This window comes from Glycine soja, chromosome 13 (assembly GCF_004193775.1).
Source record: "Glycine soja cultivar W05 chromosome 13, ASM419377v2, whole genome shotgun sequence".
Classification (NCBI taxonomy): Eukaryota; Viridiplantae; Streptophyta; class Magnoliopsida; order Fabales; family Fabaceae; genus Glycine; species Glycine soja.
In genome coordinates this window covers 14,556,758-14,619,872 of record NC_041014.1, presented here as the reverse complement: position 1 = coordinate 14,619,872, position 63,115 = coordinate 14,556,758, and the positions used below count along the sequence as shown (strand labels likewise).

Here is a 63,115-nt window from a genome sequence, read left to right as displayed (position 1 = left end):
AACTAGCAAGTGATCAAATACAAAATAGATAATATTCCAGAAGTATCAACAGATTTAGTCTTGGCCCTGTCTCATATATTGGCTTCAAAATGACACAAAAAGTTACTTCCATTGCATTAAAAGATGAGAATCATGCTAGCACTTATAAAAAACATTATGCTTTGTTGTCTCTCTCTAAGGAGAGTAGGCAATTTCTTTCTATTCTCTTTTCAAAGCCTATGAAAATATGTATCGATGTATTATCTTTTCTTTTATATTCTTTTTAAAAATTAAAATTAAAATGTGTGTTTTTTTGGTTCATTCTTCTTGTATTGATTTGGTTCTTGTTACACTTCATTGCTCCTTTTTTTTTTTGTTCTTGTCATGGTTCATTATTTTTGTTTTCTTTTTTTTTTTTTTGGTCATTCTTCTTGTATTGATATCGATCATTCTTCTATTTTGTTTCTTTCCTGTTCTTGAAAATTATGAAGCACCATTGGTGGTCATGGAAAATCCTTATCTCGAAACATTGAACCACATTGCTGTGACAATCATTTTTCTTTTTACATTTGGATTCAACATGTACAAGTTGTAATTGGTATTGTGGAATTAGAGGTTGACCTAGGAGAACTATAGAGTGCGTCGATCCAACGAATCTTGAGGAGCTCAAAAAATTATTCTAGGGACCTTTCAAAATCCTATATGTGCAACAACAGAGCTTAATTATGACATAGGGGGGTCATGGCTCCCCAAATTTCTTTAAAAAAATTAGGCTTAAATATATTTTTGGTCCCTAATAAATACTTATTTTTTATGTTTGGTCCTTAATAAATTTTTCCTTCGGATCGCATCCCTAATATTTGAAAATTTTTGTCTCAAATCCTTGTCGTTAGTCCGAAATCATTATCTGCCTACGTGGCCGTTAAATGGACACGTAAGATTACATGTGTGTTGCCACATGTAACCTTTGGTGTTAATGGTTTTACACATATGATTAATTTTAAAAAAAAACAAAGAAAACGACGTCATTTGAATGAAGGCCACTGTAGGTTAAAAAAATGACGTCATTTGCATCATATAGAAAAGGCGTAACGGCATTGCTTCAGAAGACAAACATGTTTCTCTGTTGCTTGCTAGGTTTCCATCAAAGTTCTTGACAGAAGGTTATTAGGGTTAATGATTTGGTTTGTTGTTGCTATCCTAGAGGGTTTGTTTAGACGACGCGTGGGTGTGACATTTGGTCTTCATCTTCATCGTTGTGATCCCAAAAGTGAAGATCATGATCAAGAAAGGTACATCATTAAGTGTTTTTTTATTGCATTTGTATTGTTTATTCTGTCTTTTTGTTTGCTTTTTTTGTCAGTATATGATGGGGTGCACATGGTGGCTGTGCTATTGATTAGAATAATTTTTTTAGGGGGGTGGGGGGGGGGGGGTTAATTTTTTTTTATGGTTTGGAAAAGATGCCTTTTTTGTGAAGGTTAATCACGCATAGTACATTATACAACATTAATTTTTTTTTTACACCTCATATCTTCCTGTACATTATATAACAAAGAAAAAACACACATATCGAAGAAGAAGCAGGAACACACACCAAAAACAATAGAAATAGACCACAAAAACACACTAGAAACCAAATATGTCAAAAGTAAACTTTTCTTACATTCCACTCAGCACATCGCCAAAATATCTTGTCATGATGCTTTTTGGTTCGAGATGTTAGTTGAATCGTCGGCTTGTTGCAAAAACAATGAACACAATTGGACCCAAATGATGAACAAGAGGCTCACATAGATGTCATTCTCTTCTTTGGACCGTGCGAAGCCCTAAACAAAACAACCCAAAACTATACGGAGGTGTAATAGTGTGAATCTCAGACTGACATACTCATCTTCTATATCGCAATTGACACCCGGTGCGAGAAGAAGACACACCAGACACAACAAACAACAATGTTTTGGCACTGCCTAAAATCCTAAATATTTTTTGGTCATGTTTTAATAAAATTATAATTTAATTAAAATATAGCGTTACATGTCAGCAAACACTTTGTTAGCTTACGCGTGCATGTATTCCGACGTGTCACCACACATCACAATCTTACGTGTCCAGTTAATGGTCACGTAGAAAGATAACGATTCGGACTAACAGCAAGGATCTGAGACCAAAAATTTCAAATATTAGGGACCTGATCCTAAGAAAAAATTTATTGGGAACCAAACGCAAACAACAAGCATTTATGAGGGACCAAAAACATATTTAAGCCAATAAATTATTCATGTGAGTTAAGGAGATTTAACCATTTAGTGACAAAAAAAATCCAAATAACAAAATATTTAGTTGTTCATTCACACACCATAAACTACAAACCGAATCTAATTAATCTAAGGATGACAAGCAACTACAAACTCAACTTATCTTGAAAATTGTGTGCGCGCATGCTAAATGTAATTTTTTATTACAAAAAATAGTAAAGTATAAATGTAATTTGATAAATTTAATTCTATTATTATTATTATGTAATCTTAAATAAATTTTAATTATTATAATCCATATATGATTATACGTTTCATATTTATGTTTATACTAATTTTTAACAATAAAATAGTTCTTATTTAATACTTCCTTATATATAAGTATTACCATTATTTATATTTGTAATCAACAGTACTAATAAGTTTTAATAATATTTATAGACAATATATTTCACTAAATTTTTAATTTTATTAATGACATTACATCAGCCCTTAAGGACTGATTTAATAACACCTTTTCATGTAGATTTCTTATGTAGTTTTTTCCTATGAATTTTGTCTTTTTGTTTTTTGTAAATTTTTTCCATGATTTTTTAATTTAAACAGTTTTTCTATAATTTTTTAAAATATGATTATTTCATTAAATTCAATGAAAATATTTCTTTCAACTTATCCTTACAAATTTCTCGGACTCGGATCATAGACCTATATCATTCAACTTTTCGCGTAAAATTACAGACTGAAATAAAAAAATAGAGTTTTTAGGGTGCCCAAATAATTTGGGATTATGATATTGTTAATTTTTTAACCAATCAAATTACATATTATCTTCTTATTAATTACTTTTTTGTTTTTTCAAATTAGTCCATCATTATTATTTTTTAAAGCTTTAAAATTGTAACTTTTTAAATTAGAAAATATGATTAAAGATATCTTTAAAAGTTTAAACTCTAAAATCTTTTTAGTTACTTTTAACACTTTTTTATAAAACCGATGCTTAAGAAAGAATAATAAGAAATTTTTAAACCCTAAACCCCAAAAGATTTTTTTTTTTATAAAAAGTGTTGAAAGTAACAAAAAAGATTTTAGGATTTAAACTTCTAAAGTTATCTTTAATCTTAAAAAAGTTAAAAATTTAAAAATTTAAAAAATAATAATCAAGGACTAATTGGAAAAAATGAAAAATAATTAACGAAAAAATGACATATAATTTGATTGATTAAAAAATTACCAATATCAAAACCCCTAAAATTATTGGGAACACCATAGAAACTCTTTAAAAAATAACATAAATGACAAATATCTCTAATAAATTATATTGAGCATCAAACATAATGAAATGAACAAAAGAAGGCAAGTAAGATCATTTAATTACTAGTTTCACTGAAAAACTAGTAAAGATTTTCATTTTCTCTTAACTTTACAAAATTTTTCACTACAAACTCATCTTCAACAAAGTCTATGTACATTAGAAATAAGTAAAACAACCAAAAGCCTTTCCAACTTTGAAGGCTTCTATATACCATACAACATACAAATGGACTCAATTATCATATGTTCTTCAATTTCATATACTTTCTTTAGTAAACTAGAAAACCGATCATATGAAAGAAAAATAAATTAAAAGTAAAAGAACTAAAGAAGACTATGAAAAATTCACCTAGGGCCTGAGAGTTCCATGGCTTGGACTAACAATGAAGAATCATCAGTGAGGTCAGAATACCTATCTGATGAAGAGAGTTCTTGTGGTTTGCAGTTAGAAGTGTCAGCACTTTGTGAGGCTTCCCATTTCTCTGCCAGCCCATCACCTTCAAGCATGCGTACAACTTCGGACATTTTGGGCCTGTGGCCCGGAAGATATTGTGTGCACAAGAGTGCCACTTGAACAATTTCCTCAAGCTCAATCCGGTCATAGTTGGTCTTGAGATCCTTGTCAACGAGCAACTCAAGCTTCTTCTCTTGATGAAGTTTCCTTACCTGAATGAATGTCCACATATAAGGACTTATTACACTTTTCAGAAGAGCATAGTTTTCTCAAACATTGTTGCTCTTTATAAAAGGTTTTCAAGGAAAAGAACATCTTTGGTTATTTTTTACCGTTGGTGTGATTTTGGTCCCAAACTCAGATTAATAGTGTGTTTGGACGCGTTCTAAAGTCACATAAATTGGTATTTTCACATCAAATGTAAGAACAAATGCAGAAACTACTTAGGCAAGACACTAGCCACAACATGTAAATCCAAACATGCACGTATTTTACAATAAATAGGTGCATGTTTTACAAATCTAATGGTCTCAAAGCCATTCATTAGTTTGGAATTTTACAATAAATTTTACTATATGCTGGACACACATTTGGTTCAGCCTTTCTTTTTGCACAAATAGTCGTTTTATTTTTCAAAATTTCTTGTAATTTTTTTTTTGACAAAAATAAAGGATAACTTTTTTAAAATAAACTTAACAAGATTTTAACCAAAATTAATTTAATTTTGTAAAATCAAGTTTGCAAATTTTCATCCAAAAACACAATTACTCTTCAACTTAGCAAAGTGGGAAAAGAACTTTGATGAATGACAAAGGGAAACAAGCTTACCCAATCAAGCATGGCTCCTTTTTGGTTGGCTGCTTTGCCAAATTCTAGTGCCCTTTGGCCTGTGATCAATTCAAGAAGCAGAATGCCAAATCCAAAGACATCAGTCTTCTCAGAAGATTGCCCTGTGGAAAGGTACTCTGGTGCAATATGCCCAACTGTACCCCTCACTGCAGTTGTGACATGTGAATCTTGGTGATCTAAAAGCTTTGCCAGCCCAAAATCTCCTACCACTGCCTCACAATAGTCATCAAGCAATATGTTTGCAGCCTTCACATCTCTATGGATTATCTTTGGATCACACTGCTCATGAAGGTATAGTAGTCCCCTTGCTGCTCCTAAGGCAATTTGCTTCCTTGTGCCCCAGTCCAACACTGGCTTACCTGCAAATATCCATCACTGGTATATGAATCAGCCACTCAACTTACATAGCACATGCATGTTCATTTTAGTTCTGTTTAGATAAACTTCTCTATATGCACCTTTGAGAAGAAAATAAGAAGTTAAAATCAATTTATGTACCTTAGTTTTTGGAGAAATCAAGTGATGAGGGAGGTTCTATAAGAGTTGAGTAGATAAGTTGATTTTAATTTATAGGAGAAGCTTAATTTATTTTACTTATTTTAATCTTCTATAAATACTTAGTGGGAAGTTTATCCAAACAGGGCTTAAGTCTGATACAATAACCATTATTTACTCAAAAGCTCTATCAGGGACTGTAGAAAAGGTGTCTCTTTCTACCGTTGAGCTTACCCTTGAGCCTAGAAGCAACACTGCCATTGGACATGTAAGGATAAACCAAAAGCCTTTCTGTTGGTGTCATGCAAAATCCATACAGTTTGAGGAGGTTTCTGTGCACTGCCAAGCTGATCATTTCAACTTCAGTCTGAAATTGTATATCTCCTCCAATGGCATTGCCATCTTTAAGCCTCTTGACTGCTAAAAGAGTGCCATCTGAGAGAATTCCCTTGTAGACATTTCCGAAACCACCCTTTCCAAGAATGTTTTTGTTGCTGAAGTTCTTGGTAGCAATCTGGAGTTCTCTTAAATGAAACCTCTTCAAGTTTCCAAGGTAGACTTCTTCATGATGCCGGTCTATAGTGATTCAGAGTTAAGACATAAATTGGAGGAACTATTATAATTGGACCAAATATGTTCAAAGTTTAAGATATGTTGCACTAGCACAATGTTTTGTATAGTATAGTTATGCATAATTTTAAGCTTCAATTAAATAGGAAATATACCTTTAACATCAAAGAATGCCTGTTGTTTATGCTTGTGCCTCCTCCATAGAACAAGTCCAACACCAAGAACTATCAAGCTGAGGCATCCCAAACTTAAACCAAAGGCTATGGCCATTTTGTGAGCCTTTTTTCTGCCTGATGGTGAAGCATCTAGGGAAGCAAAGAAAATTGCTATCAACATTAGTACAATGATTATGCAGAATGTATCAAAATGCAACATAAGGAAAGTGATGTAAGGAAAAATCATTCAATTGCAAAAAATCATGAGCAAATCTGAAAGTATCTTACCCTCAGTATTGTTCAAGTTCATTGGCATAGGCATAAGTGTCATCCCATGGCAATTTTTTTCTTTTTCTGTAGCGCAAACTAGGGGGTTTCCTACAATACTGAAACAACACAAGGGAATGAGAAGAATTTTGAAGTCAGTACAAAATTCTTCTGTATTTTGCAAACACAGAAATACATTAATTAACGTCATCAAAGTGAAAGGCCAAGAGACAGAGAGAGGGAGGGAGATAAAGTTTTACCTGAATGATTTGGCCAAAATTTTAGGTATAGGGCCACTCAGATTGTTGTAAGACAAGTCACTGAAATGATGATCACAAAGAAGTCATTAGAAATACAAAAAACAAAATAAATGCAGAAGAGAAAAACAAAATTGGTCATGAAGATTACAAGAAAGCAAGCTGTGCCATGTTAGCTAGTGACTCTGGGCATTCTCCATCAAAACTGTTATTATTAAGCCTCCTGAAACCATTCAAGAAACCTGGTTAGTTTACACTGATAATATGACATATTCTAAGCTTCAATCATTGCTCATAAATGCTTTATGCTCACAAGTATTGTAGTCTTCTCAGATGACCCAAAGAGGGGGGAATTTCCCCACTTAAGAAGTTATCAGAGAGATCAAGTGTTTGAAGCTTGGAAAGTTTTCCTAGCTCTGAAGGGATTGGTCCAGTTATGTTGTTATTCTGTAGCACCCTGAAAAGTGATCCAGAACACCCAAACTAGTATTAATGGAAGTAATAAATATAAGAAGAATCGATCTTGAGAATTCTAAAATGCATAGTGTTTTCTAAGATTACTTACACAGTCTGAAGATTTGTTAGGTTTCCTATGCTTGGAGATAGAGTGCCAGACAAATTTTGACTGGGAATGCCCCTAGAAAAGCAGGACCAGGTTCATCAAACTGTTAAAAACATTTTACAACACAACCTTGATATTTGTTGTGGAATGTTCAACATTTTAAGCTTTTGTTTTGTAAACATTCCAACTTGAAAATGCAGCAGAAGATTGAAGAGAGACTCACAGGCTAATAACAAGATTCTCAGGGGAACATGTGACCATGTTCCAGCTGCATGGATCAACTGCATCCCCATCCCAATTATCTAGAATACCATGAGGATCCACAAGAGAAGCTTTTATGCCCATTAAAGCTTGCACTACATCAAGAGAGACATAAAGACTCAGTTCAAAATTCTCACTAATGAACTGATTTGAAGACATGGAATTTTATGCTTTTGTACAAATCTGTGAAACTATGAAGGACAAAAGTTCAAATTTACCTTCAAAGTTCACACCCTTTGGAGAAAGCAAAGCATTCGAAGAGCTCCAAAACCAGAAGAAAAATAAAAAACAAAGAATCGCTTCTCCTCTTGGCTTCCCCATTCAATTGGATTGGAAAAATATCAAAGAACCAATTACAAGTACTGGAAACACCTCATGGTAGTGTAGTACTAAAGGATAAAGATAATGAGGCTATTATAGTTCCTCTCAAATGAATGTTCTTTCAATTCTTCTGCAGTGGTTTTCAAAAAAATTAAGTGCCAGAATCCCATTCACCAAAAATCTTGTGTCAGACCCAAGAAAATAAGACAGGCTTTTGATAATATAAAGGGAGAACTAGCATAGCATGCCCTGCCATTGAGCCAGGTTTTGTAAAACAAGATAATGTGTTGTTATGGCCTTAAAATTAGCCAATTGAAGTTAAAATTTGAATGACACATGGCAGGGGAGAGAATATGCCAGGGACAGAATGGGAAATTCAGTTGTGCGTTAATCATGCACATGCCAAGGAAACAGAAAGAGCTTTTTAACAATTATTTATTCACACCAAAGTAAATAAAGCCAAAAAAACACACTGGACCATGAGAGAGAGCATATTATTTTACTAGTATAAGTGAAATTATGCAGATTCACATAACATAACAACGTTTTTTATCCCTTGTTTTTGGTGTAAAATGGTCAAAATCCTTTCATATTTTTATACATTAGTGACAGTGTCTGTTTGCCTAGATATGGGCACTTGCAAGCTACATGCTCAGTTGAATTACTCAAAAAACTTGACCTATAAGTTGATTAGCTTATGTATGAGATGGATAATATGTGCTTCGGGCTTTGAAGAATCCAACATTCCCTGGGTTTGGACACTCAGTAAAGTTCCAAGCCCCAAAATTTTTAAAACAAAAGTATTGAGAATGTGAGAATCTCGAGGAAGTGGGGGGTTATGGGGGCTCGAAATTGATGATGAATTTGGTCACCCACTATGCCATGACCCATGAATAATTCTTTGTTGGCTTTCTATTTTGTTAAGAAAAAATTATATAAATGTATGTTTGGATGCATTAGAATTAAGTGTAAATATCAAAGACGTAATTTTAGGTAAAAAAAATTATATGTTTAACTTTATATTAAGGAATTGATTTTGAAATTAAATAATTCTATGAAGCTTTTCCATTGAATAAATATTTGAGTAAATTATAGCAACATTTTCTGAGTTTTTTCTTTTTTATCAAATTACATGTAACTTTATTCTTTGTATTTTCTTACACTAATTTTATTTAAGTTTGAAACATCTTCTATGGTTGAAAATATTACACTCACCCCTCAATACTCTCTCAAATCTTGCACTTACATTTCCTACAAGAAAGATAAATGTAATGGTTTAGAAAACAATAAATACTTATATAATTACGTGAAACATAAGAAAATAATGTTGTAATTTGCTCTCAACATTTTTAGATTGAGTTTTACTATTGATTTACTTTTATAATAAAAAATAATATAAATCATATAATTTCAAAATCACTACTTAATAAGTTAATAAGGGATCTTCAACCCACTTCTCAAAGTTGAAGAATATTAGACATCTTGATGGTAGAGTTTGCAGAACTAAACATTTTTGGATGATCTACTAGCATCTTAACCGCAGATGACAACGTGACAAATTCAACAACTATAGTTAGGATAGACTCTAATATTATCTTAAAATTATGCTTGTACCTAATTAAATCCTATAGAATTAATTTGTAAGATGAAAGTTGTACCTACTTATATATTTTATTTTGACAATATCTTTGATTGACATGAGATCTCTAACAAATATAAAATTATTTTAGATTGTTAGTGTAAAGAAAAAGTAACACAAAATAAATATATATTTTTATTTATAAAGATAAATATATTTAGTTGAGCTGTAAATGTTGGGTCATGGTAATGGCATAGATTGGAAGTACTTTATTTTAGATCCCGTAAACCACTATAAGATAACCATCAAAGTTGGGCCACTTCCGTGTATTCCCTCAGCAAACAGCCATTCCCCTAAATTTGTTCAAAATGAGTAAAATTTTCTAAAGTAAAAGCTGCCATCCCTCTCTCTCCTTTCAAAGAACCACATATTATTTTTTTTCCATTAATCATGTTTCTTTCTTTTTGATATCTAGTCAAGTCCACTTCAAGCTCAACCAAGGCGCATGCTCAATTATAGTGGGACAAACTTGCTTTGCTTTTATACTGGCACCAAGAAAAACAAACCTCCAAAGTATAAGTTTCGTACATAGTTTTAATATTATATGTTACCATTATATATAATACCGATATTTTTAAATATATTGAACTGATTATGATCAAATTAGTAATGATTAAATATTATATTTTACTTAATATGTTAAATAATATAATAACATATTCAAGTTTAAATATAAACATATTATTGAAAATTATACTATTTTTTTCATAAACTTAAAAATAAATTATAATCTAATATTAATATATTATAATATAATACTTAAACTGAAGTTTCTAACCCTTAAAAAAATATCAAGTTTTATAGAATTTATTTTTTAATTCTTGAGTTTCAAACTGATTTCATCTTATTTTTATATGTATAAATAAAGTTTGGACATCCAAAGTGTTATTGCCACTTAATGATTTATAAACACCCTCTTTCTTTACTCACTCAGATACAATTCGTGAAGCCCATGCCCCATAGGATAGTAAAAACAAATAATATCTCAAAAGTAATAAGCCTAACAATGTAAGTAAGTAAATTTGAGTTCAGAATATTAACACCAAAAATAGGGCCTTAATTTTTTAAAAAAATTAGCAAAAAAATATATAAAAAAAATTAGATACAAGTACAAGGAGTACCCCAATCCATATAAAAAAAGTTCTTTTTATAAAGCTTTAGACCATTCATAGAAGAAGAAAAAAACTTCACCTTGACAGTTAACCATAGCAAAGACCTAAATATAATAAATTCATCACATACTCTACATTTGATACTTCACTTTTGAAGATAATACTATTTATAATGTATAAAAAAAATCTTATAATGCTTAAAAATTGAGATAAAGGTAAGTTATAACCAATCTTCCCTTACCTTCGTTATCAAGACATCTTTTTATAATACAGGAAAAATGTGTGCAAAGAAAAGTGGTAAAACAAAAATTCACTCCGATCCATCAATCCGCGTTTACTTTACTATAGAAGATTGATTGTAAATTGATGTGAATGTTTTGTACGAAACCGGAAGCTAGTATATGCTATGACACTATGAATGGAGTACATGTGGGGTTTGTCTAGCTTCAAAACAACGCAGTTCAATTATTGTTCTAAGCAAATGTTCGTTTGACGGTGTGACAAATTCATAGAACACCATTATTAGTCTTGTAGGAGAAAATCATTGCTTTGAATGGAATCGTGATTTGGAACATATCTTTGCTATCTTTTATGAGTTATAAGACTAATATGTATCCAAAGTGTTATACCACAAGATATATATATATATATATATATATTGCCTCTCTTTGAAATAAAAAAATGAGATGAAAAGAAATTGCAGCGACTCCGTTTAGTCCTTTTAAATTTGTTCTCGTCGTTTCTTAAAATTGGGATAGTTAATTACAACAATCATTTACATGGGCGCGTATGAAGATTGAGCGTATGGTTGAAATTGATAATTAAATTTTATAATAAAAAATATTATAGTAAAATAGACACGACACAGCATTAAAAAAGTTGTACAATTTCCATTTGATGAGTATGTACTTGGACTTACAAATTAGGTAAAAGTAAAAAATATATATATGTTTTGTTTTTGAAGCTATATATAGGTTCTTATCTAAAAACAGTACTACTTTGATAATTTTATTTGATTTATACCTAGATTATATATTTTTTATTAAGCAATGATTTAAAAAATTCACGGAATAGATTGATTTCTAACTAAAAAGTGGTTAGGTATACAGTTTATATAACACGAAAAATTAATGGTGTGTTGAAGAAAAGAAACAAAGTGGATGTAAATATGGAATAGAGAAATATGGTGGATGAAAATATACGAGAAATAGGAAATTTTTGTGATATTTGGTTGAAGAAAAATAAATAAAAATAGATAAAAGAAATAAGAAAAAAAATAAAAAATTTTGATAGATAAATAATTTTTAAAATCAATTATATTTTGGTGGTATATGTTTGTGAAGGTTTCAAATTACAAAAAAATGCTAAGAATCATAAAAAAAATGTCAATATCTAGCCACCACAAAATGTGAAACATATAACAAGTATATTGTTAAGAAGATATTAACAACACACTCTAATATATTATTTTTAACACACAGTTATATACTTTGTTATTGATTAAAATTTATCAAAAATTACAAAATTAATAAAAAGAATCATTAAATAAGAAGTAAGACCACAAAAGTTCTTTATTTTCAATAAACTCTTATCTATAATAAAAAGTGTATATTAAAGAGAGTGTTGTTAACATTTTTTACTGTTTATTTTTGCACACTTTTGTTGAGAAATTAAAAAATGTGAATTCTAAGTTTTGTTATTCCTCTCATCTTTCCCCTCTACAAAATAGCCCACATTTTCTATCTCTTCTTTATATCATTTTCTTTCTTCCTATTTCAATGCTACCAAATAAAATAGAAGTAATAATAAAAAAAGATAATAATTTTTTAACACTTTCAATTCTTTAAACACTTAATCAATACTTTTGATTTCTTTTTATCTCTTTCTTCTTATCACATCATATCGTTTATCACATTTATATTTTTTTCTTTCTTATCTCTTAACCTTAAGAAAATTATGCTCAATATAGTGAAATGAAGCCACATCAATATTATTATAACTTAGATAATTAGATACAAGATTTTATTTGTTGTTAAATGATATCATCCAATCACATATATGCATGTTGAGTTTTTTGACTTCAATAATAACTATATTAAAAATAATTATTTAGGACTCAAATTTTAGTTCTTATATTTTTTTATATTTTTCCCGTTATAGTTACTAAAATTAAAAATATACAAATTTATAAGGAGTAAAAAAAATCTCACAATCAACAAAATTAAAAAAAATGAACTTACATTGGCTAAATTTATTACTAAGCTAAAAAGAAAATTGTTAATTACATATGCCTTCATAATTTTCACACGCATTATTTTATTACGTAAAACTTTACATATGGTGGGGTCACCGGTAATTAATGAGCGGGTTTATGTTACAAAACGGAGTTCTCATGTTATTTCCTTAACAATGAGTATGACTGTTAGTGACAAATTTTTGTATTTTTTAACATCCTCTTTATTATTTATTAATTAAAATTTATTAGAAATTATAAATTCATGAAGTTTTACAAGAAGTGAAATTTACAAAATTTATATTTTAAAATAAATTTTAATCAATAATAAGTATATTCATATAAAGAGTATGTTACAAAATATTTATTTTTTAATAATAATGAAAATAAAATTTAAATTTAAAATCTCGTACAAACTACTCCAATTGCCCACCACTAAATTATATCATAATATGTATCGCTACTTCTATTTCACTAACTAATTAAGGAAAAAAAAAGTAGGTCTAATACGTTCCTCCTTCCCCATTTTTAGTTTTTATAAAATATTACAATCTTACAATATATTAATTAATATAATTACATATATTAATGTTAATTTTATTTTGTCCATTTCCCAAATATATATTTTTATCCGTATTGTGTCACTAATAATTAATAAAATTGGTGTTAAAAAATATAAAAAGTGTTATTAGTATAAGGAATTGCATGATGGCACATGACCACTAAAAAATGAACTTCTTTTTCCATTTGCTTGGGGTGTGACCTTGCGTATTCTTCCAATGCAAATCAAGTAGTGCTAGCTTTGTACGTTGGAGTCTACATGCATATGATAGGGTGCTATATTTAGTTTCCCCCCAAGCAAATTAAGGAAGATGTGATTGCTTCCTGCATATGTTCAGAAGGTCGGATAAATGATGTACCAAAAATAAACTTCAACATGAGTGTTAATTAGAAGTAACATATAGACGAATCCTACTTTAGCATGAAAAATACACTCTCAAATTCTTTCCTTAGCTCCAACATACTCATTTCCACAATTAAGAAATTATATATCCTGGGAAGGATTTACATTACCTGAGTTTTACATGGTTGTAATTAGTTAATCTTAATCATTGCATTTTAAGAAAATGAAAGATTAAGACGAAGAATAAATTTTTTAAAGTTATTATTAAAGTAACTTAATCTCTCCTCACACAATAAATAATCATTTTCAACATGCTTGAATATGATCTATTGATATTATATCATATGGGTATTTGGCACAATATCATATGTTGGCAAGTGTCCGAATAACCAAAATACTCTTTAGTTGAAGGGTAATGCCACATTAATCAACTAAACACAAATAAAGAAGACATCTTGATTAATTGCAATAATCATGGTCAAGGAGCATAACCCCAAGGTAAAGTTGGGTTACCTAAAATGGTAATCAAACATAAAAGTCCACATGGTCCAAGGCCCATTGAAGTATGTATAAACGGGTGTGGGAAATTTGATGAAAGGCATAAGGATCGTATAGGTCATAAGCTAAGTATGTACTCTAGAAGAAGGGCCTAGATCACTCTTGTCCCTTGTGGGGCTTGTTCGGTAGTCACAAAAGTTCCATATCACTTAGGAGTTAAGACCAAGGGTCATTTTATAAACACTTTTTCTCTCAACCCACCAAGTTGTAATTTACAAGGATAAAACCGTGATGGCCACCAGGCATATAAGTGCATAATATCTCGGATACGAGGATTATAACGATGCTTGTGGACTTGAGGTTAGTACAACATGTTTATTTATTACTCTAGGCCAAAATCTTATTTAAGCGTCACAGTATCTTTGTAGGTATTTCATCCTCCAATAAAACATTTTATGAAACTCAGTAAAAGACCTCAAAGAGAAAAACACTAAAAAGAGAAAAATATCCAATCATATTTAGACAAAAACATGTATCTTCCTCTTATTTGTCTTTCAAATTGTGTTCATTTTACAATCTAACAGACTAAACATATTTTATATTAATTTTTTTCATCTTATTAGATCATATATATTTATTCAAATTAACGGATATCACTTTACATATACATTAGAGTACTCCTTATACTCTATTTAATATAAGCTTTTCCTTAAAAAAAGATTAAATTAAAATAGAGTTAATTAATATAATGAATTATTTCTAGAAAACTTAATCCTCATAATATATAAGACATGATATAATTAATAACTTATGATTCTGAAAACTTGTGGAAGTTACAAGAGTCAACTACAAGAAATTAATTAAAGTATTATACGTACCGGTAAAAAAAATTCATTATTAATAATTTTTGTCACTAATATTTGTGTCATTAAAATAATATTATTAACGATTTTTCAAAAAATACATATAAATTGTTTTGTAACTATTGTTAATTTTTTTTAGTTAACAACTAATTAACCATATATCTTCATAACTGAATTAAAAACTGATTCGTCTACTTGATATATTCCTAATTTTATTTCAATCACATAAATTAATAAAGAAAAGAAGAGAGTTAAGAAATTAAATTAAATTAGGGCCAACACGTCCGCATGGTGTACTAACTAAGAAAAGTTCAGTTAGGAAATTAAAAACAGAAAGAATCGGAAACTAATGACCAATATTATATATACCTAGCAATAGAGCATTGAACAAAATTGACCCAACGTAAGAAAAGAATTCAACAATTAAAAACTACAAACTGACAAAATAGATACACAACCTAAGGACGAATCTGACGAGACAACAGCTAGACTGACAGTGCCCCTTCCTCGCACCAACTCGACCATAACCTTTGATGAAGTTCCAAGTTAAACCATATGTCTTTATTTTCTGTGTCTTATCTTCTCTTGTCCTTGGCTACAATAGATCACTTTTATGGTGATATTCCAATCACAGACATCACACAAGACATGCATTCTATGGCTGCCATGTGTGGGAATGCACTTGAACTTTACACGTGGCCTATTTTGATTGGAGAGGTAGCTTCTTAAAATTAAGTTGCACTAGGTCATCACCTATTCATTAGTAGAAGTACCCGCATTGGAAGAGAGAATGTAGCATGCCAAAATCAATTTTCATGGAAAAGGGCATGCATTGGTTATTATGTTCATTATCAACGTAGAACTAAACAAGGAATGTGCTGTTTGTATGAAAATTACGGCACGAACGATCCCCATCTCTAGTATGGTACCCTGGAATCCCAAGGGTCATCATGGAAGTTTGTACAATACATATGGTTTAGCTAAGCATGCATTGGATTTTGTTTTGATAAGCTAGCCAAGTAAGGATGATTTAGGTTATACATTTTCCTTTTTTCTAGTGATGTGTAAAATATTTAAGACTCACACAAGAACAATTGTATTTTTTAAGACTTAAATATGTTTTTCATCTATAATAAATATTTAATTTTTATATAAATTTTTGTTTTGCTTTGAGTATTAATAAAATAATAATTTTATTTTTTTTTATCTTTGATGTTTTTTTTAGTTTATGATAAATTAACAAATTTTGTATTTGTTTTATGATAAAAGAATTTTATTTGTAATTAGTGAGAACTAAATTAAAATTCACTAATTTATTATAGAATAAACACAAAATTCATTAATTTATTAGGATTAAAACAAAATATCAAAACCAAAAAATAAAATTATTATCTTATTAGAGAGACGATGAAAACAAAAATTTATAAAAAAATACATGTAAAACTTGAGTATTTATTTGAGATAAAAAATACTTAAACCTTGTTTTAATTAAGTAGCCATGTCCCATATTAGAAGACACAAATTAAACTAGCTGGCTAGATGTGATAAAATTTAAAGTTGAGACATGTCAAACTTTTATTGAGCTAACCGCACACAAATCTATTGAGTAGCTCGATCTAATTGCCATCCCTACTGTCACAAATTTTGGATCACATCTTCATAGTCACTTTTTAGTGTTAGTCAGTGTGTTTCCGTATGTTAGAATTTAGAACCAATACAAAATTCACCAAAAGAAAAAAAAAAGATAAAACTATTCAAATTGAAACTTGAATCTTGATCATTAACGAAACTGGTTCCGCTAAACTAATGATGGAAAATGATTACATTTGAAATAAAATGGAATCATGTTAATGTTTCTGCAAAATGAAATAAAATGAATACATTTGAAACAAAAATGAATCTCGTTTCTGCAAGATACATCAATCAGCAGTGCATAACAGGGTTTATTTCAATGGAAAACCAAGTCCAACATAATGATCCCCTAAAGCTTCATTAGTTGTTCATCCCTGTTGCATTCTTCACAGCATCAGCTGCTCCTTGTGCTTTAGCCTGCATTTGCTGCCCTGCCTGTGTACACAAAAATTTAAAATAAATTAACTTAATTTTAGGGTGTCCAATTTATTAAGATTTTAATTTTCATGCCTTGATAATGTATAATATTTTTATACTATTAACTATTTAGAAATCATGATAAATTATAATATAATTATTATAAGATTCAACAAACATATTATTTATATATATATATATATATATATATATATAAAATAATAAATTTTTTTCTAATCGAACGACCGTGTAATTCTTTACACGGTGTACGAATATATTTATTCATTTATTAATGAATGTAAATATGGATTGAACATGTGCATGTTATCACATCATTATTAATTAATCTATTTGATTTGGACAAAAGTTGACAAAATCAATGTAGAAGAACCTGTTGCATGGAGTTTTGAGCAGATTGAGCAGCACTGCTAGCCTTGTCCATCATGTTGCCAGCCTTTTCCTGCAATAGCACAAAAATACTTGTGCGTGAGTTCTCAATATCATCGAGCACATGAAGAAACTATTCAGATAAAAAGTTAAAGGCATATACTTGAGCTTGGCCCTTGGCTTGTCCTGCATTGTAGCTCATGTTTTGGGAGTCCATATCTTGATTCTCGTACTAATTAAACTGTTTGTGAAAATCAAGTATTGTTTTAATTTTTCGATTGCATCTTTTCTGATTCTCTGTTGTAACTTATATAGTTTCTCAATGCACTGAAGCATTCAACACGTGTTTCTTCTCACATTTTGTTACACAAACTATGGTTCTCAGTTTACTCCTTCACTTATGTTTTCTAGGGCACGTGCCATCCCAATTTTGGAAAGTGGCTTCCGCATTTGTTGATCATCATATATGCATGTGGAGGAGATTCATTCATTATTTCAATCTCCCACTTAATTAGCTAAGACGAGTTCTTATCTCATTTGCCAATAGAGAAATCTTAATACCATTTTTATAATCCATTTTTATAATCTCATTTGCCAATAGAGAAATCTCATTTGCCAGATAATGGTGATGCAATATAATTATGTTTAACATAATACTAAATATTTAAAAATTATTATTTTTATTTATATAAATAAATAAATATAAAATGATATATATATATATATATATATATATATATATATATACATATAATTTAAAAAATCCTGTGCAAGGCACGATTTCAATGTCTAGTTAATATAATATAATCACATATTAACTAGTAATTACACAATCTTGTTTATTTTTCTTAACAACTCGTCAAACAAAATTAACGGTATTTACACACCTAGTTACCTTGGATAGACAGATAAATGATACTCATGCATGCATCACATTTAGTATGTCACAATTTGTTATACGTGTGTCGACCTTTCTACTAAAAGATTATAAAAATGGTATTAAGATTTCTCTATTGGCAAATGAGATAAGAACTCGTCTTAGCTAATTAAGTGGGAGATTGAAATAATGAATGAATCTCCTCCACATGCATATATGATGATCAACAAATGCGGAAGCCACTTTCCAAAATTGGGATAGCACGTGCCCTAGAAAACATAAGTGAAGGAGTAAACTGAGAACCATAGTTTGTGTAACAAAATGTGAGAAGAAACACGTGTTGAATGCTTCAGTGCATTGAGAAACTATATAAGTTACAACAGAGAATCAGAAAAAAGATGCAATCGAAAAATTAAAACAATACTTGATTTTCACAAACAGTTTAATTAGTACGAGAATCAAGATATGGACTCCCAAAACATGAGCTACAATGCAGGACAAGCCAAGGGCCAAGCTCAAGTATATGCCTTTAACTTTTTATCTGAATAGTTTCTTCATGTGCTCGATAATATTGAGAACTCACGCACAAGTATTTTTGTGCTATTGCAGGAAAAGGCTGGCAACATGATGGACAAGGCTAGCAGTGCTGCTCAATCTGCTCAAAACTCCATGCAACAGGTTCTTCTACATTGATTTTGTCAACTTTTGTCCAAATCAAATAGATTAATTAATAATGATGTGATAACATGCACATGTTCAATCCATATATTCATTAATAAATGAATAAATATATTCGTACACCGTGTAAAGAATTACACGGTCGTTCGATTAGAAATTTATTTTATATATATATATATATATATATATATATATATATATATATATATATGATATGTTTGTTGAATCTTATAATAATTATATTATAATTTATCATGATTTCTGATTAGTTAATAGTATAAAAATATTATACATTATCAAGACATGAAAATTAAAATCTTAATAAATTGGACACCCTAAAATTAAGTTAATTTATTTTAAATTTTTGTGTACACAGGCAGGGCAGCAAATGCAGGCTAAAGCACAAGGAGCAGCTGATGCTGTGAAGAATGCAACAGGGATGAACAACTAATGAAGCTTTAGTGGATCATTATGTTGGACTTGGTTTTCCATTGAAATAAACCCTGTTATGCACTGCTGATTTATGTATCTTGCAGAAACGAGATTCATTTTGGTTTCAAATGTATTCATTTTATTTCATTTTGCAGAAACATTAACATGATTCCATTTTATTTCAAATGTAATCATTTTCCATCATTAGTTTAGCGGAACCAGTTTCGTTAATGATCAAGATTCAAGTTTCAATTTGAATAGTTTTATCTTTTTTTTTTTCTTTTGGTGAATTTTGTATTGGTTCTAAATTCTAACATACGGAAACACACTGACTAACACTAAAAAGTGACTATGAAGATGTGATCCAAAATTTGTGACAGTAGGGATGGCAATTAGATCGAGCTACTCAATAGATTTGTGTGCGGTTAGCTCAATAAAAGTTTGACATGTCTCAACTTTAAATTTTATCACATCTAGCCAGCTAGTTTAATTTGTGTCTTCTAATATGGGACATGGCTACTTAATTAAAACAAGGTTTAAGTATTTTTTATCTCAAATAAATACTCAAGTTTTACATATATTTTTTTATAAATTTTTGTTTTCATCGTCTCTCTAATAAGACAATAATTTTATTTTTTGGTTTTGATATTTTTTTTTAATCCTAATAAATTAATGAATTTTGTGTTTGTTCCATGATAAATTAGTGGATTTTAGTTTAGTCTTGACTAATTATAAATGAATTTTTTTTATCATAAAGCAAATACAAAATTTGTTAATTTATCATAAACTAAAAAAAACATCAAAGATAAAAAATAAAATTATTATTTTATTAGGTGCTCAAAGCAAAACAAAAATTTATACAAAAATTAAATATTTATTATAGATAAAAAACATATTTAAGCCTTAAAATAATTAATATGTTTACCAATTGTGATGTACGGGATACATGGTCGCCTGAAAGGTGCATGATGCATTACATAAGCCAAACAACATCACTTTGAACTCATAGTGGTCGTGATGTGTGTGAAATGCGGTTTTGTGGATATCTTCTTCCGCCATCCGAATTTGGTGGAATCCCTTCCGTAAATCTAACTTGGAAAGCCAAAAGAAGCATGACCGAGTTTGTCCAGTAGCTCGTCAATGGTGGGCATGGGAAAGCGATCCTTCACCGTAATGGCGTTAAGGGCCCTGTAACCTATGCAACACCTCCAACTTCCATCTTTCTTCTTGACGAGAAGGACAGGGGAGGAAAATGCACTGAAGTTGGGCCGTATCAACCCTGATTCTAACGTGGAAGCGATTTGTTGTTCAAGCTCTGTTTTCTGGTAATGTGGGTACCGGTAAGGTTTGATGTTTACCAGGGCTGAGTTCGGAAGAAAATGGATATGGTGGGAAATTGGTCGAGTAGGGGGAAGGGAATTAGGTTTGTGAAAGATGTTTGTGAAGTGGTCAAGGACAGAGGTGATGAGGGTGGGTGTTTCAAGGTCGTGGGGGGGGGTGTTGTGTTGAAGGAGAAGAAGTGGGGTGGGCCGAGATTGGTGTTATATAGAACAGGGCTGAGATACTCTGTGTTTAGGCGAAACATTTGAGTTGTTCGGCTGAGGTAGTGGATAAGGTGAGGGTACATCAGCAAAAAGATGAACAGTTTGGCCCAAATGAACGAAGGACATGGTGAGAGTGTCATAATCAGTGGCTAATTGGCCTAGTGACTTAAGGGAAGATAAAACATAACGAGAGTGAATCTATGACCTTGGATGTCCATGTTCACCTATGGGGAAGTGGTGTTACACTCAAGGACGCTTCCATTTCCTACCATCACTTGGAGGGGAGGCGTTGGTGAAGACGAGAGAGTGGGAAACTTGGTGAGCCAAGATTGAATGAAATTATACGTGCTACTACCATCTATCAAAGTAATGATGCGGTGATGGCAAAGAGTTCCGAAAACATGAAAGGTTTTTGGTGCGGGCATCCCAGCCAGAGCATTGAGACTGATCTAGGGAATAGTGCTGGAGGAAGGTTCAATGGTAAGGGAGATGTCGGTGTCAGTGGTAGGAGCAAGGTTTGTGGGTTCGTAGTTGTCGTCGGCAATGAATAAATGGAGACGGGGCTTGCATCGATGATTGAGAGTTCATTTCTCGTCAAAATGATAGCAGAGGCCTTTGTCTCTGCGCACCTCCATTTCTTCCGATGTCAATCGCTTAAAATAAATTTTGGGGGGTGGGTTTCCGCCCAAAGATGGAGAAGGCAGAGTAGAGGTGGTAAATCGCAGACTGCAGTGGTAATCGTTAATTTTATCTTCTTGAAGGCAGGCTAGAGCGATAGCTTAACTAAGTGAGGGAGGTTGATGGGCTTTCACCTCACGGTGTAGTTTTGGCATGAGGTCAGAGATGAAACAACTCAACAGGAACGTCGAGGCAAGGCCGACAATCCGATTAGCCAAGCGTTCAAAGTCTGTAAGATAATCTGTAATAGTTCCCTTCTGCTACAACTTAAACACAGCTCTTTGCGGGTCACCGTAGACGAATGGAGCAAACCGAGACTCTAGAGCTTGGAGCATCATGGGCCATGAGGTGAAGAAACTGTTGCAGTTCATCCATTGGTACCACGATAACGCCTGACCTTCAATATGATTAAATTACATAAGTTTGATTTGGCTTAAACCCAAATATATAAGCACAAATTGCACTAAAGGTATTAATTTAGTTTGAATTTTTGGGTTTATCGAGTTTTTCAAAATTAATGGACTCCTCCATTTATGCCAATGCAAATTGTTTTCTGTTACTAGCTAGCTTGATGTAGCATGCTGATATGATATACCCAGGATAGATTTATTAATGCTACCCAAGCATGACCTAGTATCTCACACTTGGATGTGTGGACTTTCTAGCCAAGATTTCAGCCATTATATGGAACTGAAATTTCCCTATTATTAGTAAATAAGATATAAGAACTCGTCCAAAGCTAAGGTAGGAGATTGCAATAATGAATGAACCTCATCCACATGGATATATGTTGATCAACAACGGCCCAAGAATCGAAGAATGGCATGACATGTGCCCTTGAATACGCATGTAAAGGAGGAAAATGTGAATCACCATTGTGTATAGCAAAACGTGGGAAGAAACACGTGTTGAATGTTGCAATGTACTAGTATTGAGAAACTATATAAGTTACGACAGAGATTGAGAAAATATGCAATTGAAAAACAAAAACAACACTTGGTTTTCACAAAACAGTTTAATACAAGAATCAAGATGGACTCCCAAAACATGAGCAACAATGCTGGACAAGCAAAGGGCCAAGCTCAGGTATATGTCTTTAATTTTCTGTGTCAAGTAGAAACTGCTCAAAACCGTAGTGGTTCCGAATTATCTAATAATCATTTTATGCAGGAGAAATTATTAGATAATTTAAACCGTCAATGTCTCAATTAACTCTTCACAAGACATATAGCTAAATATTATTAATTTTTTCTTATAAATTAAAATTTTTAACCGTGTCATATAAATTAGTCGGGATGAAGGATACTTAGTCCAAGACTACCCAATAATTTGTGCTACATATGTGCTCAATTTTGATAACTCTTAGACAAGGTTTTTTGTGCTATTGCAGGAAAAGGCTAACACAGTGATGGACAAGGCTAGCAATGCTGCTCAATCTGCTCAAGAGTCCTTGCAAGAGGTTCCTATATATTTTATTTGTCTAAAAATAACTAATGCAAAATATATAATAGATTCATATAACAAATAACTTTAAAAAATTGAGCTTATAAATAAAAACGAAGGCAGTAATTAATAATGATTTCATAATGTTTATATGTTCATCAATCCATATATATATTCAATATTAAATTAAATTGCAGCCCCTAAAAGTAAGTCTATTTTGTTGTGTATATAGGTTGGACAACAAATGCAGGCTAAAGCACAAGGAGCTGCTGATGCTGTGAAGAATGCAACAGGAATGAACAAATGAAGCTAAATGGATAGTTATGCTGGACTTGGTTTCCATTGAAATAAATCCTGTTGTGCTGATATATTGATGTATTTTGCAGAAACATTATTCCATTTTTATTTTTCAAATTAATGTAATCATTTTCTAAGTTCAGCTAAACCAGTTTAAATTCAGTAATGATCAAAGTTCCAAATTTCAATGGTTGTAATATTAGGCAAACAAGCTGGCTAACACCAAAAAGTGACTAAAATTAAACAATAGCGATCCAAATCTTGTTAATTATGTCGTTGGAAATAAGATCAAGCTACTCAATATATTTGTGGGACGTTAGCTTAATAAAAGTTGGATTTTGGCTTAATTTTAAATTTTATTATATTGTATACAGTATACTCAAGTTGTGATGGATCAAGTTGAGAAAAAATTTGAAAGATTCAAAATAATTAAGATATAATATATCAATCAAATGTAATGATTTTGATAATATAATTACTTGTGAGTGATTTTAAACATTTAACGATATATTATTTAAATATTAATTACGTTCTTAGTTAATTGTCTTTATGAAATTAAAATACTTTTCTACTTTATTAAAAATATTTCTTAAGTTCTCTTTCACGACTTTTATATTCTCATTTGAATAAATTAGAGAATTCATCTATAAAATCTTTTTGTAAGAAACAAAAAATCTGTAAGAAACATTAGGTTTTTAACATACAACAAAATTTAAACGAGAATATGCAGAAAAAAAATAATTTTTCTATAACCTTTTTACAATTTAAGAAATAATCATATTTTTTTCAAAAGCATATGCAAAATAAAAAAAAATGTAAAATATATTCACAAAAAAAATCATAAAATTTGTCGAAAAAGTCTACATAAAAAATGCACGAGTAAAATATTGTTAATGCTTAAAATCAATTATGAGGGCTGATCTTATCAAAAGTAAAAACTTAAAATGGATAATAATAATAATAATAATAATAATAATAATAATAATAATAATAATAATAATAATAATAATGAAATGACTAAATATTATCTTCAATTAAAGTATTGCTCTATTTTTTTCATTGACTTAAAACTATTATAATTGAGGAGTAAATAGCTTTAAAGAATATTCAAAAGTAAAATTAAAAAATATCCTTATCGATAACTGATCAGGTTGGATTTTATTAATTTGATTGAGGCGGATCGAGTAAGCTCAACTCAATTTGATTTTTATATACAGAGAGAAAGTCTATAAATGAGGACTCTTATTATTATTATAATTTATTAAAAGTTGTAAATATAAATTATTCAATCATATTTAAAAAGGTCAAAATTAAAAGAAAAATACATCCGCCTTTTTAAATGATTATGCAATCACTAACTTTTAATCTTAATCATCTAGGTAAAATTATATGACCCAGATTTATAATTCTCTTTTCATTTTGAAGATTGAAGATTATTTTTACTACTGCTTGGTTGTGGTATCTATCATGTATTTTTGTCAATGGACTTTCACTAACAAGTAATTTATGACAGTTTGGAATTTGATACTGCTTTAACAAACCTCTAGAAAATATAACATGATTTACACAATAATATATAGTAGTTTCACACTTCCTCTGTTTGCCTCCTTTTTTGGTGTGCACATATTTTACCCTATCAGCTGAAAACTAATTCCTTTCACAGTTTCAATGAAAAGGATACAATCTCTTACAATAAAGATTTTCTCATTTTATAATAACAATAACCACAATTAATAAAACAAATTCATCTTTAAAGAGTTGAAAGCAAAAGAGAGAAGACCCATATCAGTCTCTATATATGCAATAGATTTTCATCTTCATTGAAGCCTCTTAAAAACACCGAATTTTGACCAAGAGTGAGCAACTAATACAATTGTACATAGTATGCAACATATGTAAACAACAGAATTTGAGGGTATGATTTTCACACTGGATTACTTTCCAGCAGAAAAGATAGACCTTTACTCGGAGGTCCTCTCAGCTTTACCAAAAGTTTTACATGTCTAGCAAATGTTGTCTGCATATGCTCCTGCTTCAGTTGCCCTGGACACTAGGAAGTATTGGATTTTCAGAAAGTTCTCTTGATCGTCTTATCTTTCCATTCTTCTTCTCATACTCTTGTTTTAATTCTTCTAAACGCTTGGATATCTGATGAGAGCCATAATCAGATGTAAAATTATATCTGACTTGAATAAATATTATATAGTCTAGTAACATCCTGGCCATGCATTATTGTAGTGGCAATTATGTAGTGTGTAGGCAATTAGTTTTTTTTATTGGTACAGAAGAAACAGAATTATTAAAGGAAGTGGAAACAATTCTGAAACAACTTGTAAATATTCAATTTATATATGGTAAAGAACTAATTAAGCAATAGTGTAATACATTTCTCAATAAATGTCATACCAATATCTCCTCATATGCAATCACTTTGTATCTTGTCCTTTCTAGGGTAGCCACACATCCATCTTATCATTCTCATTTTTGTTACTCCCACATTTTTTTTCTTCTTGTCGCTTATAGTCCAACATTTACTATAATAGATAGACTACAGTGGTACAATAAAACTTCTCTTTGAGCTTTATATAAATTCTTATTCTAAGAGTTGGCTCCACTTTAAGCTCCTTTTGTAGAGGAGCTTAAACTGCAGAAGAGTTTATGTAAAGAATTCTACTGCCAACATATTTTTTACTTTCAGGGTTAAACCATCCCTTTGATTCACCAAAAACTACTTATGTTACCCTCTAAACCCCTTATCCTACTAGCAATCTCTTCTTACACTAGATTTTCAACCCCCAGTGTCCTCAGAAGGGATTCTGATAAATTTCTCTAAATAGTTATCCTTCATTCAATCCTATATTTTGAAGTTAGTTTCATTTATTCATTCGTATTCATGGCATGCACAAAAAGAACTAAAACCCCATCATCCTAGGTAGTTCGGATCTCTCTTGTACGCGTTGGCAATCCTTGCAAACCCTTTTGTCCCTATCCCTCACTTGTGTTTCTGTCATTGAAAAGACTAACATCCAATTTGTTTTACTATGAATTTATGAAAAATGCTAGAAAGCTGAAAAAATATGCATCATATTGTCAGCCAAGAAGCAGAACTTCTCAATATACAACTACAACTATCTTGACATGGAAACTACCAAATTAAAATGGTATTTAAACCGTGCTCTATATTTGAGCTGCATGTTCAAGGTAATGAACTGATCAAGGTTTGGCCCAGTAAAACCTTTTTTGCTCAGACTCTGCAAAAAAACTAAATGGAGACACATTTTCTACACATGGATTTAATGTAGTTTGATATCTTGGAACAAGACCAACTTTTAGGAGAATGTATCCGTAATACAATTAACATCACTTGATCAACTACATCAATAAATACGAGATTTAAAAGTAACAGATTATGTAACATTTAATTTTAAAAGTAACTTTGGATTTGACAAATAAAATGTATGCGGAAGTTACGAAGTGAAGGAAAACGTGCATCCTGCTCCAATTCATATCATTCATAGTCCATAACACAGTTTTTTAAGTGAAAAAATTAAAATGCAGAGAAAGGACGAGAACCTTGATAGAATAAGCCAGTGGTAACAATGTATCTGGATTCATTGCATCCTCGGGGAAGTTTTTCAAGGCATATATGAGTTTTTCGAAAGGTAGTTTAATCTGATAAAAAAAAAACAGAAACAGTGAGCAGAAATTTGCTTTGGTTTATAAAAGACACGGGTCACAAGGTCACATGATACTAACCAAGTCATCATGGCAGTACTTTAATAGGGCCAAGCCAACTTTAAAGACAATTTTAACACCCTGGAAGGATAAGAAAGTCATCATTATAGGTCCATATTTCTAACCAATAAATGGTTCTTCAAATGGAAAGCATAGCTAACCTCATAGAGAAAGACATCCCAAATTCGAAGAGCCAAATGAAATGGAAAGGAGTACGAAAAAACAGTTATGAACCACTGGCTAGCATACATGCTAGGATTTATCATTTCGTTCGAAAAATGTTCTCCCAACTTCAGTAGATGCTCCCTCACCAAGCATTCAAATTGAAAGAGGTATTGCTGTACCAGAGGCAATCCTGCCTGCAGTCAAAAAACAGTAATTTTGCTGAGAGTTATTATCATCAAATAGTATATAATATTAACAAGAAACGAGCAATTTAATACATATCCAGTTCTTTCCTCATAGAATATGTATCTTATATAAGGCAAGGATAATACATTGACACCATCAATAATCGAAACAAATAAATGCATGAAACAAAATAGCTACCAGATACAAGCCCTCCATTGGAGCATGAACGGCTCCTTTTAGCAATGCCACCAACAACCAAAATGCATCCTCCTCGCTCATATAAAGAAGCAAAAGTCCCGCTAAAAACCCCATCCCCTGTAGTTTTAAAATGATCAATATTATGAAATACTTTGTAACAAGCACAGAAAGGTGATGGGTTCCTGAGTAAAACCTGAACATAGCCTACATCTCTGTCAAAGACAGAGTAAGCTTTTAGAACATTGTAGAGGGACCGCTGCCCAGGTCCATGTCTCTGTTGGAAGAATACATGTGAAGGGAAGGTTCGAGAAATATCTCGAATTATATCCAGTTCAGAGGCAGATGTCTCGTATATGACTAGTTGCTGCAATAGGTATAATGTCTTGTCAATGCAGACTCCAAAACGTGGAATAGTAGGGTATTAAAACCCAAGATAATTTCAAAAAGTAAAGGAGGAAACCTCATTATAAAAAAAATGATTCTTTTAGGAAACAACTCCTGACTAGGATTTCATTGGAACAGCCAAATTAAATTTGATCAAATAACTTCAAATAATGTACACATCCATATTCAAGATAGTCTATAAGCTATTTATTACGATGACAAATATTGTTCAACTTAAAACACCCAGCATATAAACCATGATGATGGGACTGACAGCAAACACAAATACATACAGTGATAAAATAAAAAACGAAAGATGTGCAAATTAAAAGGATGAATATTCTTTAATTAATATTTATAGAACCATAACAAACGATAGACAAGCATTGAATCACTGTTCATATCTTAAAATTTATTCTACAAAATATATCTCAATTTTTCAAAGTATAAATTAAATTCATTACCTCATAAACTCCAGGGTTCATCAGCAACAGGTCTCGACTTCCAGATATCAATTGCCAAACAAGGCCCCTTAAGCAATCAGGAATTCCTTTCCTTATACGCCTTTTAACAACATGAGGTTTTCTCCTTAAATAATGCTTCCAGTCACTGCCACCAACCCCAATCATCTTCCTCCATTTTCTAACCCTTCTCTCCTCCCTATATCTGATGAGAGGTAAATGGTAATACAGGTAAAATCACTGGCCATATTTTATATACTCATTCATGCTTAAAACACAGAAAAACACAAATCAACAGGTGAAAAACAAAAATACCTCTCATACTCATAGGCTGCTCTATTCTTGAATAAGCCTTCAGAAGTATTAACATCCTGTTTTACAAACCCAAATCTATCTAATGCTCTTGGTGAAGGAACAGGACCTGGTTCATAGTCATCTAATCTTTTCTTTTCCATTCAAAACCACAAATTAGCTCTCTCAAACAAAAAGACAAATGAACTAGCTGGCTTCCCTAAACATCACAATGAGGAAAACCTGAAAAATAGAAATGCAAAAACCAAAAAATTGTGTCATTATGATTATCATTTTAAATTATTGAAAAAAATAATAAATAAGTTTTCCATACACAGTTGCAGTATTTGCTCATTTAATCTAAAGCATACACAACAAGTATGCAATATCAGAATAAAATGTACACGAGATTACAGTTTGCTCTGCCATAACCCATAAGCGTAATATTAACAAATAAAAACAGTGAGAATCCACTGGTTTGCCTAAAAACAAACAAAAATATCAAAAGGGGTGTAACATCCCAATTTTTCGTAAATAAATTTAAAAAGCTTTTTAGTAAAATAAATAAATAAATAAATAAATATAGAGCAAATAATAGGCTGAGTACCCTAGGTATAAATAGTTATGTTAAGTCAGCTGCCTCCTTTTGGCCTCATTTTCGTTTTTCCCCTTCTCCTCTCAAAACCCTTTCTTTTTCCCGCAGCCCACCAAACCAGTCTCAGAAAAACGACGATCTCGAACCCGTTCACCGTTGGATCGTCGTGAAATTTGAGTATCATGTTCGAAACAGAATTCCGAGCATTCTCACCGTTGGGAATTTTGATATCATGTCTGAACTGAGAGAAACACCCTTCGCATTGTAGCCTTTTTCTTTCCCGCAGAAACCCAGAGCTGTCTTGGTAAAACTACGATCCCGGTTTCGATAACCGTTGGATTATTGTGAAATTTGGATATGTTGTTCGAAATTCAATTCCGCACGCTTCCACCGTTGGGATTTGCGAGATAATATTAGTGGAGGGAGAAAAAGGAATCGCATGAAGACAGTATAAGTGGAGGTTTCAATCTCTTCTCCGTCTCTCTGACGTTTGGGAATTCTATCGGAGCAGTCGGAGGAATAACTGAAAGAATTTCAGGGAACCGCTAAAGATGTTGCTATCCCTGGCTGAAGACACGTGAGTCCGCTCAGAGGTAAGGGATGAGTTATTCACAGTTGGGGATTAGTGAGAACATGTGTAGGGATCCTTAGAGGATTAAATTGGGGTTTTATTTTGAGATGTTTATTAAATTGCAATTTTTCCTTTATGATTATAAATAAAATATTGATGTCCTAATGAAAATTGCTTGATAAATTGTGTTCTTGATATTTGTATATTTTGACCTATGATTTTGATATAATTGTGTAATATTAGTTAAGGGGTTTTAGTCCTAATGTTGTGATAGTGTTTTATATAAATTGTTATATTGAGGATATGAAATGATGATTCAAATTGTGAGTATGTGATGAATTGTAGAAGAATATGTTGCTTTGAGATTATAATATTGTTATTGAGATTGAGTATAAGTGTAAAGTTTAACATGTGTTAATTTGTGAGATACGTGTAAACATGTGATGGTGGATTGTCACACTATGAGAAGTGAAATTGTGAATGAGTTCTAGTTGTGGATAAGTGTGTAGTTAACACTTGATGTGAAATTACTTGTGTTGTAAGCTATGAATTGTACAATAACCCGACCAGTGTTATCTTGAGAAAAGCGTTGATGCGCAGTGTTATAGAGAAAATGTAGGTTTCCTATTTAGGAGCCAGTGTTAAATCATAGTGCGATTGTGTTGAACGTGTTTAAAACACGAGTGTAAGGTCGTGGGTATTGTATAATTCATGAGCAGTGTCTGCATGTAAAAAATTATTTTAGGGGTTGGACCTGAATCAGGAGGGAGAGGCCCTGACGGACTCTTCGGAGTGTAGGCCTTGGGGGTCACCGGGTTTGAGTGCTCCTTTAAGCCTATGCTGATCTCATATGGTTGGAGCATTCTCGCAAAAACATCGTGACCCTGACTGGTCTCCCTATGATCTTACTTAGTGAGAGTGACCTGACAAACCCATTGTGTGGTGTGTCTTGTTATGTACTCCTAAGCGCCCCAGGGTGGTTTTTCACTGACATGGTACCACATTGCATATAGGATTGAGTCTTAGCATAACTATTGCATATGCTTGCTAATTGATGTGTTATTATATCTTGATCGAAGTGTGGGATTCTTGTGTAATGTGATTGATAATTGAAAAGTGAATTTTGAATGATGAAGTAGTGAAGTTACGTGAGCTATGTTTAAGCAAGTGGTATCTCATTTATATAATATGTATATTTAATTATCTTGTTTCTCTATTAGCTAGGAATGTGATAACTCACTCCCTGTGTGTTGTTGTGTTTGGATCCTGTGATGATCTTGAACTTGTGTTCGGGGGAGCAGATGAATAGGTGGATGACTAAGAAGAACCTCATGCTAGAGGACACGGGAACACCACGCTCTGATAGGATGTGACATTAGGATATAGGTTCTATATTAATTGTATTGGACTTATATGATTTTCTTTGAGTCGAGATGACTTTATTATTTATTTGGACAAATTTGAATATGATGTAGAAGAAAGTGAATGTGAGCCTTTTATCCATTTGAAAAGCTTGTATTTAAAAATGTTTTAAAAATACTTTTAATTAATATTTGAATTTTTATTCCTTTATTAATATATATGTGAGGGGTAGAGGGTGTCACAAGGGGAGTCGGAGATTGAATCACAAAGAATCAAAGACAAAATTGAAGGAGAACATAAGCTGTTACCAGAGCAATCTGACAATGCATGTAGCAGGATTGGGATTTGTCGCAAATGAGGCCGTGGAAAGGAGGATTAGGTTTCGCTGCTTAGTCAATTAGGGTTCATAGCAAATGAGATTGCAGTCTGGATATTAGGGTTCTTCATTCACTTTAGATATGCAGCCACAGGCTCCTCATCATGCCTCGTGAAGGACTGAAGGGTGTGTGTGGTTACTGTCTAGTTAGTTGATCTATACTTTGGAAAATCAGACATAAAACAAAAAACATTTGAAAAATAAATGGGTCAGTCTAAATATCCCATTTTGAAAACATGAACAGCCCTAATACTCAACCATTAGACAATGTTAGCATATTGTGAATGTTGGGCCTTTAACCCATGTTTATAAGAGAATGTCTACATGGCAAGAGGAGATTGGAGAGGAATATTCTGCCATGATGGGAAAGATAGTGGAGGACATGTTATAGGGGAGAAAGTGTAGGGAGTGTAGTTTGGTAGGGGAGAAATTTTTGTATGCCCGGGAATCATGATTCTTGGGAATCGTGAATCCTGGGAATCGTGTTTCTTGGGAATGAAAAAAAATTGTTTTTGTTGATCATTGGGAATCTTTAAATAATTTTTCTAAGAATCAAAGAGTTCTCTCTAACATCAAGAAACCAGAAAATTACTAAAGAACAAAATATATCAATAAAATATTTTTCAAATCATACATGAAAGTGAAACCCCTAGTGAGATATAGACTAATATCAAGTGCACTGCTGGTTGGATGATTAATGAGCATTAAAAGGCCAAGGATTGAAGAACAAAGGGATGTGATTTATGCTGTGGTGATATTGTCCCATGTGTCATGCATAAGCAAAAAATGTGTATTTTGGTATGTGTCTATAAGTTAGGTGTTAATGCATTGCCCCTTTGATTGATTTGAGCTTAACGAAAAATAGAATCCTAAAACATTGGTAGCCTAAAATTGATACAGGTACTAGATGCCATAGACTGATGCACAGATAAAAAGTAAATGTATTTTTTGCAGGGGGGGAGGGGGGAGTCCTCTTCCAACAGTAATACTTTCAAAGATTGCCAGAATAGATTCTTAACATCTAAGCCCCCTTATTCACTAATTAAGCATTCTGTCATCTAACACAGAATACATTGAACTACAGAATTCACTCTCAAAAGTTCTCCAATAGCAAAAATCAAAATCTATTAAAATAAAAATTGTAGCATCACGTATAATACTTAATAGCATGTTCTGCAGCCATGTATGCTACTGTGTTTTATTAAATTTTTCAAGGCATACTTAACATGTGGACATAATAAAAATAATAGAATAACTACTTACCAATCCTAATAAAAACTTCGTACCCCATTGCCCAGAGGCTCTTCGCTATGCGAAGGTATGGGGGAGGGATATATTGTACGCAGCCTTACCCTTGCATATGCAAAGAGGCTGTTTCCGGATTCGAACCCATGACCAACAAGTCACCAAGGCACAACTTTACCGCTGCACCAGGGCTCGCCCTCTACTTACCAATCCTAATACCCAGAAATAATTATTAGATGGTTAGGTGATTTACACCTTATTATAAGCAAAAAATACATGATAGAAAAGAGGATGGTAAAGCATAATTGAATGTATCTAGAGTAGCAAAAAACACAAACAGACCTGTTAATTTCAATCCTTTTATGAACCAAAGTACTAACTTAAGGTTCCATTCTAAAAATCCATGCCCCTCCAAATATGATTGGTACAAAAAAGAAAAAAAACACTACTTTTCCCTCTTTCATATTCTTCAGTTTCAGAAAGTAACAAAATTTAGGTGAAGTTAGAAGGAAATTTGACAATTACACCAATTATGTAAAAGTACTTAGTTTCAACAACACTGATTTTTCCCAATATTCAAGAACTACAGTGATTCATTCATCTATACAGCTAACACTAATTTTTCTTCATAGTAGAACATGCATAGGTGCACTACAGTAAAAGAAAACTGTTTTTCTCTCTTTCATATTCATAATTTTCTTTCACACATTGCTCAAGCAAAAAACAAATAAATAAAAGACTAGCACACGCTCATATCTTCTCACCCAAGCACCACCGGAGCAGGGATCACTCACATTTTTTTTTGTCTTATTCAATCTCATATTCTTGTATCACACAAACATTGATCCAAAAAGGAAACATATTCCACATCATTGACCAAAATATTCACTTCAAATATCAAATGAATTCAAACTGATTCCAATATCAAATTCTTTGAAAAAATGAATTCCCCATCTAAACTACCCCATCCAAACACACTATAAGATCATTAATGAAAAACATACTTCTTTATTCTTCACTCAGTTACATACAAGTGAATGCCTGTTCTAAACAGAAGAATATGTATATGATGTGCTCCCAAAGACGCCTTATCTCTAAATTTCAGTTTTTTTTTTTCCATTCAACATTAAGCACAAAACCCAATACAGATAGAACAGTAACGGTGCTAAGAAAACAATACCCAACTAAAAAAGCTTGAATTTTTCATTAACCATACGTACCATCATTCCGTTGGAACCCAACTCCCGTTGCTTTTGTCAATTGAAGAAATTGCAGATTATACGGTCCAATGGTGAGAGAAGAAACAGAAGGAGCACCCAAATTGTGAATGTTGCGAGCAAAGAAGAAAAGGGTGAAAAGATCAAATGATCAAAGGTTTTGAATTGGTGAATATTGGGAATTTCAGAAATGAATGGAGGACTGTGAGGATTGTGATTGTGAATTTTGAAGAAACACACAAACACAAGAAAAAAAGAAAGAAAGAAGATAATGGCGTGAATTGGGGTGGCCGGCAACAACCTCGGAAATGGGAACGGAAGGGGATGGGGGCGTTTTCAACAAGAACGAATCAAAATACTAAAATTAAATAGGCTTAAATATTTTAGACATCCTCAAATATATATGAATTTTCCAACCAATGCCAAAAAATATTATGTTCACCTGAAACTTCAAAAAAAGGTTTATGGGAGGTCTTCGTTCAAAGCCTATGACGTGTATGATAGTTTCACATGTCAGTCATACACGACGGAGCCAATATACTTTTCACATGACGTGTCACATAAATTTTTATTATTTTATATTTAATTTAATTTAATAAAGTTAAGGGAAAATTGCAAATTTTTTATCTCCCATTTTGTCTTTAATTTTGGATTTTATCCCCAGATAAATTAATTTATAAATTTTGTTCTCGTATTTATTAAAATCATATAATGTTGGTCCCTCAAGCCACAATTGAACTTTAATCGTTAGCAAGTGACGTTGACTCACACATGTCAACGTCTAAGAGGCACGTCAACGACAGATATGCAATGTGCTTCAAACACTTCAGCAGCGGCAAAATCACCAAATTGGGTCCTTTTTACAAATTAATTATCAAAATGGGTCTGTTTCATTTTTATTTACCAAGGGGATCTGTTATTTTACTACAAAGCGCTTACCTGAGGGGCGCGTTCTACCAGAACGCGACACGTGGCGTGACTTGACAGGACGATGGGACATGGGTGGAAGTGGTGGCCTGCCAGGCACGACCACTAGTGGTGGCCTGCCAGGCGCTACCAGTAGTGGTGGGGCCCCAGGCGCGACCACTAGTGGTCGTGCCTGGCAGGCCACCACTTCCACCCCTGTCCCATCGTCCTGTCATGTCACACCACGTGTCGCGTTCTGGTGGAACGCGCCCCTCAGGTAAGCGCTTTGTAGTAAAATAACAGACCCCCTTGGTAAATAAAAATGAAACAGACCCATTTTGATAATTAATTTGTAAAAGGGACCCAATTTGGTGATTTTGCCCTTCAGCAGCAGCTATTGAACTCATGCCCACCTTAAGTTCATGACCACAAAGGGAGATCTCAAATCCTGCAAATTATAAGATAAATGAAAGTAAATAAACAACGCATTAATATTGAATAAATAATTGCAGAATTCAAGTGCAAATCATTTGCAGCATTGGTCTTATCCAAACCCAAATGGCTTTGATCCCCTTTATTTGAAGTTTCTATTTGAGGCTCCACCACCTCACTTGTAGCCCTAACATCTTTGAGTGCAGGGATTTGTTGACTCTCATCTAACTCATCATTTTATATTGACTTGTCAACATGTTCATCATTTTGTTTAGTATCAAATAGTAATAGAATGAGAGCCAAAAGCAGTTTCAATTTTTCCTGATGCATTTTTCTCAGAGATCTATGGCCATTAGAAGAAGTAAAACCACTATGAGGTGATAACTCATCACCGTTTTTAGATATTGCAATGCTCTCTTGTTCATTTTCATCAACTGCAGGACAACTTACATTAGATTCCTCTGTTCAATTTTGAATCTCCAATGAAGAACCTATATCTTGTAAATAAGCATTTCTAGCCTGCTGACCAAAATCTTGTAGCTCCAAATAGCTTTTGAAAACATTCTCCCTCTTGATACTTGATGCAACCCCTTCTGAATCAGTTTTTAGGGTTTTCTTTAGGGTTACCGTAAAAAAAATTACCACAATGGGTTAAAAAGAAGGAAAATTTTTAAAAACAAAAAATAATAAACCAAATAAAAAAAACTCAAATCATTTTTTGAATTGAGTTTTTTTTATAAAAAAAGGCATGTTTAGAAATAGATTTTCCAGGGGCCGATTTCGTGTGTTAAAAAAAATTAAAATATAGTTTAGAAATTAGGTATGTTTTAATAAATGCAAGTAAGAAATTGATGTAGAAGGGACCGATCTCTCACTATCAATAATAAAATGTATCATAGATACATATATTTTTTGGGATATATTATTTAGATAAATATTTTTTTTATATTTCTGGGATGAAAAAATCCAAACCAACACCCATTACAAGAATATAGCAACACTCATAATCATGAGGCTTAATTATATAATTAGTCTCTTAATTATTGATAAAAATTTAATTGGATCGTTTAATTCTTAAAAAAAATCAATTAATCAGATCCTTTAATTATTAAAAACAATACAATTGTATCATTTTCATCCAATTGGAGCTGATCCCGTCAGTTGCAAGTTTTGGCGGTTTAAAATTACTATTTTACATAGTTTCTTATTTGAACATATGTAAAATGAGCACATGTGCATCAATTTATATAAGAACCGGTGTAATATATCTTTTAGAACTTGCCTCCCACTTTTATTTTTACCTGCTACATTATACCATTTTATACTTTAACGACGTGTCAGTTACAATCGTCCATTTTTTTTTTGTCAATGTTTATCATTTAAAAATATCATTCCACCAACTGATATAAATAAGGATAAAATTAAAATGTAATATCTCAGTAATCCTTAAGTATTGTTCTCCAATTAAAATTAGAGTGTTATCTTACTAATTTAAGTACTATAGAGTTGAATTAATTATTAGATAGGTTATCAAAGGTAAAACTTAATTTTGATTAGAGACCAATAAAAATACATAAAAAAGTTTAATTAACATACATGGACAATATAAAATATTTTTTATATTATCATCCAATTATAAATTATCATGAAAGATAAAATTATTAATTTTTAAATAATCATTTTAAAATTCTAATTTAGATAATTTTTAACTATTTAACAATGTAATTTTTTTATACTTTTTTTGGGTGAAAATTAAAGTCTACTAAGAAATTACATTTAGATTTTATACTTAATAATGGATAGAGTAACACTGATGTATCGATGCTTTTACTAGATCAAATGGAGCGATTGACATGTGAAAGATTGAATCTTGGAGTCCCGAAGACTCAGGTACGAGATTGACACGTAATAGACTAATAATACTACTAGACTAGATATACCCAAAAAAGAAAGAAAAGAAAAGATATACCAGCATTGAAGAAGCACTCTGTTCACCTTCCTCGTCCACTAGAAACAGTTCCTGCCTTCATTTTACATGACATGATATCATGAGATCAGGTAATAATAAATGCCCTTCTTGTTAATGTTCTTGTTCATGTTACTGTATAAATGTTTCTGTGCAATTCTTTATCTCCTCATCCTCTTGTGTTTCCAAGCTTCAAACTTTCTTTATGGGGGTAATGCTGTTTATATGCCACTAGCAGGTTTTATGGGTTTATAGCTTTGATTGTGGAAGAAGCATGGCTTGTTTTTCTCTACCTTGCAATACTGGGTCATTTGCTACCCCAACTTTGACTCAAAGAAGATATTTGGGTGTGTGTGGAGGTTTGTGCACTAGGTCATTTGTTTTTACTTCTCTAGGGTTTAACCAATGCTTCAAATTTCAACATGAGTTGGTGTGGAACAAGGAGCTAGGGTATTGTGGTAGTAGAAGTAGAATTCCCTCATTGAGGGTTCCTTATTGTTGCAAGACTCCACATGGTGTTTCAAGTAAAATTGAGCCACTTGTGAGTAGAAGCAAGGGTGAGAGGAAGACTCACTATGGTAAGGGTGGAAGTGATGGGCTGAGGAAGAGATTTTCGTTGAGACTGCGGCCAAGGTTACGGTTATTGGCTATGAGAATGAAAAGGGCTTCCATTAGGTCCATTTTGAATGAGGTGGGGATCTTTATTCGTAAGAACATTAGAGCAGTGACATTTTCTGCTTCAATTTCTACCGTGTTCTGCCTTTGTTTCTTGTTTCTAAAATTGACTACACTCCCCCCTCCTAAAAGTGTTCCATATTCCAACTTGATCATCAGCCTTCAGAATGGATATGTTGAAAAGGTTTTAGTTGAAGAGGGGTCGCGACGCATATATTACAATATGAAGTCCCAGCATATTGAAAATGATGGGGTTTCTGGGGAAGAATCTGAAGTGGCAGATGTTTCAATTGATAAGGATGTTGATAAGATTGGGAGTGAGGGTACTTCTGGAGCTGGCCAAACTCCAGTGGGGAATGTACTAAAGAAATTCTCCAAGACTCGAGCTTCAATCCCTGAGTGGCAGTATTCCACAAGAAAAATAGATCATGATGAAAAGTTCCTTGTTAGTTTGATGAGAGAAAAAGGGGTTACATATAGCTCTGCCCCTCAATCTGTACTAAGGTCAATGAGGAGTACTTTGATCACTGTGATAACACTGTGGATACCTTTAATTCCATTGATGTGGCTTCTGTATCGCCAACTTTCTGCTGCTAACAGTCCCGCAAGGAAGCAGAGACCGAATGGTCAGACAGTTGGATTTGATGATGTGGAAGGCATTGATTCTGCAAAAGTAGAGCTCATAGAGGTAATTATTTCATACTATAATGTTTATAAATTATAATAAATATGTAGCATACTTTTGTTAGTTTGGCTAAGAAGTGACAGTTACTGCTGACATGATTTCTTTTTCCTCCACTGGGGAAGTATCCTGTATTCCTGTTGTATTCACAACTAAGTACGAGTTGGGTTTGCAGTTAGCAATCCTTTGGCTTTGTCAATTAGTTTTTAAAAAGATTAAGAACGCTGGGGGTACTAATTGGTTAATAATGCTAGTATTGTTGTACTTTACTTTTTCTTTAGAATTCTCAAAACTATATGGCTGAAAATTATGTGGCTAACTGACTTGGTAGTATTATAAACTGATAATAGTGTCGGTAGATAATAATAGTTTGCTAGATATGATGAGCATCTTTTGTTTTTTATTTCATTTTGCATTTCTATTAATTTATCACTTGGAAGATGGAATCAGTGATCAATAGTACATAATTTAGCTTATGACATGGTACAAAAGGCATAAAAGCTTTAGTATCAGGAGCTAAGAAAGTGCCACTAACTCCATGGTTTATAATTTATGAGATGTGACAGTATTTATAGATAATATTCTGGTTTTCATATAACCAAATCCAGAATTTATTATCTTCAAATAATAATTGTGTTCAAATCCATTTGACTGTCCAGATAAAGAAAACTGTTATCATGCAATTTTTTTTGCGTCAAAAACAAAATCATTTCTTCCTAAGGTTCTGTTATGCACTTATGTTAGTTCTTTTCAATCATAAAATATCATGTAGTTCTCTGCATTGATCTTATCTGCTTTACTATTGAAATATTCTAGGATTGGCTCATACTTCTTGATGTTGCCGTATGAACATACTAAGTAGGGTTGGAAAATTAATTAAGACATTGAAACAAGGTTTCACTGCCAATTAGATATGCTTAGAGGTTGTCATTTAGAATTACTTTTGCCTCATAGTTATAAGTATAGCCTATGGCAAATAGATGCATTATCTTGAGAGTAAACTTGAATGCATCAAAATATTGTAGTTGAAATGTTTTATTTGTATGAACTATGAACTGAATAAGGACAGGTATTAGAAAGTTTGTCCATTGGCTTGTTAGTTACAAATGTTTGATTAGGTACATAGGGGAAATCAGATTTGAGGGATTCATTATGTGAGTTTGATAGTTTTTGTGTGAAAGTAGAAATCTTAGTGAAGGGGAAAGGTAAGCCCTTGGAGAAGAGACCTCAGACCTCTTTCTTACTCTCAATGATTTAATAAAATTGTTCATTTGGTTTCATTTGTTTCTATTGATTTTCCATTTCTTCTCTCTTGGTTCATAACATATTCGCTGATTAATGACCATTGACCAATGTATATTGCTTTGAGATATGTAACCATTTTGTTGAAAAATATTAGATAGAGAAAGTAATGGTTTGGAAGAGTTAGGGAGAGAGAGATAGAAAAACAAACAACATGAAAAGGTTAGGATGAAGCATGGAAGAATATTATATCATATTCTGTTAATTAATTGGCCGCATCCAATCATTGAGTATGGAGGACTAAATTGTAACAGCGGGAAAATGGATTTCCAATCATATTATAGTGGATTAAAATACTTTTTAGTAGAATTTTTCTTATCAATGGTTAAGCAACTTTTTGTGTTGTTGTTATCGACATAGTCCCTTTTGTAGATAGTTTCATGTCTGCAAGGGGATATAAATTATCAAAAGCTAGGGGCAAAGTTACCTAGAGGTGTGTTGCTGGTTGGTCCTCCTGGAACTGGGAAGACACTACTTGCACGTGCAGTGGCAGGGGAAGCTGGTGTACCCTTTTTCACTGTATCCGCCAGTGAGTTTGTGGAGTTGTTTGTTGGAAGAGGGGCAGCTAGAATCAGAGACCTTTTCAATGCAGCAAGGAAATTTGCACCATCAATCATATTCATTGACGAACTTGATGCAGTTGGAGGCAAGCGTGGAAGAAGTTTCAATGATGAACGTGACCAGACGTTAAATCAGGCAAGTTTACTTATACATTGTGCCTTTAGCGAAACCAATGATCTCCAATAGGATATGGCTCACTACTGAATACTCAGGATTGTCACATTCTGTATATATTGAGTTGGTGGGAAGATAATGTTCAAAAGTCCTGTTTCTTCAATTATTTCACAGTACTAGTATATTAGCATATACTTTCTACATGAAGAGCAAATACTTCATATGTTGATTGTAATTTGAAGCATTGAAGATAGAAATGTGTCATATGCTCTGAATAGTTGTTATATGCTCTTAAGCTGAAATTCAAAGTATTTTCTGTCTATGTAGTTGCTGACAGAAATGGATGGATTTGAATCCGAGATGAGAGTGGTTGTCATTGCAGCAACTAACCGGCCAGAAGCCTTGGATCCAGCTCTATGTCGCCCTGGTCGTTTCTCAAGAAAAGTATATGTAGGTGAACCTGATGAAGAAGGAAGGAGAAAGATATTGGCTGTGCATCTAAGAGGAGTTCCTTTGGAGGAGGACACTAGCATCATTTGCCATTTAATTGCTTCTCTTACTACTGGTTTAGTAGGTGCTGATCTGGCAAATGTTGTCAATGAGGCCGCTTTGCTTGCTGCTCGTAGAGGTAACACCAATTACAATTTTTATATTTAATGTATGATTGCTTCAATTTACTTTAGAGAAATAATCACCTATTTTTTTTAGTTTTCTCAGAGAATTTTCGAAAAATAAGCGATTATTTCCCCAAAATTAATCCAAACCATACATGCTCTAAATCACTAGTCACTAAGCTTGCTGCATTCACAAATTAGCATTTCTCAATAGATTGTATCTCAACTAATGTTTAACTATTTGACCATATATATCAAGTGTTGTGACATCTAATCCTGGATAAATTAGTTTTAGCTGCCTATAAAGAGGTGACCAAATGGGCTGCCTGACTTGATGAGGGTTGTGGGCTGTAACAGGCTAGGTAAAAAAAAGTCTAGATTCAATTCAGGCCTCTAAAATGAAGCCCAAGCCCAATGAAAGTCCAATTTTTTGGACTTTTGACGGGTTTTGTGGGCTAAGCCTGAATCAGGCCATGATCAGATAGATCAGACTAAAAGGTTTGTGTTTAACCCAGGTCAAATTTAAAACCCAAGCACTACATTTCATCGAGCAGGTTCAGACCAGCCGCGTTAACCTGATCCATTTTGCTGCCTACTATCTTCCCACTACACACATTCCTTCTGCTCTCTCCACCTTTATTGACGATTTCTTTTAGTTTGCTTTTGCTTAAACAATGAAATGTATACACTTTCAAGTCTGCTGAATTTAGGAGTGACCAGTAAGTCATGTATATATTTGGACTTTGCAGGTAGTGAAACTGTGGCAAGGGAAGATATAATGGAAGCTATTGAAAGAGCGAAATTCGGAATCAATGACGAACAATTGAGGTCTAGTAAAATAAGCAAGGAGCTAAGCAAGCTATTCCCTTGGATGCCATCATTGATGGGAAAAAGTGAGAGGAGACAGGATGACCAGCAAGGACCATTAGGTTATCAATCCCTGAGTTCATGAATTTGCTTATATTTTCCCTCAATATTTATTCATTTCATTGTTACCCTTCACACGATGCTCAACAATTTTTGCCTCTACCAACTTCATTATGCTTTTCTAGGATTAGGATAGGAGATTCTTAGCACCCAAACGCTCGTTATACATATCACTAGCTGTACCTTGTCAAGGAAGAATATAAAATAAGAAAGGGTTAAATATGTTTAGTTGTTGCAAATAGGGAAATGTTCTTTTTTAGTTCCTAGAAATTTGCCTTATTTTAAATTGTAATTTATGAAAATGTTTCAGATGTGGTTCTTGTCTTTCCCTTTCTCTTCATGTAACTGTTATTAATAGGAATCACATCTAATACATTTTCTATAAAATGAAAGATGAAAAGGAAATGTTTTTTTTTTCTTTTTCCTTCCTTTAGGAACTAAAAGTGAACATTTTTTTATTTGTAGATATTAAAAATATATTTAATAAGAAAACACTCATAGCTTGACATTTCACTACGCAGCTGTGAATAAGTTCTCTCCACTATGGTATTGAATAAGTTCTTTGCTATAAGGCATATGGCCACTTTGGCTGTTCTAGATTCCACCTTCTCTACTGATTTACAAAATGTGGTGTCTGCATCAACAGGTTTGCCTTATCGTTTTATTCAAGGTCCTTGACATAGAGCTTGTTCTATTGGTTTTCATGGGGTTAGCATCCCCCCTTGATATTTGGTTGCACATTTCATACCACAAATTTGATAAAGAATTGGTCTCCCTAGATAAGTGAACCAGTGTAGTTGTGCGGCAATTGCAACGAAATTTAAGTAATAATGATAGTGGCAAAAAATAAAAATAAAAATCTAGTCCTTGATTTTGTGGTAGTGGGGTAACGTAATTTTTGGCACACACCTGACATACCAATTAATTTTATAACTTACCAGTTGTAACCTAGCTTTAAAATGTTAATTTAATTATAATGCACTGATCTAATTATGGATTACCATTTGCACGTTTCTATAATAATTATTTTAAAAGTTATTTGGGATTATTTTAATTAATAATGTAAAAGTATTTATATTCAAAGATAAATTAACCATAGCAAAAGTCATTGACACACTAAGTTTTGTATTTGGTTTTCTTAATCCAAATTTGGGATTTGATCTTTAATTTGGATATGGACTCGCGATTGAATGTATTATTTTATTTTAAAATGGACCAACTTAGAGTCTTAGACGAAGGGAAATTAGTTAGATGTTATATAGAAATTGTAGATAATTTCTTATTATGTAAAAAATGATTTATTATCTTTTTAGTTTTTAAATTTTTTAAAATTTCTGTTTTTAGTCTGGGTAGGATAGGGGAAGAAGGGAGAGAGTGGTGGTGATGGTTGGTGATAGACCATCGGATGCAGTGGAGTGGGGGCCAGAGATGGTGGTGACTGGTGAGGGAGGGAGAGCAAGGAGGATTTATAATAAGAGTGCATTTCTTAGATTAATCTAAGGATTTGGTGTAGAAGGTGTATAATAATAGCGTGTACCTTACATTAATTTAAGGGTTCTTAATAATGGTGCAAGGTGGATCACTTAGGAAGGTGTTCCATCCTAGAAACCATCCTAAAAGTAAGGATAAAAAAAAGTTAAAGGAACTAAAAATAGAAATAAAAAGTTTAAGGATTAAAAATAGAATTTAAAAAAAATTAAGGGATAAAAAAGATACTTTAGCTTAAGCTTAAGGGAGTGTTTGGTAGAGGAGAAACTTTTAGTTTCCTGATAATTTTTGTTTCTCATTTTTTATATTTATTTTAAAAAATTAACATTTTTGGGAAAGGATGTTTATTGGAAATGTTTTTAAATACTTTTCCACAAAAACTTTCCCATGTGGATGTGAAAAACTTATTTTTTTTTAGTTTAATTTTTTTCTATAATAAAAATATCATATTATTCTTATTATATTAAGGTAAATGATAAAAATAATATGTAACTATTTAATTCTTGGAAAACTTATTTAAATATTCTCAATGATATATCTCACAGATTTTATTTATTCCTTGGAAACATGATTCTCAAACATTAAAAAAATTTATTCTACCAAATGCTCCTAAAAAAGGGATAAATTAACCATGACTAAATAAGTGGATATAAGATTCCATAAAAAAAAAAAAAAAAAGTGGATATATAAGATCAACTCTATTGAATTGTACTACATTGATTTATGAGTGCAATCCTTGTATTAAATGACCCAGATCCAAACTGAACATGATGCCTAACCCAAAGTTGAGGCGCATGTTTTTCCAAATTTGCTTGATGTTTCACTCTTCTTAAGTGTTGGGAACATCAATTAGAACACTGATTGTGCAAGTTAACAGGCAATTTGGCCAAACAAACATAAAGAAAATCAAATCGTCTTGTCAAAAATAATGTATGATTTAATAAAAATAATGTATATCATAATGTTCGGCCATCATTATTGAAATAATGCATATCAAAATAGACCCCACTTTTGAGAGACCTTTATGCCTAAGCTTCATGAAATAGAAATTAGTGGTTAGAAGTTAGGACAGAGAACTCGTTTTTATTTATTTATTTATTTATTTTTATTTTGACAACTCAGAACTCGTTTGCTAAGAAAGTGTTATGTTGCAAATTGCAATACGAAAATTCTCTCTTGCAAATTTCTCAGAGAACTCGAAGGTGGCCAAATGGTATAATTGGTCCCTAAAGCTAATCAAGCCCAATAAATGTTCGTGTGGTTTAATCTATTTTAAAATAATTATTGTTTTTAAATTCTTGAAAGAAAACAAAATGATTATTTTCTCTTGACAAGACTTTCTCAAAGATGCACTCAAATTTTAACTGCCTAAAAAAAAGGCAATTAAAGGAATATATATTAGCTGAAACTTTGTCATTTAGAATATACTAATTTAGGAGTATACTAACTTCGCGCGGGTTGTTATTTTTGGTTTTATAATTTTTGGTTGTTTAGTATAAAAGATGTTGTGTATATTTAGGATAATGTTGCAAAGAAATTTAGAATTTTAAATTAGTTTTTGGTTAAGGAATTTGTTAATAAATTGAAATAGTAGGAGTTATATAATTGTAGGGACAATTTAAAAAAAAAAAAACCGGAATAGTTTTTCAAATTTTGGAATCTAATCTAATTTGATTACAATTTAAATGATGAACAAAGGTGTTTATAAATTATATTACAATGAAATAACTAAATCATGATAATAAAAAATTTTATTCTGTTCTCATGTTTTGGAAAGTTAAACTTGGAAAAATTTATAATTGGTGGATATAAAAAATCTCTAATGAATAAAATAAGTAGATGTATTGTTTTGTTGGATATAAAAATATATAATACCTATTCTATAATTATGAAGTTTGCAAAATTTAATTTAATGATTGGTAAAAATAGAAATTATAGGTGTGAACGTAGTAATTGGTATTTTAAAAAGGTATTAACTAATCGATAGTGTGGTTAAATGTATATAGCAGGAGATAGAACCAAGATAGCATATTAACAGTGGATAACATATTCAAACCCTTGGAGAGTTGGAGTATTTACCAAGCAGTACATTATTAATGTGTAGAATATGGGAAATGCAGTAGTAAAAAATGAAATAAGATGGGGCTGTAATTTTGCATCGGTAATATAGTGGTTGATATAAGAAATAAAACTTTATATAAAAAAGCATGCCAAATGTTTGTTGAAAATTAAAGAAACCATAAGCAAATGTAAAGTTGTTCATATACAGCAAAATAGCAAATACAGATGCTGAAACCCAACAGTTTGCCGTGCAGATGTACAGATAAGGCTGGTCGATATGCATTTTTTTATGAATACAATTATTTGTTTAAAAATAAATAATTAAATGTGAGATAAAAGTAAAACATTTTCATCAAAATCAAACCATAGACGCATCTTATATTATTTAAATCTTTAAAAATTAACATGATTGAAAATGAAACAAAATTTTCAAAATAATACTTATATGTTTAATTAATAAATTTTATTTAAAAATATCATTTTATAAGTTAGTAACAAAAATTAAGTGTATTATATTTTTAAATAAAATTTTAGATTTAATTAAAATAATTTTTTTATAAAGAATATTCTTTACAGATAGACAATCATTCTTAAATTGAATTAAATATAATTATTATAGATAATAAAATTTTATTTTAAGTGATTAACACAATTATATTCATAGGACTCGAATCTAGAATCTAAAATCTTTAAGTTCGAAAATAATTCTATGTCATATCAATTAATACATGCATTAAGTGATTAAAATTTATTACATAACAAATTAATTTAAAAGTTTTCTTTTAAGTATTTAAGTCCACTATATTAATGCATTAATATTTATTATTGAATAAACAAATTAATTAATGAAATCTACTTTATTTAATTAGATATTTAAATTTAAATCCTTAAAAATTAAACTATATAAAAATGTATCACATATTATAAATTATAATCTTATAAGTAATTAAATTTAAAATAATTATATATTCATTTTCACCGTATGTGATGAGTACAGGGTTCCGTAGCAATATGGTCTAGGTCACAAAAAAAAACTATATTAGTGTCTAATATTATTTTTGAACTATCAGACATTTTGATGGCTCATTGCTCATAAATGTTATTATAATATTCTAAGAGATGAGAAACTAGCTATTAATTATTGTAGAAAATTCACTATTTGTGATTTACTTATGATTTATTATTTACTTTACTCTCTGTTATAACCCTTCCTCCCCCATCACCCACCAAACCATATTTTTCTTTTCACGATGTTAAATAAAAGGAAAAGAACGAAAAAATATATCAGTAATACCATATGTACATAATCATGATTTATTTTGTAGTTTATACTATGTTTTCCCATCAACATAAATCCCGTTTGCAAAAAGTTGAAAATTTGTTTGGCATCATTAAGTTAAGTCTCAAGCCAAACTTGATTCTAAGACCCTAAATGTGAAAGTTGTATTTTGTTAATTTATAAAAAGTAAAAGCACATTTGTATGCATATTTAGTTTTATCCTTGTAGTTTGTTTTTTTGTTTCTTTTCTCTGCTTTACAAAAAAAAAAAAAAAGTACTAACAAGGATGTCCTCTTAGATTATATTGTATTATAATTTTAACCATTATTTTTTTAAAAATGTTATAAAAGGTAAATCATTAAAATCTCTTCTAAATAAAATTAGTTTTTTAAAATCAAATTTATTTAAAACCAAATTGTAAAGTATAATTTTAACACACTAAGGCTGCTATCGTTGAGTTATGTACAATGTTTTACACAAAAAAGATAATTTTCTCAAGATTTTGATGTAATTTTCATAATAATAATAAAATAATTTTAAGGTTGTTAAAAAATACAAAAAAAAATAACGTATAACATAAAAATATTTATGTTGTAAATAATATAGTTCCAGATATTCAAATATAATTAATCGCAGTTGTCTTGACCTCTAATATATCATGCCAAAAAAATGGATCTGGAAATGCATGTGCAACTGCCGCTCTGCGTCTGACCTTGGACCTTCTTGTCGTTCAAAAATCAAAATAAAGGCTACAGAGATAATCTTTTTTATGTTTCCCCCTTTTAATATATTATCTCATCAAACATATATAGGAGTACAACGGAGTTTTTTTCATCATATTTAAAAAACAACTCATTGTTTTATAGCACAAATTCTAATCATCAAATTATACAATAGTAATATAAGATCACTTTGAAAAAATATATATATATATATATATATATATATATATATATATATATATATATATATACGTTGAGTAGAATTTGACAGAGTTGAATTAACATATTCTGAATACTCTGACACTGAAAATCTTCCAATCATGTTGGATTCCCATGAAAAAGCACCACATGTTACTAATGTTAACTAGTGGAGAAGGTATTTTTCTTTTCTTTTCTATTTCTGCATGGAGCAATGGAATGTGGAATCCAATTCAGCAATGGTGGGCGATGGAATCTGCAACTTGGATTTCAACTTTTGTCCTTTGAATTGGAACTATGGAATATTGGAATTCAACTCCTTGAGGCTATGCTTTAATTTGTTTACTTTTCGGCTGAGAGTCACTTTCCTAACATAGGAAAATTTGCAAAAACATTCACCTCACCAACTTTGGTTATTAAATAATTAGCTTAATGATATAAAATAAATATTTTACTTATTAATTTAAATTTAACGACATGTTTTTAATTATCTTTACCCACTTAATTATATAAAATAAGGATTTAAAATAATAACATTTTAAGAAAATAATAGTTAGTTATTATTTAGAAGAATAGGATATGTATATGAAATTTTAGTTGAATTCTGATTTTTAAAGTTAAAAGTATAAAAAATTGGAACATAAAATATAAAATTGATTAATTGTCGATGCAATCATCTTGGGAAAATATGCAATAAGAAGAAAAATACTTGCAAAATAATAAACAATAAGTAATATTTTAGCCATGTCAACGAAAAAAAATGCCATTGGGAGTAGAGATCCTATTAAGAGTAATCTTCAAGATTCTTTGGTAGAGATTAGTAATCACTTTCCTGTCAAAGATTAAAATAAGAGAGTTTCTATGGTGCTTCCAATAATTTTGGATTTTTTGATACTGATAATTTTTTAACCAATCAAATTAATGTCATATTCTCATTAATTATTATTTTTTTCAAATTAGTCCTTGATTATTATTTTTTAAAATTTTAAAGTTACAAATTTTAAAAAATTAGAAAATATGATTAAAGATTATTTTAGAAATCTGAATCCTAAATTTTTTTAGTTACTTTCAACATTTTTTTATAAAACTTATGCTTAAGAAACAATAATAAAAAAATTTTAAACCCTAAACTCTAAACTCCAAAACTTAAAAGATTTTTTTTTTATATAAAAAATGCTGAAAGTAATTAAAAAGATTTTAGAATTCACGTACACTTTTAAAGTTATCTTTAATCATATTTTCTAATTTTAAAAAGTTACAATTTTAAAATTCATAAAAAATAATCAAGGACTAATTTGGAAAAACAGAAAAATAATTAATAAGAAAATGACATATAATTTAAGTGGTTAAAAAACTACCAATATCAAAATCTCTAAAATTATTGAAGAAACCATAGAAATTCTCTTAAAATAATAAAGAATAAGTGATATATATGCATTCTGGATTAAGGGTCAAAGATTAATAAACAATAAGTGATCAGCATGTGATAAACAATGAGTAAAAGTGACATTAGTTCCACTTGCGTATATTATATTTTATACAATAATATAATTTGTTTTATCTGTATATTATATATATATATATATATATATATATATATATATATATATATATATATATATATATATATATATATATATATATTGGTATGGTTTTTCTACAAATTCCTTCGGTTCTTAATTACAATGTTGGGTGCTTAAGAATTATTAATGGTCTCCGTTGGAAATCTGTTTTAAAAATATAAGTAATTTTGGTGAAAATTTCGTGAACTACCAAACTCCCAACCTAGGAAGGATAGAGACTCTCAAACCTTCGTTTTCGTGGAAGTTGTAATCATTTTGATGCATGAAATACGGGTTCTTTTTGTCTTCTATGAAGTTGCTTAAACGCTTTTTATTTTTTCATTTTCATTAATTATTTGAATACTTATATATATTTACAAGTAAGAAATTAAAGTTGATCTAGTATTCATTCTTTCTTTTACATTTTATCTTTCTCTCTTATTATTATTATTATTGAATCTGATATGAGCTTTTCACTAGCTTTTTGTACATGATGGAATCGGTTCCTTCTGATCTTATTATTACAAAAGAATTATGAGTGTTTGGCAATCTTTGAGTATATACCCATGTGATGGAAGAGAGATAAAATAAAAGAAAGAAAAAGAAGGTGCTAGATGTAGTATATATTATAATGAAAAAGAAGAAATTAAATAAAAAAGGAGTAAAATAAACATACAAAATAAAGATGTGATGTTTTGCATAAATGTAGCCACTCAATAAGCACAGCTTATATTGGATTTGGTGCGGCAGGAGCAGCTCATTCCTTCTTATCTTCAATATTAGATAATCGGGTATGGGTTGGAAGATTAAAGCATTTCTACAATTCTTTCTAAATTTAGTGAGAATGTAATGTAATTTAATTAATTAGTTATAGATCATCATAGTAAGATTAATAATTTTTATAACTTTTTTAAAAATTACATTTAAAACGATTTTTCAGTGATTGATAATATAATTTTTATATTAATAATATAGGAAAATTAAACTATTTTTTAATCTACGGTTCTTATACTTTGAGGGAGTAAATAGAGTAAGACAAAAAACTTCTTTTAAAATTATATTACTTATGTAATTATTTTTCATAATATTTTTTACAATATTATTTTTTATTACATGAATTATTCCATTATATACAATAATCTTCTCTTTATCTTGTTTATTGTAAAAAAAAGGTTATGATAAAGAGAAGATTATTATAAAGGAAGTTCTCTTTCTTATAGTTTCTCTTTCTTATAAAGAGAAGATAAACTATATTACTATATAGTTTCTCTTTCTTATAAATGAAGTTCTCTTATTGGTCAATATCTATCAAGTGGAGCCGTGGAGGAACAATCATATATCCCTCATAAAGTTCACTTCAATTTCCTTTCCATTAAAGCGATAGGATATGCTCCCCATCTATGTATCAACCAATTAAATAAAACTATAAAAATATGCAATTGATGAGACCAACGTGAAAGTTCACCAATCATATCAATGAAAGGAAAACGAATAATATAGTAAATATAGATCCACATCAGTCTTATGTCATATAATTCATTTTTCTTTCCTCAGCAAAAGATAACTTCATAGATCCACATAAGTCTTATCTTATGTCATATAATTTTTATAAATAAGATAAAATGATAGTGAAGTTTTAAATAAAGTATAAAGTAAAGACAAAAATTACTCAATTACTTATTATATATAAGTGCGTACGTGATTGTGTATATAAATATTATAATTATAATTAGAGTAATCGTGATACTGATTTGTTTGGAGGTTATCATGTTGGACCAATCATATCTTTTTTTAGGGAAAAAATAAAGTATTCAAAGTTCTTCCGCGATAAACTTGCATAATCACTGATTATTCAAGAAGTTATTCTTTTCTAACCTGACCTTTCAATGGAATCTAGAAGCATTTGGGATGGAGATTCGTTTTGCACACTGTCTGGTTAAAAATCCACGTATTATTTTATTATTTATTAAGGAAGAAAGCTCAGGATCATTAAAATCATGAAAATATATTACTCATAAAAAAACTTAATTCTTAGAAATTGGAGACCGTGATTTAGAAATTAATATTGATTAATTATCCCTTTTGATTTGAATGCAAGGTTGCAATTGAGAGAGATGGTCAAACCCTAAACTTGTCAAAATTATCTTTAGATTGAAAATTAGAACTGGGGATGGGTCATGGACATCTATACATAATTCATTGGAAACATTTGGGTAAGTATGCTGCTCAAGGCATGGAAGGACTAACTAATCTTTCTAGTCAAACTACAAAAATGGATCACCTTTAATATTCGAGAAATCTTAATATGACATTAGTTAAAAAAAATTAAAAGTACACAAATTTTGTAAGAAAGTATTATCAACGCGCCCCTAATTTCTAATGCACCTTTATTGTAATTTTTAGTTTAAATATATCTTTATCTTTAATAAATATTTAACTTTTGTGTTTGATTCTTAATAAAATTTTATTTTGTGTTCAATCATTAATAAAATAATAATTCTTTTATTTTATTTTAGTTTCTGATAAATTAATGAATTTTGTTTATTTTATGATAAATTAGTAAATTTTATCTTAATCCCAAGTAATTACAAATAAAAAATAATAATGAGAGAAGATTACCGGTTCCAATGTGTGCTGATATACAATAACCATTTAATCTAATGAAGGACAATTCTTGTCCTCAATGAACCACATTTCAAGTGTTCTACGCTAACGTTAGCCTTAATTTGATTGTTGTGTTAGTTAACCCATTGCATCCATGGCACATAACGAATCAATTTCAAGTCTTTGAACAAGTGCTGTTTGTATAAAAAACAATTGAATGGAACCAACTTGATTTAAAGCTAGGTTGAGAAACTTGGCAGTTGACAAATCCAAGCCTTATAAATTACTATATCTTTTTCTTATTTTTCCAAGGTGACACTTAACCAATTTTTGCGCTGTACGTAATCTCTTGTACTAATACACTTTAATTAAAAGACTTTTCATTTAGTAATTGTTTTCTTTGCAACTTGATAGTGAGAACTTTAATCTGATTGTTGTAAGTTAACACACTTGCATCCATTGCAATTAGCATTATGAAGTATAAATCAATTTGAAGTCTTTGAACGAGGGACGATTGTATAAAAATTAAATGAACCGGACTAATTTGAGTTAAAGCTAGATTGAGAAACTTGGATAACCCATGACTTGAAAATTATTCTTGTTTTTTTACTCATTTTTCGAACTTGATTTTACACTTTCCCAATTTAAGCACAAGCTCATTGCTCAACACAAAAGCTTGGTTGCATTTCCAACAAAACACCCTAATAAAGCAGAATTTCATTTCATTGAATGCACAATTTCATCACATTACAAAATTCTCTAATTCGTACAAAAAGTCAATGAATCCTGCTTCCTGATTAATTTAGAACACTGCAGCTTTTAGTCTCCTTCCCAACTCCTTTCTGTTCATTAATAAATTACTATTATTAGCATAACATCAAAGTAAATATTTCCTTTGTTACATGTTAATAGATTAATGAAGTGAAAATCTTAGCTTACCTCATCAGTTGTCTATCAAAACCTGAAGCAGCTAAGAGCCCTCTATTTTCTTCAGCCCTTCTCAAAAGGTAAGGCATAACCATATCTACTGGCCCAAATGGCATATACTTGCTAACCTGAAACCCTGCATTGCTCAAACCAAAGGAAAGTGCCTCTGACATTCCATATAGTTGTGCAAATTCTAGCTTGTGGTTCACCTTTCCAACCCCCAATTCATATGCTTTTGTTGCAGCCAATTTTCCTACACAACATTTTCGCATCATATCAGTCATTTGAAATTGAAATGTTAGTCGAGACATTTATTTAAATTATAAAGAGTAAACATTCAATGCATTATTTACACCACCGTTGAATCTTAGATAATCATGTATTTGTTAAAGGTTATACTAAAAATAATTTTTGATTCATTGACCATCTAAAAATTTAAAAATAGAACTCTATTATAAATCATAAGAAAATGAATTTGCTTGAATATCTTAAGTACCTGATTCAATATTGTGGGTTGCAAGAACAACTGAACCAGGTCCGTTTGCAATTTTCTCAAGCAGAAATGATGAACAATCATTGAAGCAATTGTGTGTATCTTGAATGGTATTGTGAATTGGAGATGCATATCCAAAAGACTCAGCCAATTTACTCTCTGTAGACATGTAGGCACCCCTCACCAATTTGAACCCCATTGGAACTCCCATTTTCTCTGCTGCCTTTGTTGTGAGTAACAACCTCTCCTTGGCATCTTTCAAGTAAGTTTGAATGGTTCCAAACACAATGGGGTTGTCATCCTTGTTGTGCCTTATGGATGAAGAGTATGTGAAGTAATCAATAGCCGGCTGAACCGTGGTGTGTTCTGCATCAACCAACAAAGGCATATTGGCTTCCTCACATTTTTGGCAAAGTTCAAGGAGTCTCTGGTTGGCAAGTTGAAGATCACTCTCTTCTTCTGGGGTTAGAGGCTCCGGTCTCTTCTGTGTGTGGTACAAAGGACTAGACTCAGCGAAAATTGGGAGGGAATCTTGCTTCCATGGCAAAACGAATGAAGGGTCTTTTTGTTGCCATCTAAGAAGGTCACTCATTCTTTCTAACAATGCCATGGGGCATATTGCAGTGATTTTCACAATGACAAAACTCACCTATCACATCAAAAATTAAATCAGTCTCCATAAGTTCAACATTACAAAACATAAGTTAAGAAAAATAGATGACAAATACTGAAAAATACAAGCAAACACATGAACCTCGTGGCCTACCATCACAAAGCAAAATAATTAACAATGAAACAACTAACTAAAACCTTTTGTTAGAAAATGATAATGGAACACACTTCTCAACCCTGCCCCCATTTCAAGGAATGAGTGACATGACATGGCATCAACTTTTTCTCCTAATTTAAACACTACTTTACAATTTTCATGGCATGATAGTGGATCACAGTTCATATGCAGAAGCAACGATCCCAAATTGCCAACCCCATTGTTCCTTTCATGAGTGGGACCAACATAACACATCACTCATCATTGCAAAACAAAGAAGAAATAAGGCAAGCATGACCTTAATTGGCATCTCAAGTTGTTGTACTAATGCCTGATATGCTGACACTTATTTATGCATGGTGCCCACTTGTACATTTAAGCACAGAAAATAACACCACCACACCAGCCGCACCGTACGTGTTACCATTGGAAGGACCACACGCACAACCATATTTACTCTACCAAATCTTATTTTGATGCATTGGTGAATAAGAAATTAATTAAGTTGCAAAATCACGTGGTAATAAAAAAAATACAGAAAAAGGATTCAACAAGCGGAAAAGTGGGGAGAAAAGAAAAATAAGTGTCAGACGCTCTTTTTTTTTTCCCTTACGTTTCATTTTATAATAAATAATAAATGATATGCATTTCAAAAACTATGATCTGAAATGTCTTTAAAAGAAAGTAAAGATAAAAAAAAAAGTAAAATAATTACAAAATAAAGAGTTTCAGAAATCAAAACATCCGGACTTGTTAAAAATATTAACGTCTGATAACCATAATTAAAAAAAGAAAGAAAGAAAATTTGCTTCACAACACTTTTTTCACCCTCTTTATATTTCCCCGAAAAAAATGTCAAATTCTTAAACATTTTTATCGCGAATGTAAAATTAAACATGAAAATAAAAGTGATAAAAAATTACTGTATGGCTCAGGACCATTAAGTGGCCAATCATTTTATAGCACGTTAATATTTCTTAACTTAAAAAAAAATTATAAAACTCAATTATTTATCATGAGAAAATTAATTGAAATTGAAACTATTTTTTGATTTAACGTGTACTGATAAAAATTAAAAAAACATATGATTCATACGAGACCCATTTACCATAAGCGTGCTTGGGAGAAAAAAAAAACATAATTTAGGTGGGATCCATCTAATAGTAATGCGTTTCTCTCTTTGTGAAGAATCATGAATAATTGAAAGAAAAAAAAAACAAAATGAAGCTGTTTGAATCAAATTAGTGCTGAAGATACAAATTAAGGTGAAGAGGCACTTACAGAGGATGGTGGAAGCGATTTGCTAACATCCACAGTGTGAAGGAACCCATTGAGGTTTCTGTCACACCCATCGTTTTCATGCGCGTCTTCCACACCATACACCAGCATGCCACGTAAGCCGGCGTCGTTGAGCGCGCGGATGCTCCGTCCGGCGGAGGCGGCGTCCTCGCCGGCGCAGAAGTGCGAGAAGAACGTCTCTTTCGTGGCGGCCATGACGAGATCCTTCAGCAGCCCGCTCTGGAACACCCTCGACTTCATCATCCACATTCCCAGGTCCACCATGGGCCCCACCGCCGTCGCGTGCAGAACTGCGGACGACCGGAGCAGCCTCTTTGTCGACACCGATGCGAATAGCCGCTCCGCGTCGTCCAGGTTGAGCGCTGCCGTCCCAGCCGCAGATGCCGGAATGACGTCCGCGGCAGGAGGGGACGGCGACCTCTCGAAGAGCGACGGTGAGGCGATGGCCGGAGAGATGGAGGGTTGGGCGGCGTTGAGGGGCTTGGTTGTTGTGTTGTAACGAAGATTCTTGAGGATTCTCGGAGGGATCACGCGTGTTGCCATTAAAATATTACAAGTTTTGATGTTGAAGAGGTTGATGAACTTAGAGGGTGTGTGTTTTAGTTTGTTGTGTTGTGTTCTCTCTTTTCATGTGTGAGAAATGGTTGACGGTGTGATGTGATTTATAGGCGCGAAGGTGAGGAAATGGGTCTGGTTAAGTAGGGAAAGTACAACACTACAACGTTTAAGTTGGGTAAGTTGCATGGTGTAAGCCTGTGTGTAATAAGATTAGAGTGGTCAATTTGGCCTATCTTTTTATTTTTGGTAAACAATAATCGATCTTTTTCTTACTTTTTCCTGAAATAGTCTTAACAGATTCGATGTAATCTCTTCATATAGGAGAAAATGAGTTTTGGGGCATTTGTAGAATAAATTAAGACTAAATAGGCATTTTGGTCTCTAAAATTTTTTATTCCTTTTACAAATTAGTCTATATCTTTTTAAAATGTAAAAAATAGTTTCTTTGTCTAAATTTTGTAAAATAGTCATTTAAAAGTAATGTTACTGATGTGCATTATTGATAATTTGATAATTTTAATATTACATATACTATTCAAAGTTGTCAAATATTTTGTTCAAGCTACAAATAACTGCTTGCCAAGAACGAGAGAGAAGCTCTAACACTGGGTGGAAGTAGAAGGGAACACGTGCAAGGCACCTAATTGCAACAGCATCAGGAAGTCTTTCAATCAGTCCAGACATTATAAATTTATAACGGTTGTTTCATCTATTTCTGATAACTTTATACCACTAACTTTCTGTTTTTACAGAAGGTGCACCTGCAATCACAATATTTATCCATTAACGCAAACTGATATTTTAAAATTCAAATTTAATATGTTAGATGCAGTACTAATTTGAAAGACATGGTAATGGTAGACTTTGAATGAAAATGTTGTCTACAAAGCTTGGTATATTTTCTTGGATATTAGAACAAATTAAACAAGAATTTTTTTGTTGTGAAAATGAAACATCAAGAATAACAACAAAAATAGTGCAGTTGAATATAATTTATGATAATATTGACTCCCTTTATAAGTGTTTTTTTCATTAAACTATCTATATTTTAGAACTTAGAAAAGATACAGGACATCAAACAAACAAAGGTAAAAACAAAATGTTTTCATTAAACTATCTATATTTTAGAACTTGAGAAAAGATACATGTAATAACATATTTTATTTTATATTTATTCATTATAAAGCAAAATGTTTTCTTGTCATCTGATAAACCCAAGAATACTTATATTAAACCTTCAGATGCAATGCAGTTGCTCCCAAGCAAAAACAAAGGTAAAAAAAATAATTTTTACATAGGACAATAAGTTGCATTGGAAATTATATGACATAGCAAACATATGTGACCAAAAGCTACAGCCAACATGAAAACAGTCTATTGCAGGGAGAACCCAAAAGCAAATATGATCTCATTTGAATGCAATGCAATGCTTTCATAATAGGATGTGCATATTTTCTAAAGGAAAATTGACCCCAAAAAAAAACTAATTCCCAGTTTCAGTGCACAACCCAAAACAAACGAAACTGAAAATTCGTAAAAATATCTCTTTAATAGGGAGCAACAAAGAAGTTAAATTCACTTCTACAAAGATAGAGTTTCAAAAAAATAGAAATTAATTTGTAGAAGGAGTCAAAAGTCAGGACCAAAATACCTATTTACTCAATAAATTAATATAATTAATAGTATTAATTATAATTATTAATTGATGCAGCGAGAAAACAATTAACGACGTTTTTTAACAAGCTACCTAAAAACGACTTAATGCACGTTTTGATTGTATGTGTGTTTTGAATTGGAAGTTGTAAGTGGCAGTTAAGATGCATGAGCTGAGGCTAAAAAATGATTAGTGTTGGGAAGAGAAAGAGTAGAAACTGAGTAGTTGGTGGGTGCTATATTCAGGCACAAAGAGAAGAGATAGTATTTGTTGATAATAATAATTGATATTTGGTAAATGGAAAACGTGTAGTGTTTCAATTCCAAGCAGATATGAGTTGGCTACATAGGTCGGTGGAATGGGCTTGCGTGGATCCACCTTATCATGCTCTTAATTTGTGATCATCTTCTTCTGAGCTGTGTCCATTACCATTGCATATGAGTCAGTCATATTATTCAAAATTCAAACACCAAATAAAGAGAAAAATAATAAATTAAATTAAATTAAATATTTTTGTGTTGACTGTCATTATCATCGCGCCATTCTTGGCATGGGAAGATTCTGAATGAGTCTATTCAAGACTTAAATGAATTCCTACTTCCATTGCTGCTTTATATAGAAACTTCTCATTCAAATAGAATCTGATCAAGATTCTGTATCGTTCTAAGGTGAAGTTTTGAATTTCTTGGTACACCAATGTACCACTAAAATGACTGGCAGCAGCAGATTTTTTTACCCAACGAAAAAAAATAGAAGTTTTTTTTTCAACTCTCTCTATCGTTCAGTTTTTTTTTCTTCTTTCTCTTCCAGTCTTTTCACTTTCAGATTTGAAAAATGAGGAGAGTGTGTTAATGACCGGACCGAGTTTCTAACTCTATGAGATCATGATCTGAAAAATCATGAATCTGATCATAATATTTTATCAGAATAAATAAAATTTGTTTAATTGAACATTGAAATCTTAAAGATAAATTTTTTAGAAATCAAAGAGTTATATAATATTTTTATAATATTAAATTATTTAAGATGATATTTTTTTTCATGTAATTAAATAAAAATTATTTGATTTTCACTTCATGAGAATTCTTTTATGAAAAACTAATTAAAAAATATTCTCAAAAAATATCTTTTTCTATGTTATTTTAAAAAAATTATATCAAACATAAAAAACTAATTGAGTTTCTCGATTCCTAAAAAATAAAAAAAAAATTCTCCTAATGAGCATTCCCTTAAGGGAAAAATAATCTCTTATTCTTTCATCACTTTTACCTTTTTGATTTCTTTTTATATAAATTTACTGCACATTTCGGTCAACTTTCCCTTTTTCATTCTCCTTGCACATTGTTCCCCGGCTTGGACTCCAGTGCCGACTTAATTTCCAGTTTCTTCAAATCTTATTTTGAAAAAAATATGCCGATTAAAATATTTCTTACCTTCTATTCTACATTTCATATGAAAAAAAATCAAGAAAACTTCATATTGATTGAATCCTGACTCTGAGGATTAAAATTATCATTGTCGATACGGTCACCATAATATGATGGGTTATTATTCTTCTTCAAATGTCTTTCCATTTCCTTTTTTTCTCATCCTTTTTAATATCTGATTTTGTTGTAGATTTGGGCTATACTTTTAATTTATCAGGTAAAAGCAAAATCTTGATAGGTGATTTTAGGTTACTTGATTGCACACATCTAACGATGGTAGGCATCACCATTTTCTATCAAATGGGTAACTTGTTTTTATATTATTTTTGTGTTCTCTTAATCTCTACTAAAACATTTTTTTATTTATTTTTGAGTAATTAAATTATATTTCTTTGTTTTAACTTTTATGATTTTTTATTATTAACAAAATCATCAATGAAGGGAGTCAATTGAAACAAGTTAGCTTGCTAGAGACACCTCTCATATTGCCTAGTCCTGCATTGGAGCTTAAGCAAAAAAAAAAATGTTGGAGATGGTTAAGTATTGTGAATAGTGTTATTCAATTAATTATAAATTAAATAAAATATCTGCAGAACTAGAGGAGAAACTATCTGCAGAACCAAACAAGGTGAAGATTACATTCTCAGCATTGCAATGGTTAACCCTTTATCGCCTTCCAAGCCTTAGATGTTTCTGTTCAAGCACTTACCATTTTGAGTTGCCATTCTGCCATGACATAACCATTACAGAATGTCCTAAAATGGAGGCTTGTCTTGGAGCCAGAGGCACCTCAGAACTTACCTTTCTCTCAATTAGGGGTGGAAATGAATCGAGCCAAGCCAAGTTTTACTAGGCTTGAGCTCGGCCTGAGTTGAATACGTAAGGCTTGAGCTTGGCTCATTACCTGTCATAGACTTTTTTTTAAGACTCGGCTTGACTTATATAAAAGTCTGGTTTGGCCCACGAGCCTATTTAAAAGTCTGCTTAAAGACGTCTTTGATTAATTAATTATTTTAAAACCTAGTGAAATACTAACTAAAAAAAACTTATAAAATTTCGTATAAGTAATGTACAAATCCAAAAATAATTGATAAATAAAATCAGCACAAAGTATATCAAAAGAAAATAAAAAGAGCATAATATTAAAAAATGTATGGATTAGAGATGATTTGCAGAAAATAAATTTTATTCTACGTGAACAGTGTGCATGAACAGTAATAAAAACTGGAATTCTAAAATTCTAGAATTATTTTCCTCTCCAAAAAAAAACTTCCTAAACTAAAACCTTGGTGCTGTTATATAGGTCCTTAGCCCCAAAGCTTACAAATATATTTTAAGTCCAAGTCCATAGACCGAAATAAAATAAAATCTTGGACAAGATAAGATAAGATGGGATGAAATAAAATCTGAACGAAATAAAATCTAGATAGAATAAAATGTGAATAAAATAAAATTTAGATAGAATAAAATCTAGATAAGATAAGATTTGATAAAATAAAGTTATTATTATTATTATTATTATTATTATTATTAGTTAAACAAGTCGGCTTGTTAAGCTTAACAAGCTTTTTTAATGGTTTGAGCTTGGCCTTTTTATCTAAAAAGGCTTTTTAAAAAGCTTGAGTTTGGCTTTTACAGTAAACAAGCCAAGCCGAGCTGAGTCTTACATAGGCCGAGCCGAAGGTCCTCGACAAGCTGCTCGACTCATTTCCACCCCTACTCTCAATGAAGACAAATGATTTCAGGTATGAAGAGAGATCTTAAATAAATGAAGAATGGAAATTCACTCTGAAAGATAGATGATGAGCACTTTATTTTAGCTGAAAGTTGCGAAGCACAAAAAATTGAGCATTTTCATGATTCGTGTTGAATCTTATGCCCAGTGGATTTAGAATTACTCAACCAGACAACTTCAAATTTGCAATCTAAATCAAGTGTTGTAAATTTTGGGTGTTCACACCCAAAATGGAAACTTGTGCTTGTTACTTTTACTACTATGAACCTGTGACAGATTATTACTCCTCATTTCTACTCAAGATTTTTTTTTTGTTGTTGTTGACATTCTACTTAAGATATGATCCGTCTAGAAAGCACCCCCAAGTAAATTAAAGATTGCAGGACTACTCATTTGGTGTCCATATCCCAATGTATTGGTAAGTCGAGTCTGGTTACACTCCACTATGTATACACATTACTAGCACTTGCCGAAAGGGGTAGTTTTTCAATGGTCAGCAGCTGAAGCTACATACACAAATAAAGAAAATGTTCCCCAACTCAATACAAGTACGAGTAATGCATGTGTAAGTGGTATGAAACTAGACTCACTTCCCCTTGATTAAGGCCCTAATTGTAATCTTTGCAAAAAAAATAAATTCTCTGGATCCATTTCTAATGAGTTTTGGAGCTAAACAGCAGAAATCATGTCATACATTTAACACTGGCAGAACAATGATTACTAGACAAGCTAAACAGCAAAATGTATGATATTAGGTAAGAGATACCAAATCAAAAGTAAATAAGGTATACAGACACAACTACAAAAATCTAGCATCACATTGTTTTCAGTGGTATACATACATTTTTAGAAAAGAATAATGTTTCAATTATCATGTATCAGGAAAAATACGCACACGTAAGGCCTGTAAATATGCATTTCTGAAAACTTACCAACAGGTAAAAACAATGGGGAAATAAAACGTCCATATATTACAATGCTCCAACATCAACCAAAAAAATTCACTAAGAATCGCTTCTAGTACAGTGTAAAAACTATCACCCTACAAAAGCCAATTGATAGTAATGTTGCCAAGCCATGTGAACAATGGGAACTGAACCAAAGCAATAAAGAGCAAGAGATAGTGGTGTCTGCTTGAGTCATAACTCCTGACTTCCGCAAAAAGGACTCTCTTCATTGTTTTCACCAAGAATACTCCCATGCATAAACAGGTCCATGGCATCAAAAAGTAGTAGGAGTAGCCCAATATTATTCTTCCGAGAACAGCTAAACATATGCCAGTGAAAGTATACCCAGCGTACGCTATAATGTCCAGCAGGGGTGCTTCCCCACTTCCCAATGAAAGCAGTGTCACCTTAAGTAGTGCAGCTTGCATAAACCAACCGAGCAGTCCCTTGATGAATAATAAGTTCAAAGCTTCTGGACTAAACCTGGACATAAATACAGCATCTTTAATAAACCACAGTTCATGACAAACTACAGGGGGGAATGGAAATATCAAAATTAGTAAAATGAACTGAACATAATTTTAAGTAACTTGCTAAAATGCAAACTGTGAATTGCAGAAATAACAACCACAATGAAAATATAGTTAGCAATCTTTGTAACATCTAAGAAGCTCAACACTTCTCTGGCTTCCAAGAAAGTACAAGCAGCTTTTCTGTTCTCAGTTGGAAATGCAACAGAAAATTATATTTTACAAAAATAAAATTAAAACTGAAAAAACTTGTGCATCTGATGAATGGAAAAATAAAAAGGAAGAAAGGGGAGTAAAAATAAACACAAATCACACTGATGCCAAAACCTCTTACAACAAAATTGCCAACATTAGACACTGCTAATAGAATACCATGCATTTAATTGCAGCAGGCAGGAGGCAATTTGTAGTCCCCTCCCCATGACACCCACATCATACTAATCCTCTTCACATAATGATTTACCAACACTTCATCATAGACCAATTAAGACTCACGGCACAAACTTGAGACGATAAGAAGGAAA

The 63,115-nt window shown here is 31.5% G+C and overlaps 8 protein-coding genes across 10 annotated transcripts in view; 3 read left to right on the top strand and 5 right to left on the bottom strand.

Annotated features, from left to right (window-relative positions):
• Nucleotides 1-3,600: 3,600 nt before the first annotated feature.
• Nucleotides 3,601-8,017, bottom strand: LOC114382698 (protein NSP-INTERACTING KINASE 1-like). Of its 2 annotated transcripts, XM_028342275.1 has the most exons (11): nt 7,637-8,016; nt 7,381-7,513; nt 7,161-7,232; nt 6,909-7,052; nt 6,747-6,818; nt 6,599-6,658; nt 6,360-6,457; nt 6,072-6,221; nt 5,581-5,922; nt 4,831-5,210; nt 3,601-4,214 (listed from the first exon to the last, which is right to left on the bottom strand). In XM_028342275.1, exons 1-11 carry the CDS (start codon nt 7,737-7,739, stop codon nt 3,894-3,896), a joined length of 1,875 nt encoding a protein of 624 aa, XP_028198076.1. In that variant the 5' UTR covers nt 7,740-8,016; the 3' UTR covers nt 3,601-3,893. The 2 variants fall into 2 exon arrangements, with proteins under 2 accessions (XP_028198076.1, XP_028198077.1); XM_028342276.1 differs by lacking the exon at nt 5,581-5,922 and having other exon boundaries at nt 7,637-8,017.
• Nucleotides 8,018-16,787: 8,770 nt separating this feature from the next.
• LOC114381235 (stress-induced protein KIN2-like) lies at nt 16,788-17,690 on the bottom strand. Its single transcript, XM_028340440.1, has 3 exons — nt 17,588-17,690; nt 17,429-17,497; nt 16,788-17,055 (listed from the first exon to the last, which is right to left on the bottom strand). Exons 1-3 carry the CDS (start codon nt 17,639-17,641, stop codon nt 16,981-16,983), a joined length of 198 nt encoding a protein of 65 aa, XP_028196241.1. The 5' UTR covers nt 17,642-17,690; the 3' UTR covers nt 16,788-16,980.
• Nucleotides 17,691-18,717: 1,027 nt separating this feature from the next.
• Nucleotides 18,718-19,612, top strand: LOC114381113 (stress-induced protein KIN2-like). The gene is made up of 3 exons (XM_028340294.1): nt 18,718-18,820; nt 18,911-18,979; nt 19,356-19,612. Exons 1-3 carry the CDS (start codon nt 18,767-18,769, stop codon nt 19,428-19,430), a joined length of 198 nt encoding a protein of 65 aa, XP_028196095.1. The 5' UTR covers nt 18,718-18,766; the 3' UTR covers nt 19,431-19,612.
• Nucleotides 19,613-22,623: 3,011 nt separating this feature from the next.
• On the top strand, nt 22,624-23,510 carry LOC114381115 (stress-induced protein KIN2-like). The gene is made up of 3 exons (XM_028340295.1): nt 22,624-22,719; nt 23,024-23,092; nt 23,309-23,510. The coding sequence occupies exons 1-3, from the start codon at nt 22,666-22,668 to the stop codon at nt 23,381-23,383; spliced, it is 198 nt and encodes a 65-aa protein (XP_028196096.1). The 5' UTR covers nt 22,624-22,665; the 3' UTR covers nt 23,384-23,510.
• Nucleotides 23,511-25,060: 1,550 nt separating this feature from the next.
• On the bottom strand, nt 25,061-34,650 carry LOC114380882 (ecotropic viral integration site 5 protein homolog). Its single transcript, XM_028339995.1, has 9 exons — nt 34,163-34,650; nt 28,818-29,036; nt 28,506-28,707; nt 27,851-28,021; nt 27,658-27,774; nt 27,270-27,467; nt 27,130-27,189; nt 26,947-27,045; nt 25,061-25,521 (listed from the first exon to the last, which is right to left on the bottom strand). Exons 2-9 carry the CDS (start codon nt 28,955-28,957, stop codon nt 25,408-25,410), a joined length of 1,101 nt encoding a protein of 366 aa, XP_028195796.1. The 5' UTR covers nt 28,958-29,036; nt 34,163-34,650; the 3' UTR covers nt 25,061-25,407.
• Nucleotides 34,651-37,376: 2,726 nt separating this feature from the next.
• Nucleotides 37,377-42,647, top strand: LOC114382565 (probable inactive ATP-dependent zinc metalloprotease FTSHI 3, chloroplastic). 2 transcript variants are annotated; one of them, XM_028342074.1, is made up of 5 exons: nt 37,377-37,555; nt 37,702-38,826; nt 40,495-40,818; nt 41,125-41,425; nt 42,161-42,647. In XM_028342074.1, the coding sequence occupies exons 2-5, from the start codon at nt 37,738-37,740 to the stop codon at nt 42,361-42,363; spliced, it is 1,917 nt and encodes a 638-aa protein (XP_028197875.1). In that variant the 5' UTR covers nt 37,377-37,555; nt 37,702-37,737; the 3' UTR covers nt 42,364-42,647. The 2 variants fall into 2 exon arrangements, with proteins under 2 accessions (XP_028197875.1, XP_028197876.1); XM_028342075.1 differs by having other exon boundaries at nt 37,699-38,826.
• A 10,186-nt stretch (nt 42,648-52,833) lies between these two features.
• On the bottom strand, nt 52,834-56,568 carry LOC114382612 (proline dehydrogenase 2, mitochondrial-like). Its single transcript, XM_028342154.1, has 4 exons — nt 55,723-56,568; nt 53,676-54,321; nt 53,192-53,432; nt 52,834-53,094 (listed from the first exon to the last, which is right to left on the bottom strand). The coding sequence occupies exons 1-4, from the start codon at nt 56,281-56,283 to the stop codon at nt 53,055-53,057; spliced, it is 1,488 nt and encodes a 495-aa protein (XP_028197955.1). The 5' UTR covers nt 56,284-56,568; the 3' UTR covers nt 52,834-53,054.
• Nucleotides 56,569-61,844: 5,276 nt separating this feature from the next.
• LOC114380768 (protein YIF1B-like) overlaps nt 61,845-63,115 on the bottom strand; it is a 3,748-nt gene continuing 2,477 nt past the window's right edge. The window contains exon 5 of the mRNA XM_028339810.1: nt 61,845-62,544. Within this exon, the coding sequence (XP_028195611.1) occupies nt 62,157-62,544 (388 nt within the window). The 3' untranslated portion in view covers nt 61,845-62,156. The remainder of the gene's footprint in view (nt 62,545-63,115) is intronic.

Bases quoted from the DNA above. Each gene is read 5' to 3' on its own strand.
- LOC114381235 (XM_028340440.1), bottom strand. From the start codon at position 17,641: ATGGACTCCCAAAACATGAGCTACAATGCAGGACAAGCCAAGGGCCAA. The intron at 17,498-17,587 runs GTATATGCCTTT...GTGCTATTGCAG, and splicing joins AAGCCAAGGGCCAAGCTCAA to GAAAAGGCTGGCAACATGAT. The intron at 17,056-17,428 runs GTTCTTCTACAT...TTGTGTACACAG, and splicing joins CTCAAAACTCCATGCAACAG to GCAGGGCAGCAAATGCAGGC.
- LOC114382698 (XM_028342275.1), bottom strand. From the start codon at position 7,739: ATGGGGAAGCCAAGAGGAGAAGCGATTCTTTGTTTTTTATTTTTCTTC. The intron at 7,233-7,380 runs GTGAGTCTCTCT...CTGCTTTTCTAG, and splicing joins GAGAATCTTGTTATTAGCCT to GGGCATTCCCAGTCAAAATT. The intron at 6,458-6,598 runs GTAAAACTTTAT...GTGTTGTTTCAG, and splicing joins ATTTTGGCCAAATCATTCAG to TATTGTAGGAAACCCCCTAG.
- LOC114382565 (XM_028342074.1), top strand. From the start codon at position 37,738: ATGGCTTGTTTTTCTCTACCTTGCAATACTGGGTCATTTGCTACCCCA. The intron at 38,827-40,494 runs GTAATTATTTCA...TCCCTTTTGTAG, and splicing joins CAAAAGTAGAGCTCATAGAG to ATAGTTTCATGTCTGCAAGG. The intron at 41,426-42,160 runs GTAACACCAATT...TGGACTTTGCAG, and splicing joins TTTGCTTGCTGCTCGTAGAG to GTAGTGAAACTGTGGCAAGG.
- LOC114381115 (XM_028340295.1), top strand. From the start codon at position 22,666: ATGGACTCCCAAAACATGAGCAACAATGCTGGACAAGCAAAGGGCCAA. The intron at 22,720-23,023 runs GTATATGTCTTT...GTGCTATTGCAG, and splicing joins AAGCAAAGGGCCAAGCTCAG to GAAAAGGCTAACACAGTGAT. The intron at 23,093-23,308 runs GTTCCTATATAT...TTGTGTATATAG, and splicing joins CTCAAGAGTCCTTGCAAGAG to GTTGGACAACAAATGCAGGC.
- LOC114382612 (XM_028342154.1), bottom strand. From the start codon at position 56,283: ATGGCAACACGCGTGATCCCTCCGAGAATCCTCAAGAATCTTCGTTAC. The intron at 54,322-55,722 runs GTAAGTGCCTCT...TTGATGTGATAG, and splicing joins AATCGCTTCCACCATCCTCT to GTGAGTTTTGTCATTGTGAA. The intron at 53,433-53,675 runs GTACTTAAGATA...AATGTTGTGTAG, and splicing joins AACCCACAATATTGAATCAG to GAAAATTGGCTGCAACAAAA.
- LOC114381113 (XM_028340294.1), top strand. From the start codon at position 18,767: ATGGACTCCCAAAACATGAGCTACAATGCAGGACAAGCCAAGGGCCAA. The intron at 18,821-18,910 runs GTATATGCCTTT...GTGCTATTGCAG, and splicing joins AAGCCAAGGGCCAAGCTCAA to GAAAAGGCTGGCAACATGAT. The intron at 18,980-19,355 runs GTTCTTCTACAT...TTGTGTACACAG, and splicing joins CTCAAAACTCCATGCAACAG to GCAGGGCAGCAAATGCAGGC.
- LOC114380882 (XM_028339995.1), bottom strand. From the start codon at position 28,957: ATGGAAAAGAAAAGATTAGATGACTATGAACCAGGTCCTGTTCCTTCA. The intron at 28,022-28,505 runs GTAATGAATTTA...TACCTATTGCAG, and splicing joins TGAACCCTGGAGTTTATGAG to CAACTAGTCATATACGAGAC. The intron at 25,522-26,946 runs GTTCTCGTCCTT...GGCTCTCATCAG, and splicing joins CACTGGCTTATTCTATCAAG to ATATCCAAGCGTTTAGAAGA.